This window comes from Dipteris shenzhenensis, chromosome 26 (assembly GCF_047967505.1).
Source record: "Dipteris shenzhenensis isolate YYH24624 ecotype China chromosome 26, Dip_SZ_1.0, whole genome shotgun sequence".
Taxonomy (NCBI): domain Eukaryota; kingdom Viridiplantae; phylum Streptophyta; class Polypodiopsida; order Gleicheniales; family Dipteridaceae; genus Dipteris; species Dipteris shenzhenensis.
This window is the reverse complement of record NC_141621.1, coordinates 36,221,950-36,294,038: the sequence shown is the minus strand read 5'-3', so window position 1 is coordinate 36,294,038 and position 72,089 is coordinate 36,221,950. Positions and strand designations below refer to the sequence as shown.

Genomic DNA, 72,089 nt, shown 5'->3' with positions numbered 1-72,089 from the left:
GCACACAATTTCTTCCACAAATCTTCCATAGTCTGCTCATTTAGTATTGTGAAATAAACTGACTCTTTAAGATGAAGTCTAATAGTAGACTTTGCTAATGCATCCAATGCATTGCAATCATCCTCATACATATCTATAGGCTTAGCTTCAATCCTTGCCAAGGGTTTAATCTGCTTCTTTTGAATAAGCACATCCCTTATCTGTTCTTTCCACAAAGAAAAGTTTGTTCCATCAAACTTTTTAATGCTGAAAACCTCCTTTTCAGACATGGAAGAGGATGCCAAGATGCAAATGAAACAAAATCCCAAATGCCATTCAAGAGCTTGCCCCCAGGTACAATGAAACAACTCAAATTATTACGTTGGATGATGAAGCAGAATTTATCTATTGACAAGAAAAGCCATTTTATCAATGAGTCATAGCGCAATAACAATGACATGAAAAACTAATTATTTATTTCAATGGAAAGGTGAGAGAGAGAGAGAGAGAGAGAGAGAGAGAGAGAGAGTCATAGCGTAATAACACTCACAAGAAAAACTAATTTATTTCAAGGGGAATGTGAGAAACACAGAGAGAGAGAGAGAGAGAGAGAGAGAGAGAGAGAGAGAGAGAGAATAAGCTCGCCATTTTTGCACATGCTTGCCAAAAGTTTCTCGCCAAAAAAATGCACCCCACATTAATGAATATTTGAAAATATTGGAGAAAGAAGGTATTGCTCCTATTGGAAAACGTGTGTCTTGTGCCAACCATTCTTCATATCTTGCGAAAGGACTATTATTTTTAAAGATGATAAGTGCATTGTTAGTTATTGAGTAAAGGATTATCATATTGTCACTACATGCACTTTAAATTAGGGCTTGCATCATCTTGAAAATAGGATAATAATATGTCTAATGCATGTGTGGTACTAGTGACTATAGAGATGAAAATTAGAAAATTATGGGGTGCAAGGTATGGTTGTGTGAACTATGGGAGTTTCCAATTGTTGCAGAGACATGGGATGGTAAATGATATTCCTTCCTTGGAGACTCCCCCTAGACATGTCTATGAAGAGTGAATATTGTGGAAAATGCACAAGAATGCCTTTCCCCAGCAATGGGTCTATTAGAGTTGCCAAGTTATTACGTTACACAATGATGGTGTGTGGTCCTATAAGGACACCATCTTTGAGAAATTATCTGTATTTTGTTCCCTTCAAAGATTACTTTTCCACGTTTTTATGGGTATATCCCATAAAATAAAAATCAAAATTATCTTAACGCTTTCAAGAAATTGTGGTTATGGCTAATAATGAGTCTGAGTGCAAAGTGTAGACTGTGAGAACAGACACAAGGGGGGACTTTTGTTTATTTTTGCTATTCATGTCTTCCTTACAAGTGCAAAAAATTTGGGTACTACTTGTCTAACTATGGATGCAGTTCTTACTTTCCTCTTATGCAGTTCTTGGAGTAGAAGTTTGATGGCCAAAAAATTCTTACTTTAACAATTCCATTAAATTTCTAAGATGTGCACCAAACAAGGTTTCGATGGCGATCCAATTCTCAAATGCACTAGCTCCAAAGTCAAGGTGGTGACAATATCAAGCACCTAGTGCCCCGCCTATGATTCCTAGAGCATGAAGATTACAGCTTTCCAATTGCAATGAGCTTGTGCCTTCTGAATCCTCCTTCTCAGCACCTGATACAATTGGCCAGAGGCCCTTTTCCTTAAGGTACAGTCGCACGGTCAGTTGCCATGCCAAGAAATTGGCATCTATAAAAGCAATTTCATAGCTTCCCCCTTCGTCTCCATGTCAAAATACCTATGTGGAAGTCAAGCTTATCAATTAGCTCGCATGCATGCACAAATAACTCACTTGCTAGGTCGCCATAGGTCGCAGCTTTGATACTAATCAACTATTAAAATCTCCACAACTAATTTCTATAGCATGGAATGGTGAAGATGCATAGTAATACTAAAATAGGAAACATTGCATTCATACAAGAGGTTGAAAACACAAGAAACTACATTGTGAGGTAAGAGAGTGTCTCTGAACACCGAGCCATCACTAGAAGAGACTTATGGAACATTTCTGCTGAGCTAGACTGCCTCTATCATATGCATGATCTACTCAAGAAGCTACCTCTGATTTTGACTATTCCATCTACCTAAAACTACGCCATACTAAAACCGTTACATGCTCATGCAATAGACACACATAATAGCCACGTGCTTGGTTCCCAACACATTTGTATGGTGCTATTATTCTCTTATTACACTAAGGCCCATGACACACAACACACTTATTATAACTTATATCATGGGGCTATAGCCCTTATGCACACACACATTGATGACACATGAAGGCGATGATAATATATCAAAATTTAGCAATGTACCGTGTCTAGCCAATGAACCCCCTTTAGAGATTTGCTACCACCCACCTTATTCACAATGCCTTTGGAGCCAAACTCACAATCTAAACATCATGCGCCAAGGTTATGGAGTCCCTGTGATTAGGGTAGGACCAAGCGTAGGGAGGCCAATGCTTTTCCCTTACTTCTAATAGCAGGATAGTACAAACATGAAGCCTTTTATAAATGAAGGCTCATAGAAGAATCAAATCTTTGGGAGACTACTAGGGCACAAAATCCTTATTGAGACACACATAAAAATGAAAAATAGAGATAAGTTTTGAAAGTTTAATAAATTCTAGATGTTTGTTTGTGCTGCAGAGTATCTTTTGTTGACACTTCCATGTTGCTAGGCTAAGGGGACTGGTACTATGGACGGCTAACATTTTAGTACTTATCCTACTACTGTGAATTAAATTGACTTTGTAAGATGAAGTCTAACAATAGACTTTGCTAATGCATCCAACTCATTCCAATCATCCTCAAACATATCTACAGCCTTAGCTTCAATCCCAAGGGTTTAATTTGCTTCCATTGAATAAGCACATCCCTTATCTGTTCTTTCCACAAAGAAAAGTTTGTCCCATCAAACTTTTTAATCTTGGAAAACTCCTTTTCAGACATGGCAGAGGATGCCATGATACAAATAAAGCAAAATCCCAAATGCTAGTGCCTGCAAGAAAGAATCACACCAACTGCCAAGTGCACCCGAACATGTTTGCCACAATGGAGGGTAATATCACCAAAAACTGAAAGCTCAAAGCATCAAAATGCATCTAACTCATGTGCATATACTATGCATCCATATCAGCAAATCTGGCCCAAAAGAAATTGTCAACCTGCAATGACAAAACAATGGCGAGCCGAATGCCAATAAGAGCCAAATGCCTCAAGAATAAACATCGTCCATGGGCATAAGCATCAATAATGTCTCATCCAAGAGAGCATAGCACTATCAATGCATCAACTGCAATGTGTCAAAGCTATCCCTCAGCATAAAATAGCATTTGTGTGCTAAACATCCATGAATAAAGCATCCCACAAGGCAATCTGGGCCTATCAGTGCATCCAACAAGGATCACAATGCATCCGAATGTCCTATAAGGTATCCACTGCAACCTAATGCAAACCACGAATGAGCGCACATGGCTTAGACCGCAACCAAAATGATCTGCTTAAGGTATATCCCAAAAATCACGGCCCCACTGCAATGATAGCTAGTGAAAATAGAACCTAGGATGCCTTCAAACATGGGCATCACTGCATAATTAGACTCAAGCAAGAAAATTTGCAAATATCTCTCTTCTCCTGAAACTCCAAAATCCCAACCGATGAATGGGAAAACGACGAGTCAACCCTTACCATTGACCTGAAATCAAAAATTCAAAGGTTTGAACCTTTGAATGGATTTTTGATAGAGAAACACATGATTCAACGTCTCAGAGAGACGAAACTTCTCGAAGTCTCCACAAAATCACGCAAGAGCTTTCGTCTATGAAACAGACAGTTTTGGAAACTGTGGTCCCAATCACTGGGTCCAACACGCGGACCAAATACCATTTTTGCAAGTGGATCTGTTTCTAAACACCATCGGAGTGCAAATGATGAGCAACACATAAGTTTTAGGACCTTCTGAGTCCACCATAACTGACAGATCTGCGAATGGTTGCTTCAAACTTGAGTTCCAACACACTAGCAGAAAAACATCTATCCAGAGATAATGAATCTAAAATCCAAAAAAATGATCCCAAATTCAAGAATCAAGGATATTTTGAACTCGCAAAGTGCAATGGACACCAAAAGCAAGCAATTGTTGTCTCTGCAAGTCATTCTGGACTCTTAGTCACGTCGAAAGGAACATGGGAATGATTAAAAAATGTCTTTTTCATCCAAAGCCACCTGCAAGCTTGCAAAAAAAAAATCAAATTTGTGAATTGATTATGCATAGAGGTCTTGGACCCTCAAAGTCTTCAAGTTCGTTTCAAAGGCCTTTTTGAAGAGGATTGGTGGCATGTATTCAAGTGTCCACAACTGCCACCTTGTAAGAAGGCCAAGTGCATTGATGTGAGCACTGCTCTCTCATATGTCAAGCAAGAGGTGGATCTCTTTAGCTTGCAAACTTTGAACCAAATCTTCCTTGTTGTAGAGATAGTTAATAGTCCAATAGAGGGTCTAGCAATCCATCTCCATCCAAGCCTCCTAACAAATCTAAGCCTCAATAGAAGGAAAATTAGCAGCAAAAGGGAGCTATGAAATGGCTTCCACGAAAGGAGTATACTAGAGATCGAAGTCAAGGGGTAGATTGAGGTAAATCCAAGCTTGAACATCATGGTAACATCATGTGTGGCAATCCATGCTAGGGGCCAAACTTGTGACCAAGGTGGAGTGGCTACAGGTTCTCTCATGGTGTTCGGACTCATAGTTTTAAAATTAAAATTAGCCTCCTGTTACTACTTGATGATCCCAATAGCTTTGAATTTCAATTCCAAATTCATGAAGGCCATTTCAAGCAGATTTGTGGAATAAATTATGTGCCACTTATGAGAACGAAACTACCTCTAACAAAGTTTACCTCATGAAGAGGTTCTTTGAGCTGCAAATGAAGGGATCTACATTGCTTCTCACTTGAATGAATTCAATATTATTTTCAGCCAAGTTCATGCTCAAAAGATAAATTTTGATGCGGAGACTAAGGCAATATTCCTCTTATGTTCATTGCCATCCTCATGGGATACCTTCCATACAACTGTCAGTAACTCTGCACTTGGTGGAGTATTGAAGTTTGATGATGTTATGGGTAGCTTGTTGGCCAAGAATATTCCTGACTAATTTAACCACACGCAAGTCGATACATACGTAAAGAAAATAAATAATGGGATGAAAAATCATTTATAACAAAATCAAGACAGTTTGGAGACTGATCCCGAGGCTTTAACAACTTCCAGAATCCCCTGTGCTCTCAACACCACCTAATTATCAATCAACACTTGAAAATTTAGAGCAAAGAGTAGCAGAGCCGGAGGACATTCTTGTCTGATCAATCAAACTCACCCACCACCCCTGCATTAACCATTACCATATCCCCATCATTCCCAAAAAGTGTATGAACCATTTGACAAAACAAAGGCCCAAATCCCACCTCCATTTATGATTTTGACAAAAATATGTGTTTATGGGCTGTTGTTTAGCCCCAACCAGATCGCATCAACTCCTTAACGCTTATAGCAATCGCCTTAGCAACTGGGCACTGATATTAGCCTGCAATCCCGGATTCTGTTCGCCCTTTTCGGGACTAAGGTAACCAAGCCTGTGTTCACAGTTTTAGAAAGGGAACTTTCCGAAAAATCACCATGTTTGTGTAATCATCGTTTATGGAATACTAAAAGTACAGATAAAACTCAGTGGTAAGTCTATACTAATAGCAGAAAGTTGCGTGAAGAATTGATCGGCTACTCTATAATGATGGGTGAGCAACAAACAATTCTCATAGGATGGGTGAGCAGAATTCTCATCCTGTACAGAACTTGGGAGGACACTCCCCCACTTTCAACCATTTAATGCGAGAATGAAGCTAGCAGCCTCAACTTTCTGCATTTTGTTAAGCTTCAACACATCAGCAATATTCTACAAAAGAAGACACAAGATATCGTCCTCTAGATCCTCTTGAAGAGCAAACAAAACTGCTTCTTACAATAAGCAAAATTATTCCAATTCTTTCCTAAAGCTTGACAGCTTCCATCCATGCTGTCGAGATAAAAAGGATAACCTGCTTGACACAAGCTTCCAATCTAAGAACCAGATCCTTTACCCTCTCTGATTCTTGTTTCCATAAATCTTTTGTGAACATTAAATCTAGGGGAAGCGAACATGACATAAATTGGATTGTTTAAATCTAGAGGCGCGAATATGACCCTTCTATCAAAGCATGATCTGGTAAAGCCCATCCACAATCCATGTTTCCCTTTAAAGGGTTAGCAAGCCACCAACCAGGGTGAGATACGTAAAATGATTCAACTTGGAAGCTCTAAAGCCAGGAGCTTCCCTTCAGTTGTTCCATGTGAACCTTGATAAGGCATCATCTGAAATCAGATCCTGGACATAGTTAGTTAAAGAACCTGTAGTTAAGGCCCTTTCAGGTAGTTTCGTTTTGAAACCTATCCACCTGTAGATCAGATCTATCCTGGACCCTTAAAGTCACGTTCACGTTCCACTCGCCTCAGGTGATGGCATTTCGACCCTCCACTTGAGAAAGAACAAAGGACGAAAGCTTAGAAGGTCTTTAGAAAGTCTTGAACCGTGAACAGTGCCAACTAAGAAAGAGCAAGAACTATCAACGAAAAGAGTTCTTGTATCCGACCCCCCGAACTTTAGAACAAAGTCACAAGAGTCAAGTGCAGAAAGATGAAATCTGGGGGGCGGCACATATTGACGTTTAATAGGATTTACAACAACCGCGAGGGACGAAATCTATGTAAGGTAAAGGGATCATATATATAATAAAAGAAGAGCAGACTGCTCAACATCATCATTGTCCAGCAGAACAAAGCAATTCGCGTCAATTAAATCCTTGCAATGTCCTGTGTGTGTTTCAAATTACAGATATAACAACTCCCCTGTCAAGAGAGCTGATCATCCAGAAAGAAACCCAACTGGACAATCAGTTAGATGCATTCATTCGATGAGAACGTTGGCGTCCAGGGGATCGGGAGAAGCATAATGGACGGTGATAACGGACGATGGCATAACAAATTTTGGACAAATCGCGACGTAAATCATGAGCGATCCACCTCTCAATGTCTTCGAAAGGGGGAGGCGGCCGGAGAAAGAACAAATACGGATCAATCTCCACAACCACCTCATGCTTTCTTAGTGGAAGGAAACTATCCCTTCTCCATGCGTAACCGGAGCATCCTCTTGTCTCCTGGAAGAAAACTATCCCCCTCATCTACCGGTAGACCGACTGAGAGACCAATGCGGCGACATCCGTTCTGACACGGCACCTCCCTCGCATACGACAGACGACAGACAAGGTTTTGGGCGGGAACTTTTCACGAGCGGTGCAAGAAATTGCCCTGTCAAAAATGCCTCTTGCCCCTTGCTTATCGGTCACCTTGCCTCGCCTCTTCTGCCTCACCCTTATCTCATCACCACGTACTCTCCCCATCCTACCTCAACTTCACACTAGCTTCAGCATCTTCTCTATCTCCAGCCGCTGCCCCTCATCATCATCCTCACTGCCTTTCCTGCACCGCAGAAAGAGGATCGCTAGAAAAGGTGCTTCTGACAACTTTATCATGGGGTGTTCCAGTTTGGAGGTCGAGGAGCCTGTCCAAGTCAAGAATTTGGATGAGATGAACAGCGAGAGCAAGAGGCCGGTTCTGCTGTTCGATGTGATGGGCACCATTGTTCGGGACCCTTTCTACGACGACGTGCCTGCTTTCTTTGGGTCCGTTTCTTTGTACCATTTGGCGTAGTTGAGATTGTTTAAATATTTATTGTTTACATTTTTAGACTCACACGCTGCAAGGAAGAAACAAAGGAGAAAGGAATCACCCATATCATCACCCTAGTGTCTCAAGAACAGTAGACTGTCAATGCTTAGGCAATTGACCACGATCCATCTCTCATGTCCCATGAGCTGAGGTGGTGGATCCGGGAACTCTGTTCCGTTCTGTCTGTGTGTGTGTGTGTGTGCATGCGCGCGCTTGCAGACCCGCTGCATAGATCATGAGGTCTTTTTGGCATATACTGAAATTTTCAGTTGATGTAATTGTAGCACCTTATTTTGAGGTTGCTACTCATATAATATAATCAATCAAAGATTTCACCTAAAAAAAAAAGTGTGTGTGTGTGTGAGAGAGAGAGAGAGAGAGAGAGAGAGAGAGAGAGAGATGTCCCACTGATTAGTAGCGGTCTCACTTTGGGACAGCTATGAATGTACATCTTCTTAATGAAAGGTTCTTTTACCCCCAAAAAAAAGTGTGTGAGAGAGAGAGAGAGAACGAACTAAATCATCCGTGTATCGGTTGTTTGTTCTTTCTAGTGCAGAGTTTCTATGAAAGAATTGCTGGCCATTAAGCATCCAACTGCATGGATTGAGTTCGAAAAGGGATTAATTAATGAGGTGGGAGCATGGGACGATCATTTCCAATTGAATCTATTACAAAGTACTGTGTCCATGGAAATCTGTTGGGAGGTGTTCTTTTAAGACGATCCTTCAACACGAAGCTGGTAGATGGAGCAATTAAACTATGGGGATCTATTGATTTTTGCAGGAGGAACTTTATACAAAATTTTTCAGCGATCACCGTGATTTTGATTTAAGTGGTAAGAAGTGACTTTCTATTTCTGATATCTGGTTCTTGCATAAAACAATCCATGCAAGCAGGTTTGAATATTAGCCATTGCTCCTTTGCATGTCAAGCATTGTGGTTTTAAGAGTTTGTGTTACAGTTCGATTGCAGCATGATGGTGGGATCGGTCCTGTTGCAGGATTAAAGAACTGCATGACAAGTGGCTATGCTTATCTAGAAGGGGTGGAAGCCCTTCTGGACCGGTTGAAATCAAGGGGCTATCAAATGCATGCTTTTACAAATTATCCATTATGGTGTGTCATTGGATATTTTGCTCCTATTGTTGATGCTCTCTCTTGTGTTTATATTATCTGCGGTCTGTCTGTTGTATCAGGCAATTTCAATAGAATGTTCTAATAACATGTTATGGGCTTCATAGATAACATGGTCTCATCGATTTCCTTGTGTATGTAGACATTCTACCAGCTTGGCTATAGTTTTATGTAAAATGGTGATTCAGCTACATTTTTTCCAATCTTCTCTCATTAGCAATTGGATGCTTGGTTGTGTACTTAGGTTGATGCTAAGTTTGGGCCATTACTGATATTTAGACAAGGCATTTGAATAGATGGATAGATTAAGCGATGGCTGTCAAATTGTAATCCAGAGACTTGCCATTCTGTGCTAAGAACAGTAGGTGTTGCCTATTCAATATGCTAACACTTTTCATATTGACTGTTTCAATATGAACTAGCCCCAAAACCCCATTATAAGGCTTCCCACTCGTAAGGTAATGAATGTATATTGGGCTTATGAGACTTTTCCATGTTAAACAGTCTCGGCTCTATGCGGCACCCCCACCCACCCACCCTTGAAAAGAATCCCAAAATCTATTAAATAGATGAGTCACTAGGGTGGAATGGGACAATTCGTGGTTCGGCAAAACAGTGATTTGATTTCGTTCTGCTGATTGCTAACCAGCCATTTATCTCCCGTGTTCTTAAATGTCATCACCTTTGGCTGTCGATGCCCCCCTCCTCTCTCCTTCCTTCTACCTGTTGAGTGCCTCTTCCCATTCCCTTCTTATGCTTGAATCTCTTAGTGTCATTGGGCCTAGTAGAGCTATACTTGTTGCACTGTAGGAGCAAATTTGTTGCTTACTCAGTGCACTGGCACTGTATGGAGGCTTGGTTGTGCATTTTGCATCAACGATGGCAATTGTGAATTTACTGAATCTATGAAAAGACACCCACCAGCTCCACATCAAAGATTCTGGCAATGGCGATCTCCTGTATGTTGCTTATAAAGACACGTGAGCCTCAGCTGCACTTCAGCTTAGTTAGCTGGCTGTTCCTTAGAGAATGGAGCCAGATGTAACCTCACCAGGGGCCTGTTATCGTCAATGCACCTGGCCGTTGCCACCTGAACTTGGCGTTAAGGGAGTGCGGATTATGCTGACATAATTGGTCCAATCAGTCAGAGATTGCTGCTTAGACATTTGCAAGTTTGTGTGGCTGTACCCTCCATTTGAGTCATTTTTAAGAGGTTTTTCAACTGGTCAAAGGTGCTAGGTTAAGTGGTAGAGGCATGACTCCATGACCAGCCTGCAGGGTTGAATCCTATGGGTGTCAGGTGGATGTGCAAGTTGATTTTTTAACGAAAAATAAAGTAACAAGTTGAATGACTTTTGTCATTCACAAGGCCTGCCCAAAAGGTTGGTGGAGGAATTTCCAAGAACCAGAGGCAGAAGCAGCAGCAAACGAGTTGGAGACAATGGAAGAGCAAGGTGCAGCTTCTTGGATGTATCACGGGCAGAGTTACAGGAAACGGGAAACGGAAACGGAAACGTTTCGGGATTTTTGAGAGGGGGTGAAACGGGAAAACGCCACATCATCAAGGGGGTTTAGAGTAATGCATACACACATTTAGAGTGCTCTACCTTCAAAAAAAGTGCACAATAAGCTATAGCTCTACCTGGTACCATTAATATTGATTGTAACTTTGAACTTTGAAGATTCAAGTTTCATTGTTCAACCAATCACACAATGCAAATTTCAATTACGCAAGGTGGGGTAATTTATAAATCCTATAACAAGTTACAAAATGGAAAAATGATTCATGATTCATGATATTTAAGAAACCAATCATGATTCATAAATGGTAATTCAGCTTTCAAAGCCCAAATGTCATAGTAACAAAAAGAAAGCTGAAACCCAAAAAAGGCTACATCAAGGATTGTATCATATATGATCAAATAATAAGCTCATTCTCATCCTGAGACTCAACCTCTGCCTCCTCCTCCTCCTCCTCATCATTCTCCTCTACTAACAAATCATCATCATCAGGTGAGTGGGCATCATCTGGGCTATGAAATCCAATATATTTGTCATGCGTATACTCGTGTCTCATCTTGTTAAGCAAACGCAAGTTTGCATTAACAAAGACAAGATCATTGGCCCGTTGCGTTCGCAGACGATTTCTATTCTTTGTGTGGATATGGGCAAAGCTACTCCACAAACGCTCACAAGAAGAGGAGGTGCAAGCTTGGCTTAGAATGCGGATGGCAAGCTTTTACAACTCGGGGGAATCAGCTCCATAATCCTCCCACCATGTAACAGCCCCAACTCGAAATCTGAAATTCCAAAACTCATAAATTTCAGATTTCTAATTTTGTATTAAATAACAAATTACAAGTTCCTAAATTCTGAAAATTAAAATGAGTTAATATTACCTATCATGGTGTGCATCTGGCCATCCATACATGCCTTCCTTATTGCGATAATTGGCAAGCTGGTCTTTTATCCTCGGCCGTCCATCAAGAGTTGGCACCATCTTCTGAAGAGTGAGGTTCCAACCACGAACAACCTTTGCATCACTCTGTTGTGAACTCGCCTTGTGTTGAAACTCCGGGTCCAACACAAAGGCAGCTGCATGCATGGGAGAGTAATATTGATCCATCTGCTCACAGCCAACTCTTCCAATTCTCTCAACCTTTGGGGTTTCTTTTCTATTTCTATGATATTCTCAATCATCCGATCCATCCCCTCATACACCTTACCAAGAAAAGGCATATCTCCATCAACTCGGTTAAGCAGCTTTACAATAGGCACACATAGATCAACAATGTGAGATGCATCAGCCCAAAATTCATCACTGCCTATGTACAAGTCATAACAATAAATTCCAAGAGCTTGCCTAGAAGTGGGCCATGCATCCCACTCTGGGCTTGCCACAACTTGTTTCAGTGTAGGTCTCATTTCAAGGAGTCTACGAAGCATCAAAAAGTTGTATGCAAATCTTGTCTCTGCATACTTCAAAAGCTCCTTGTTGGCAAATTTACGGTACAAAGCAAGAGAAAAATTATGTCGTGTGATGAAGTTAACCACCTCATTTCCATTGTCAATAACATTCTTGACCCAATCCAATTTGCCAATGTCTTTCAATAAATTATTCAAGCAATGTGCTACACAAGCACTCCACTGGATATGAGGATACTTTAGCTTCAATAATGCACTTGCTACCTTATTGGTATTTTTCCCATCTGAAACAAGTTGCAAAACATTAGATGGCCCCACATATTCCACTGCATCTGCCCACATTTGCATCAATATTATAGGTGCTGTTTTTTGTTGCACTCCACACTCTATGGAGTGTATGTAGAGTGCAGATCCCCTACAATATGCAAGGATACCCTCTAGTGAGTGACTTCGCACATCACTCCATCCATCTGCAACCAAACTTACCCCATACTTTATCCATTTCTCTTTCACAAGTTCAATAGCTTGCTTAACTGCCACCACCTCATCCTCTAGAAGCTTGCCCCTCAAAGCATCAAATGTGGGAGGGGTATATGTGGATCCAAATGTTTTGATTTCTGACACCATCTCTTTGAAGTAGGATGATCTAGCAACATTGAAGCTAATCCCATTGGAGTAAAAAGATCGGGCCACAGCTGCATCTACTTGTGCCTTCCTTTGCGGATGCCATGATGTGTAAAGACTACCCTGCCTATGTGAAGTAGACCGAGATGTAGCAGGAATATCAGCAGGAGCTCCATGTGCACTCGCAGAAGAAGAAGCTGTAGTAGCAGAGGGAAGAGGACTCCGAATTGCAGTGGCCTGCTGAACACGTGATGCATGAGCACTTGAAGAAGCTCCTACACCAGTGGAAGCCATTGTCTTTGCCCTTTTTGTAGTGGGCAATACTTCAACCTCTCTTTGCAACCTTTCTTTCTCTTGTGGTGAGATTACGGAGCATAGCCCAATCCCCCCATCCTTAATGCCAAGAAGATGACATTTGACCCTATCAGGGTTCCCTCGTCGCTCCAATCCACACCATCTGCATCTAAACTTGCGAGCTCCTCCTTTCTTGGAGTCATACTTGCCTACCAAATCAACTTGGCTCCACCAATAATCCGATTGGGTGAACTCCTTCTCTTGCTGAGGGACAACGCTTTGTGAAGCCATATCCATGAGCAAAAAGAGCACTTGTACAAGCTGCAATAGATCAAATTTCAAAGGGAAAAGCCAAGAATCAATGGTTGCAGCCAAAAAACAGCAAGATGTTTATGGCAAGAGAAGCATAGAGAAAGGAAATGTGCTCACCAAAGCCGGGTGTCCAAAAGAGCAGCCACTCGTAGGGCTGGGACTCGGGACTCGGGAGAGAACCAAGCGGGCCAAGGAATCGTGGGGGGAGAGCAGCAGGCAGGCGAGTAGAAAAACGCAACGAGGCGCGCGGCGTTCTTTTTATGTTTTGCCTTGTTTTTAGGTCACGCTCGAAACGGCACCAGAAACGGTGCGTTTTGGGTCTGAAACGGCGTTTTAGATGCCATTTCGGTGTTTCGGATCGCCGTTTCGGTCTGCATTTCGCATTTCAGGGGATCTGGCACAAGAGAAACGCCGTTTCAGGCCTTAGTTGTGCCGTTTTGGCGTAACTATGATCACGGGAGATGATGCAGACGTGGAGGTCGAGTGGGGGGAAACTTGAGAGGGTAAGAAAGAAAGTCTATTAACGTCCACTAGAGACCAAAAGGTCTATGGGACAGCAGGAAACCCTCTAGTACATCTGCTTTAGGAAGGGCGCATGCCAGCTCCCAAGGAGTGCTAAAGCAACCCCCATTTATTTAGAGTACCTACATAATAGTCTGAAAGAGTAATCAGCCATACATCAGTTTAAGACTGAGTCTTTTGGTTTTGATTTAAATTCTCTGATTAGGGCTACACCTTCACGGTAAACTGCCCAGTTTCCATCCTTTAAGGCAGCCCTAACTTTATCTAATTCAGTTGCCTTATTCTTGAGCTGAGCTTGTGTAAGCTCCTCAACTATCCATACTTTGGTACCCTTCAGCCTGTAAGATTGTCGAAGAAGCTTGATTCGCATATCTTTTGACTTGAATGTAAGGATTGCATGGCCTTTGTAGTGCGTAATAGAAGCTGGACTGGAGTTGTCATCATCGTGATCATCATCATCCATCCATTCAATGCTGGGCAAACCTACTTTGATCTTTGTCACTATAAGTGTCCTCCTCTTTGTACCAATCTTTTGGGAGTCCCCCTATTCGCGCATTATCACATCTATCTTCGTGTTCTTTAACCTCCGCTTGAATATCAGACTTACTTGCTGGTGTCCACTTCCACAATCACTTTCTTCTTAGCAGTTTGTACTTCAATGTGAACAAGATCTTTGACTGTAGAGACTAGCTGTGGGGTGGGGGGGAATCCTTACAAGATTTTACAGCCTCATCAATTACTGCCTGCTTACCAGGCCCTTCCAGAATGTGAAGTCGAGCCTTTACTTCTGCCAGTTCCAATCGTAGCTCTCTCACTGCTTGCTGTATGTAAAAAATATGATCCTGTTGCCCAAGGATGGGTCGTTTTGAGCCTTCTTGTTGATAATTGCATGCATACGGAGAAGGTGTCATGGCTGCAACTGTAGAGTACTGAGTCCTGATGGAGGTTGAAGGAGTTGTGGGGGACTTGGAGGAGAGGGTAGGCCAGTCCATAATTGGCTGTCTGTAGAACCCCCTAGCTGAACCTAACCCCCAGGTTGGGTTGGGGGTTTAGCCCAACTCAAGGTTAGGGTTAGTTTGTTGTTTGAAGAAAATTAGGGGGTTTTTTGTTGTTGACGATGGGAGAGAGAGAGAGAGAGAGAGAGAGAGAGAGAGAAGGGAGTAAAATAGTAAGTTCAACGTGGACCAATAGTTGAGAGAGAGAAGCGACTGAAATAGTAAAGTCGAATGTGCACCAAAGGAAACGAAAAGAATTTCAGGAAAAAAAAAAGAATTTTGTTTCTTAGAGGCTGATTTCATTACTAAGACCTTCCCTTCCACAGGGCAGGCCAAAAAGGAATTTGGCATTTGAAGATATCAGTGCTGTCGGTCTCTAATTGTCATGCTTTCAGAATTGAGAGCATGGATTCTTATTGTTTCTCTTCTGTCTTAGTCTGGTTGATCATGTCTTAAACATGGCTGTAGGTAGAAACACGAGAGTCAGAATGCAAGGATTTGTAATTAGTTATGTTTTGTGGAGATTGAAAGGGCATTGGCACTGTACCTTGAATTCGCAATAACTGTGATTTCTTTGTGGGTTGTATCGAAATGCTGCGGGGTTTTTGAATTGGAAAATGTTCCTCCATGGGGATGGATTGTATTGTATGCAAAGTATGTGAGTACTAGATGTATCTATAATTCAACACATGTAAAGAGCCTCATTTCTGCGTCATGAAATGCCAACTGGTGGAAAGCTTCACTCATTGGGACAGTATCACAATTTTTTCTCTTGTGAGCTATCAACCATGTTGCAGATAGGGATGTCTATCAGTGTTGATTGTCATGAGGGGAATGGACAGTACATTTGATTCTGCCATGGATGCCTCATAAGGTTGAATCCTTTCATGATTGCAAATTATTTTACTCAATGCAGGTATACAATGATTGAGGATAAATTGAAGCTTTCGAAGTATCTTACGTGGACATTTGTCTCCTGCTATACTGGTAATACTGAGTGTCATTACTTTTAGGACTTCATCCAAGGCCGTAGTAACTGGTATAAGGTTTGAACTTTCATCCTGCTCAACTGTGTTTTTGCTGATGATCTCTTGGCCACGCTTTTAGGGAAAAGGAAACCTGACCCTGAAGCTTATGTTGAGGCTGCTAAGCAGCTGGAATTGAGCCCTTCAGATTTCCTTTTCATTGATGATCAGTAAGGCTATTTTTGCAAATGTGACTTGTTTCCAGAATGCTTCTACTGTCTAGGTGGACTGAAAGTTATTGTTGTCCTGCACAATATCCTATGATTATAATGTAATGTTCTCAAGAAACTATCCTTTCGTTTGTTGTAGGTCAAGAAACGTAGAAGCTGCAACTTTGATAGGAATGAGAGGACTTGCCTTCCATGGTGCTGAAAAGCTTGAAAAAGACCTCCTCATACTGGGTATAGATATTTGAGTTCTAGTCTTTTCAAGCTGTGCTAACATAGAAATGATTTGTCTTGCCTTCAAGGTTTTGAAATGCTTAAGAAAGCTGCAATTGCACTGTAGTGTTTTTAAGCTATGCTCACAGTTCTTCAAAGCCTGTTTGCAAGAGGATGCGAACTGAAGACGTGCATTCTGTATTATTTGGCTTTTCACATCTCCATATTTCAGATGTGACAGATCAGATCAAGCTTCACAAACATTTTTGTTCGTCCTACATGGCAACTGCTATATTGTTAACCTGGAACATATCTTTTCTTGTCTTATATCTCCATACGATGCCATTGCATTGAAACCTTTGGAAATTGTTAATAAACTAACATCAAGACATGCCATCATAATGAAGGGTAAAATGCAAGAAGTGTACAAGTGCGAATCCTTGAGAAGGAATTGAGAACTTGAAACGATTAGCAGAGAAGGTTTGTGCTCTTTTTCCTTGCATGCCGACATTGCAGACTTTGTAAATCCACTCAGATGCTTGCAGGCCTTTGAATATAAACCTTCACCCATTGTGGGGAAAAAACAGTTCCTGTATTCTTGCAAGTCTTTGTTTCACGGACTGTTGGGAGTTTCAGAGGGGGGTTGGGTGAAGATTCAAGAGATGACAATAGAGAGGTAGCGGCATCTTGGTACTGTTGCATCGCTCTCTAGAGCTCCATATCTCTTTGTTTAGACTATTAAAAAGAACAAAAATCTTGTAAGCAGCCCTTGTACCCATGGTTTGTCATCGCATGCGTGCAGCTGTGCGCGCATGCGCACACAATTGATGATATGCATGGGTTGTAGCGTTATTGGGATACTTTAAGGTGGTAACATTGTATTTTTGAATTCTTGTTAATTGTTGAGCCACATGTAACTTAACTAAGGAGAGGCAATTAATAGGTTTTATTTTTCAATTGATTTCTCAGGTGAAAAGGTGGAATATCCAATAAAGCTAAGGTCAAAGGGATAGCTTCTAAATTTCATGCAAAGAGTTAAAAACATCCTCTGTCAATCGAGGGGTCTTACCAGCAAGCTACATAGAGATCTTGTGAAAAAAGTAGAATAAAGGGTTTTTATTTCTTATCCTAATAAATAAGAGGGGGGCCCTCATAAATAGAGGGACTTCCTCATTAAGCAGTCTCTCTTAACTCCTCCCCTTGTCTTCATGTCTTAATGAATAAAATTTTGTATTCTTTTCAATTAAGGAGCGTGTTCTTGTTACTTACAGATGTACCCAGTAAATTAGAGTTGTAGAGAGAGATTAGAATCATAGGAGAATCGGCTAGATCCATGATGGATGAGAAGAAATTCCCCATCCATATTTGGAAAATAGTTTATGCTTTAAGGGAATTGTATTAGTCATACGTGAAATGAGGTTACAACCAAGACTTGATATCCCCTTCCTTGATTGATAGGCTGTCGGGAATTGCCTATGTAATGAAAATTGACCTTCGTTCTGGTTAGTTGAGGAAGGTGTCTGTAAGACGAGATTCCAAACTAGGTATGGCCATCTTGAATTCCTACGATTTATTTTTGGACTCATGAATGCTCTTGCGACATTTCAGCAAATAATAGCAATATCTTTCAAGATTGTTTGAAAAAAATTTGTGGTTTCTCTTGGGCGATGTTATGTGTACAGTTCTCTCGACAAGCATGTCAGATACTTAGTCTTAAGAGGTGGTATGTGAAGGGGTGGTATGTGAAGGAGTCTAAAAGTGAGTCTATGAGAGGGCAATATATTTAGTATCCAATATAAATTTACTAACATTTTGATGAGCGTGCCCTTTGACACAAATTTTGATAGAGAAAAAAATCAAGTAGAGCATGAGACGGGGGGAGGGGGAGGGGAAGGATAAATTGGGGGTAGGGATATGTTGACACGTGTTGGCCTTCTAGATTTCTCTACACCGACTTCCTCTAGCATATAAAGCGAGATCTCCGTTTGTTCCTGGCCATTCCGTTCTCATCTGTCGTCTCATTTTGGAGCTTTCTTCGTTTCTAGTCTTGGCGTTTTCCCACGCCCTCACACTCTACGTACCCGACCTCTAAGAAATTGTATGTAGCTTGATTGCTTTGTGTTCAGGATTGCAGTGTTTGCGATCATCGCCTGCGTGGGGCGATGGACTCGAGGATTTTCCCTTTCTGTGTCCGGCACTGTCGAGGGTGAGGGAGTAGAGGCTACATGAAGGTGAGTGCATGCAGAAGAGGGGGGTGGAGCTGTGCGGTGCAAGCATGGGAGAAATTGAGGGTAGTAGAGGGGAAAAGGAAGAATGTGGAGATGAAGAGGAGGGATGCATGAGGAAGGCACCACCATAGCTGAGCTGCGAAGAAGGTGCGATGGAGAAGGGCATGAAACGAGCTGCATAGCAGCCATAGCCATGGCTTTGCTCTTCTTCTTCAAGGATTGGAGGATTTCCTGGTCGAGGGAAGGAGAGTTGTATTAACTAGGGCGGAGGGAAAGTTAGATTAGATTAGGGGGTTTAATTAGATTAGAATAGGGGGCTACTAAATATTTTTTTCAATGAATCTTTCAAATCTTTAAAGTTTTGTTAATCTAATGCAAATTTTGAATGCAGACACTAATGAAACACAAAATTACAAACCTATTGGAACAAATCTCATGAAAATCGGATGCTCAAATCTGGAGATCAAGAATTTTTTAGATCACGAGATCCAAATAGTAATAGTATACTATCAGTATTAGTATTAGACTCACTAGCTTCTTGTTATGTTACTTTTTTCCCTTGCTCAAAAATATTGATAATGGTGGTTGCGTGGTGGGGACTTGTTTAGCTTGGTGCCATGCTCAAAATGAATATCTGCAAGAATTTCTTAGATTTATTAACTCGAGTTGTAAGTGGGCTATAGGCATTCAATCATCTCATCTTCAAACTTGCTTTGTTGCTTGAGGCGTCAATGATTTATTTGAGGGATGTCAATTTCACAAGATTTGTGCATAATGCATTCACAATGTCAAGAGCTAAGTCTTAAGAATTAGATCAACTGTGGTAGTTTCTATTGGATCTCATCTTAAGACTAACTTTCTAAAATGGTTAGGAGGTATAGGATGAGTCAATGCACCCTAGACTTAGAGCAGGTAGTTTTACATGTGTTGCTTGTATGCTACGAGGTCTTAGTGAATGTGGTCATAGCATGTTAGCTAGTGCTTGTATTCTAATAAAATTGATGGGAGTCGTATCACCTTGCAACATCTAGTGTTGGGTGAATTGACATCATTGCAATCCTTGCAATTTTTGATGGAATGAATGTGCTTATATGGATTGACAGTGTTACTAATAAGGCTTGTATAGCTACTAGAGTCTTAGATTGTTTATCGCACTAGGCCCTCAAGCGGTTTATGTTGTTTTGCATGATATTGTGCTATTGAATCTAAATGACTAGCTATGTATCCATGTTATTCAGTAATGTTTGACTCATCCACGAACTCTCTACTACTTTTGCAATGATGTCGATAATCTTTTGCTATTTCTACAAATATGAAATCTTTGCACATCCATTGCACTAAGAACATTTTAAAGTGAAGTGTTATACCAATGCTCATATAGTTTCAACCATCTTAATAATATTTGCACTTGGTTACAAGGTTTGCCACATTGGTCTGATCAATCATTTTTTGAGTTACCACTTGTTTTTGATACCTACATGTATTGGTTTCATACTTACCTTTCTTGAAGCTTTTATTTCTCTACCATAATACCTTTCTTACAGTATTTAGTAACCTTATTAAACACAATTAAACATAAAAAACTTAAGAAGCCAATAGACAAATAAGACATTCTGCATATAATATACATACATACATACATGCATGCATGCAAGATCATATGGTCAAGGATATTCTTCTTACACTATACCTTCACACGTCATCAACTATTAGCCAAAACCATATATAGTGGCCATGTAAATTCAAGCCTATAGAGGGGACAGAGCCTACTGGTTTGCAAGCATCCTACTAAACAAATAAGGTCATACCCATGCAAACAAGTTTTGTTATAAATCAATGCATATGACACATATAACATCTTTGTAAAATATAATGGCACATCCCAATGTTGTAGCTCATTGCCATTCACATTGAAATAGATGTCCTAGTCTCTCCTTTTGATCTTAAAATGATGACAAGCATTGTGGCATCTTTACCCCCATATGGATGTAAAGTCTTGAACCTTCCTCCTTTAACCCTCTATCTTTAGCATCCATATCATCAAAATGTCCTCCTTTGAGGCCAAATCCTTCATAGCTCTCCATTACATGTGGGATTCTCCCATTCTATGTGCAATGTACATGCTTTAATGATTGTTGAGAAGAAGAATTTCCACATCATGTAACCACCATGCATACATATTATTAATAATGCGCAAGGGTAGAGTGTACAAAAATAAGGTCCACATTAGCGCAAATCTATGGCAAATGGGGAGCACCGCTATCCCTAATCCCTAATTCGATATAAGTCTGTATTCCCTCATTTTTCAATAGAGTTGTACATTGTAAGTTTGAAGGTGTTGAGTTTATGTATAGGTTTCCTTGCATATGATGCTTGTTTGCATGCCATCCTCATATGTCTTTGACTCTACAAGGCATCTCATGTGTAGCACTCCCTATCTGCATCTCCATTGAGGCAGATGATCTCTAACATTATGTTTTGTTGAGTATGCAAGGTATATGCTTTCATTGTTCACTCCCAAGTGATAGAGGGACTTGTAATGGCCATTCAATTAAAGAAGCTCCTCAATTAGAGCTATGCAAGAGATGTAATGTGCTTTCAAATGTTGATGCTCTTTTGAGATCTGTAAATAGTTTTTATTCTATGAGAGAATCCATGGCTTTAATAGAGCAAGCTAGCTATAGGAGGGCATAGAGGGGGTCTCTCACACACTAATTTTTATAATATAATAGATTAAAACTTGGACACAATTGAAGAATTTAGAAACTATAGCTCAAAGCCATCTCTTTGGATGCAAGATTGCCCCTATATTTGACTCAACCTCGACTCAAGTTGTGATCAACTTTTTCTCCCACTTGCAGATGTGACCTTCTCCCTCAACTTGTCTCTTGCATATAGTCAACAAGTCTCAACTCTGCCATCTTTATGGGTGGATGATTTGGCATTTAAAATGTTTCTTCTATTATCGTTGCATGAGCTACATGTTTCTAATCATATGCATCAATGCTACACACCCACCCCTACAATGATGTATTACAAGCTTCTAGCTATACCATGTCTTCCTCCAAGTTTGCACTAAGAGAACCTTGGGTGCAATTTTCAAAGTGTCCTTTGAGGGCTATAGATTCTCAATGGATGTGGAAAATGAATTGGAATGTTGAGTGGCTACAATGCTAACTTGAGGCCTTTCAACGAAACCATTATTCGGACACTGTGGAGGCAGATTGGTGGCTATTTTTTCTTCACAATAGATTTGATGAGAGAACCTTCATAGAGAGCTATGTAGAGGCCATGAAGGATTCTGAAGTAATGATACCACACATAAAATTAAACATAGCAACTAAAGCACATACAATGCATCCAGCCGTGACATAACTATAGCATTAAAGCAATACATAGCTACTAGCACATCACACAAAGCCATGAAAAAGTAAATACACAATGCCAAGAACTTACAATGTACTTACTAAAGAACATAACAAATGGACTGCAACATTCCATAGAGAAAGCAAGGAAGACACAAATGACAAATCAACATTACATACAATAATTGGTGGTGATGATAGACAACAATGACAACAAAAATCAAAACAAAAGGGGATAAGACCACCTTATCATGTTTAAAATGTGGAAGGTCCAAACCTATCCTCATCTAACCCTTGTTAATATAATCAAAGTTAAGGTTAGTCATCCAATCAGTCTAGGTTACTAGATCACATGAAACCTACCCAAGTTAAGAGAATTAAACCCATTCTAAGCAAATTGATCAACTACTCACTTACCACTTAGCTTGCTTAAGTTCCTTAAGAACTAAAGATCTACTTACATGAATACTTAGAACTTAAAGTCCATTCGCACAAGCGAAAAGACTCCAAAAAGTGTTATTTTTACCTTAATTTTCAAATCCCATATTCTATCCAAAACAGGTTAAACCCACTCAAAACTTAGTTACACAATGAAACCTAGCTTATGCACACATTTTTCATGACATTTGGAGAACTTTTGGACATCATTACAAAGGTTAAATCATACACTAGTCCTAGGAACTTGTTATAGGAAAAGTAATTATAACTTAGTCATTTAAAGTCAAAGTTGAGTGTAGTCCTCATCAACCTCTTTGGCACATTAGATCCAATATTTTTAAAGACGTCTTGATGATTTTAGAATATTTCAAAAACATTATTGTAGTGTGCACATTTTGCAAACTTTGATATAGATTGAAGCACATTGACATGTAGCAACATGACAGCATCACACAATATTAGCGTGATGTCTCCAACAAAGTCTACCAAAAACAACTATGGTACATGGAAATATAGAATAGAAACCATACTTGCTCTTCAAGATAGATGGGAATATGATGATTGTAGTCCACAAAACCGATATACGTGGAGTTTGTGCAAAAATGCGAGACAAATATAGCAAAGAAAATTGATATTGGTGGAGTTTGTGCAAAAATACAAGACAAATAGAGAGAAGAGGCTATAACCAAGAGATTTCAAGACTTGGGGAGAGATGGCATCTTCTAGTGATGGAGAGGATAAGGTAAAAGGCACCTCAACTATTAGTTTACATGAGGTGGTGGGTTGTGACAAAACAAATACGAGACACATCATGAAGGGCTCTGATAGATCTATGGCACAAGCAATGGTCGGGTCGAAAGACTATGGAAATGATTGCCAAGATGTGATATGAAGGATTGAGACAAGATGTGGACATTCCTAGCCAAATTGTCTTCTTCCCTAGCTTTACTATGCATCTAAAAGAAAAGGACATGTTACCTAGCTCCAAAGAGGCTGATGTAGTTAAATGCTTTCTTGCTAAGCTTGGTGGATCTGTAGAATCAACTTGAAGACCTGCATAGTCGAGTTGGAACCCTAAAAGTGGCATAAATGCTTGGGCCTAAAAGCCCATAGGTAGAACTGTTGGAACACTGAAAGGAAAGAGTAGAGTGGACACAAACTCAGAATACTTGCTTTACTTGCTTGTAGAATGAAGAAGAGTGAGGTCCTTAAGTAGGCACCTCATACATGCTCACTGACATCACTGATGACTTCAGAGCTCCACAATCATCTCCTCAATCTGCTCCTAGATTCTCTCAATCATCCTATGTGGCTCTCCACCACCTAACTGTGCTTGTGGGCACCTAACTGTGCCTCTAGCACTCACACATAGAAACATAAGGTGTGCCTGAGGCATACACCTTGAGATATCCCAACAAACCCCCCCTCAAGGGAATGCCTCAGGCTATGTCAAGGATACATCTAGTCTCATAGTTTCTCATGCCATCTCATGGTGGTCAAGGATAAATCTATGGCTAGGTTCTCATGCTAGCAAGGGTTCCCATGGGTGTAAGGTAAACAAAAAGGGATACAAAAAGACCTTCCAATGGTTATCTCCCCTGCATGTACATGCACACAATGTCTGCAGGAGGTACCATGGAACAAAACATACACATGGCCTACATCATAAGGTGACCAGAGGTGTTTACAAAACACAATAGTTTATTTCATTCATTTTGGAGGACTATCCAGGCTGAGTACCTTGACATAAAAAGAGAGATCTGGAGCATACATAGAGATGTTTTAGCTCTACTTTGATAAGTCATCATAAGCATCACTTTTATTAAAGATGGGAGTCTGCATACCTGCCACCATCCAACAAGAAAAATGATAAGAACCATATTTTAACTTAGTTGGGAAGACAGGTTTAATAAACACCCCTCCCTTGTTATCAGGATCAGAATAAAAAATAGTTGCTCACACTATAAACTTATAAAGCTAATTTTTGTTTGGCCCCCAACAAGGGCTGCCATACATCTTCGTTGGGCAGACCAAGGAGTCAAAATGCAGTCCCTTCATTCATAGATCCTAAAAGTGAGAGCGGAAGCACTGTCTCTCTAGTTTGGCCAATGAAGCATATCCTTTGCCTAAGCTTGCCTGCATCACGGGTCTCATGGTGAAGATGGGTTCGTAGAAGACAACCCCAAGATACGTGTAAGATGAAACTATCTCAACAGGTGACCCATCAAATCTGAATTGCTCCTGGCCCATGATGGCTCGAGATGTATTGAAGATCATAACCTTGGTTTTACCCAGATTGACCTTCATGTCATGAGACTCACAAAAAGACTATAGTGCATCAAGGTGTCTCTGGAGCCACTGAAGAGGACAAAAGAGCCACATCATCTGCATAAAGAAATATATGGATCAACATGCTCGCAAGCCCCCCCTTTTGTCTGCATCACTGTATCAAGCTCGCCAATGTCGAGGCCAAACAAGGTAGGTGATAATGGACATCCTTTTTTGATAGTGCTCATGATCTTATATGTCCACCTAGATCCTACCTAGACTCTGCTTGAAACCCTCTCATAAAGTGCCATGACAGCCCAGATGATCTCCTGGTCATAACCCAAATTCTATAGGCACTGTATGAGGTGGGCTCTCAGGGAATCATGTCAAATGCCTTTCAAAAATCCACAAAGCAACAGTAAACCCTCTGCTTCCGCCGTGCCCTCGCCTCCTCGATGATGGACCTGAGTGTGAGAATGTGGTCCATGGTTCCATGATCACACCAGAATCTAGCCTGTCCTGCTACTCTAAGTCCCCGGCACTCCACAACTTTGCTGACCTCGGAATCAAGCATTGATGCATAGATCTTGGACATGACATATCCGATCATAATGGTCCTATAATTCTCCGGGCTCATGGGATCCCCTGCCTTGTGAATCGGTGAGATAATAATAATGGTCCAGGGGTGTGGAAGCCCCAAACAAACAGCTTCATTAAAGAGCTTTGCTAAGATCGGGGCTAGGAGGTTAATCCTTTACGCAATGAATTCGGTGCATAGTCCCTCATGATCCTTCGCTCGGCCATTATGAAGCTTCATTGTGGCATCCTTTCCCCCCCCTTAGTGAAGAGGGTGCATGATGTGGGGCATGGCATACGTGAGAGGTTAGGGACAGGCTGATTTGGGATGTCATAAAGTTTGCGTGCATAATTATACCAGACCTGAGTGTCAATGAGTGGTGGTACTATGATAGAACAAGTGGATCTGAAAGTCATATCCTTCAAGAGAACAATTATCTTGTCATCTCCATAGTTGTGTAGAGAAGCATATCTTAGGTATCTGACCTTCATCTTTTTCTTGTACTTGGAGTCAAATAAAAGTGCCATGAGAGGGTAGATCTCTGTAGTTGCTTCCTTTTTGGCAACCATTGTTTTGGCAATCTTCAACAAGGAAGTCAAGTTGGCATTTTCATCCTTTGTAGCATAACAAGACATTGCTTTATGTTTTGGCTTTTCACATATTTTGCATAAGCAAGCCATGAGAGGCTCTAACCCAGGTATTGGGTAGTGTCTTCTCTCTTACAGGGCTTAGAATAACAACTGAAATGCTTCAAAATATAAGCATTTAATGTAGCAAAGTCTTGTGAACAAATTTCAAACAATGATGCTTTCACTTACATGCTTCATAGAAGTGGCTAAAATGAATACTTTCCAATCAAAACCAGGTCTAGCAATTCAAATCAAAACTGAAGCCACACTTGTACTAAAGTTATTGAAAACCAGAAATGCTAGAGTAGCATTTTATGTAGCATCATCTTCAAAAACTTGTCCAAAACTGTCAAAACCAAAAGGCTAAACTTGGAGGGCTTGTAGTTCACTCTTCAAAGCAAGGAAAAGAGGGCTTTCTGAAGCAAAAGAAAGCTCATATATCAGAGAGGGTCCAGCACAGAGGTTGGACGAAATGGTGCGCACTTTTGCCCGGGAGAGTTGCTACAGGCTGAACCTGAGTTTTGACGATTTCTCCCTCGTTACTGAACCAAATGACCTGAAAAATGGTTAAAAATCTTCGTCTTGAGGTCGCCCATCTACTCCTAAGAGGGCTCAGGCAATGGCAGAGCAAGCAGGGAGTATTGAGCAACAGAAGAAATTCGCTCTTTGGAGAATGGCAGCCACCACAGACGTTTTTTCTTCAATTGCTTGCAGGTGGAAGTTCACCCATACTAGAGGAGTTTCCAACTCAGAGGGTTTGGGCAATGGTCATTTGTAGGTGGAGAACCAAGCTCTCAAAGATTTTGGGAAGAAAGAGGAAAATGGAGAAGAAGAAGATGAAGAAGAAGATGATGATGTGGCAGAAATGGGCTCAAGGGGGATCAAAGGGCTCTAATACCATGTTGGAACACTGAAAGGAAAGAGTAGAGTGGACACAAACTCAGAATACTTGCTTTACTTGCTTGTAGAATGAAGAAGAGTGAGGTCCTTAAGTAGGCACCTCATACATGCTCACTGACATCACTGATGACTTCAGAGCTCCACAATCATCTCCTCAATCTGCTCCTAGATTCTCTCAATCATCCTATGTGGCTCTCCACCACCTAACTGTGCTTGTGGGCACCTAACTGTGCCTCTAGCACTCACACATAGAAACATAAGGTGTGTCTAAGGCATACACCTTGAGATATCCCAACAAGAACTCCCTACCAAAAGGGAGCACAAAAGCTGAAAGAAAATGATGTGTAGTCAGTCTTGACAACCCAAATGGGGGCCAAGCTGATGCACAAATTGTATAGTAAATCCTCATACATCATAGAAATCCAAGGTGGCTCAAGGAGTTTCTTTAAATTCCTTCCTATCCAAAACTATCCTCATGGGAGCTACTCAAACCCAGAGCTAGAAAGATCTCAATAAAACTACATCCCATGCACATGCAAATGTTCAAGAAGAATGTAGATCTGACAGAACATGCCAATAGGATTTTCAGCCAAGTGGGGGATATCTTTTAGGTGAGATTTTTAGTGTGAAAGTGCATCTGGGTTTACTCAATGAGATGACCAACTCACTAAGTGCAAATGCATTTATCGATTATGTGCAATACCCTTGACCCCTAGCATTTTTTTGGAAGGTGGGGCTAGAAACATGTGGACAAAGAAAGGGTTGGTGGTGGTGACAAAAATTTTCTTCTTCATAATGGATTCTTGATCTTTATGCTTGAGAAGGTGAATATGGCAAGTGTAGTAGTTAAAAATGGTACATGGACCATTCATAATCAGCCTCTTTAGGTTCAGTTGTGGGATCCATCCTTTAACCCAAACATGGCTCCTCCCTTAAAGGCCATGATATGGGTAGAATTCTCTCACTTAACTCTTTCAACTCTTTCCTTGTTTCCCTAAATTGAGTCCTTGTGCTTCACCTGTAGGCCAGTTCTTAGGACTAGAAGCCAAAAAGTTTGTTAACTTGTAAGGAAATTCACTCTTGTGTGTGGATGGATCGCACAGTTGGACCACCTAGTGCAATCAAATTGGTGGATGGGGAAGGTTCAAGGGAGTGAACTTATTTAAAAAATCTTTTATAAGAACATTCCAAATTCATGCTTTCTTTGTGGCTTGGGAGGGAATTCTATCATGGATTGTCTGTCTCTAGCTACTTTGGCTACATGGAAGGGCCACCCTAGAGTAGCATAGGGCCCTAGAAGAGGGCTAAGGTTCAAGCAGTCGTAGATCCTAAAAGAAAAACACATAGGGTATCCAGCAAGGGCTGTCAGAGCCAATCTTCCACATGGCAATAGAAGGGACTGCCTATCAATAGTCTGTACTTGCAAGTTAAACTTGCAAATAGGGTCAATTAGGTGTAGCAAGTAGGGTTGATAGGCACAAATGTGGACACCAATGCAATCAATCCAATCTTGTAGGTTGACCAGGTAGTCCTTGTAGAGATAGAACATACTAGTTTAGCCCAGAGTCTCTAGGCTTGTTGGCTAGCTCCATGTATTTACTAGTGCTTTCATGGAGAGGAAGGACATAAGATAGACCACAAGGATAGACTTTGGCTTATATAAACATGTGAGTTCTCATCCATACATTTAGAGTCTCTTAGGATCTTTCAATTGAGCCAAGAGCTACACCCATTTGGGTTTCCAACCACACACTTGGTTACATCCATATCGACACATGTATTTTACATCCTTGATCATATAGTACAATGGGAATGACCCATGTGAGCCCATCCATTAGGACCCATGTGCTTTCATGAACCATGTGCCACTTCACATGATAACCATGTGCTTACACTCATGCTTAACCTCTATGAAGTGTTCCAATGACCATGATTCTTAACACATGGCACTTGGAGAGGGTTACATTGGCTACACTTAGAATCATGCTAACGTAGTTTACAAAGGGTAATGCCTTTGTATCTTAAGCATGTTCAAGGTAATAGTTTACAAGTATGATTGTATGATTTGTATATCTTGGTGAGGTTTTATTTTAGGGTATCTTCAATACCCATTGGCCTCAATGGTAACAAAATCGATAAAGAATGAAGGCTCTTTGAACTTGCTTCTCCTTTTGTGAATGACATGCTTTATATAGTCATGCCACTTCTTCCATTTGTGTTCCACCTTCACCATACTCACACAATGACCAACACAAGACTTCACCCTTGCTCATGTGATTTTCACATAGATTTAGTTGAGCTTCCACAAACACACTTCTTGTCTTTCTTCATATTGTACTTCGTCCAGCTTGTGAGGATAGAAACACCTCCTCCTTTGGCAATGAGGTGCAATACCTTCCTCCATGGGCAATGAGGACATTCTTATAAATGATGGAAATGAGCTATGGGTTTATGAAAAAAATATGGTCTTCCACTTATTTTATACAAAGGACAAGGGATAACAAGCTTGATGAGAGTCACCTTGTGGCTTAATTTTCCTCTCTTGTCTTCCACACAATGCAATACAATTTTATTTATCGTTATATTAGAAAAATCAAGTAGGGAAGGTGGTGCACTTTTAATTGATTTGCCTTGAGGAGTGGTTTTGAATATAAATGTGTTTGAAATTTAAATCTTTCTACTAATAGGTTGCCATAAACAACCATCATGTTAACAACTTGCAATCATCAATGCAAATTCACTTTTCCATGCATGTCTTTCCCTCCACACTTTGTGTCGTCACACTTTCATGCTTGCCTTGCCTTGCGCTTTTGCCAGGAGATCCAAACCTTACTCCCTTGCCCCACCCACACAAGTCGAATGCACATTCCTAAGCTCTTTGCCAGGTATGTTGTGTGGGGAGTGATTGGTTCGAGTAATGCCTCCTATTCAGCCCATCGTCGATAATGGTAAGAACAAGGCGGATGAAGGTGCATCCTCTCCAAAGGTGAGTTTTGGGTATTGAATCTCATTTTTAGTTTCATCTCCATTAGTTGCTTGGTCTTCAGTATTCAGTCGAACCTTCACAAGGCTCCGTTTTTGCTCCTGGTTGTGGGATGGACTACATAGTCAATAAGTTGCTGGCGTGCTCCCAAGGTAGAACTAGGAACTCTAAAGGCCTTTGGAAAAACAAAAGATGACTTCAGTCGCGAGAGTACAAGTTGTGTATTGAGGGAGAGAACCTGAGGCGACTTACCAAAAGGGAGGTAAATATGAAGGATTGGGCCACAAGGTTCAACTCAGAATTTTCAAGCAAGAACACTACTTATGCAAATTGTATGCTTTGGGTAGGTGCTTACCTATTTCCTCACAAAAGGAGGCATCACCCGAATGACGCATGAGAAGCCCAATCAACATGAATACAGATACTTGGGAGGGGGTTCATTGGCACCTACTTGATGAAAGCCCTGACTCTTTGAAAGAAGGAAAACCAACAGCCAGGCATAAGTAGGCTACACCCGCGAAGAGCTAGACTCCAACCCCAAAGAAAGAGATGGGCTAGTTGATATTGGGCTCCACATTTCTAACTCAAATTTAACATCTTCTTTCACAATTGTGTTTGACATCTATTAACCGATTGGTTAACAATACGCCACCGCTAATTAGTGATGTCATTTGATGGATATAAGCAAGTCCATAGAGCTAGGATTGTGCATTGGAGCCAAATAGGCCCAAGATGGTTGTAAAAGAATGAGAAAAGAGAGTGGTACAAAGGGAATAGGGTTGGCCCTCCCTTCAAAAGAGGACATGTATAAAAGGCCAAGTGGTTGACTTTGGTCTTCATTATTGGATGCACAAGTTTGGAATACAAGCTCCCTCTTCTCTTCTAAGAGTGTCTTTGGGTGTTCTCTTGTTTCCTTTGTAGTGCCTTTGTTTTTGCCACTCCATCCCCCATTCATTCTCCTCTTCTCCTCCCCTTCCCCCTTTCTTCTCCCATCTCCCCTTTCCCTCTCATGGAAACACATTTTTCAACAATCTAGGAGCCGCTTGAGTGACACTTGCAGACGGCTCATGCTTTGCATTGCTCTCACAAGGAGTAGCTTGGATTGGAGGCTCCTTCGGCACATGGATGATTTTTCCCTCTTAGTTTCATTGAGAAGCGAAACTTTTATATTGGAATCGAAAGTTTGTATGCCCTAATAAAAATAAAGGATTGAAACATTCGCCAAGATTTGAAACTTTTATGGGAAATTTTTTAAAGTTTCGCCAGGATTTACAACTTTTTCTTCAATTTTTAAAAGAATATATATATAATTGTAATATGTGCTATTGATATTATGAAACTAAAGAAACTAGCTTGATAAACTTTCACCAAGATTTTATATTAATATATAAATATAGCTCCGATAAAAACATCCCTGCTTCGGCATTCCTTTAAGATCTTCATGACATGTGAGTCACTATTGAGACCACAAATCTTTGGCGCCGTTGTCAGGAGTTCAAGGTATGCTTTTGCATTGCACTTTCTTTCTCTCATCATCTACCCATTGCTCATTACTTCAAGCTTAACTTGGAGCTTCGTTAGTGGAATTGTAGAAGAGGAATGAGTGAAGACATATGAGTTTAGGAAGAGAAAAGAAGAAGCTATCATTTTCTTTTTGGAAAGCATTTTGGATCATTTGAAGCTTACTTTTTATGTTTTTTAGTGTTTTGAGTTGGTAGGAAGATAGTTTGGAAGATTGCTAAGGAGTGTATGGTGTCAAAACTCACAAAAAACAAACAAGAATGAGGAATCATGCTGAAAATCGAAGTGGTTTTGAGTATTAACAATCAGCTCTTCAAGAAATCTTCTATTTTGCATTCAAATGCTGTCTTTTTTGTTGTTTTTTACATTGAGTAGATAGACTAGGTAGTTTAGCATCCCCCTATCACAAAAAAAAGCTAAACAGAAACTTCAAAATCATAAAAAATAATCAAAAACCAGTTGGCAAAATTGTGAGCTCCTATCCCCACGACCCATCGCCTTAGGCCTTTATCCCGTCGGCAGTCAAACAAGTGTTGACTCGGTACCATAACGCTATCCCATCGGACTGACACATGTCGATACCTAACCCATTACCCTAATTAATTACTCTCAATTAGCTATCCCACCAGTCACATAGGCATTGACCCGGTGCCATAAGGCTATCCTACCAGTCGTTGCTTTAACTCCATCTCGCCGGTCAAATAGGCTTGACCCATTGCCTTAGCTCTATCCTGTCGATTGTTGTCTTAGCTCTATCCCACCAACTCGTTGCTTTAGCTCTATCCCACCGGTCATTGCTTTAGCTCTATCCCGCTAGCTTGTTGCTTTAACTCTATCTTGTCGGGTGTTGCTTTAGTTATATCTTGCCTACTCATTGCTTTAGCTCTATCCCACCAACTTGTTGCTTTAGCTCTATCTTGCCTGTCGTTGCTTTAGCTCTATCCCACCAGTCGTTGCTTTAACTCTATCCCATCGGTCAAATAGGCATTGACCTGTTGCCTTAGCTCCATCCCACCGATCGTTGCTTTAGCTCTATCCTACTGACTCGTTGCTTTAGCTCTATCCCGTCGATCATTGCTTTAGCTCTATCACGCCCGGTCATTGCCTTAGCTCTATCCCATTGAGATCATTGATTTAGCTCTATCCCATCGATCATTGCCTTAGCTCTATCCCCCCATCCGGAGGGATAGATCTGGGAATACAAAAATCAAGAAAAAGCAAGGATATAAGTGTAATCTACTACCGGAAAGTTGGGACCCCGAGCATCAAGAAATGATAAAATTTGCAAGTAGATTGCATTGAAATAAACCCCATTTTGCAAAAAATTTTCATTTTGAAATAAACCCCATTTTGTCGCCCCTTGACCCCGCATTGAGGCGGATTCAACCTAAAATTGGGGCCTCAATTGTGCCAATGAACACATGACCTTGAGATCAAGAAGAGTCTTACAAGCTCACAGTGAGCCTGCAGGCAGTGCATCAAATACCATCTTGTTCCTCAATCCATGTATCAATAAAGGCCGCAGATAATGTTGCCTACACTGCCCAATATGTCCAATCAAGCATAATTGCAATCCAAGGAGCCACATCAGCTAATCAAGGGCAATTTAGGGCTCAAAATATTCAATTACCCCCACCAGTGATGGGACCTCAACCACCACCACCATGAATCACTCCCCTGAATCAAGTATTGGTGGAAGAGCTACCTAGTGATTGGGGTGACCTAAACCTACCTTTATTGGAAATGAGTAGCCCCAATATGGTGACAATGCAAATTGGTTTAGCATTATAAGTCATTATGTCAGGCAAGATGACCAGTTTATACCAATCTACCAAGCGCCACCAATTCCTCTCAAAACAAGATACATGAACAACTTGACCAAGACACAACCCATTCAACACCAGTGTCAAGGGCCACACTTAGGCAATGAGTGTCCATATAAGGGGCAATCTAATCATCTATTCACATGTGCATCAGTGTCTAATACACCATTGCCACTGTGCACTAGGTGTGGTGTGGACCATCTTTTTAAGGATTGCTTGATGAGAAGGCCATCTAAGTCCACAAGCCTTAACTTGTTAAGCGTCAAAAGAGGCCAAGGTGTCGGTAGTATCCTTGAATGTAATCACGAGGTTGCAAGCTAAATCCCTTAATAAAGAGCTTTGCAAACAAGACAAAAGGGATAAAGCTAGCATGACATAGTCGAGGGAGGCAACTGGATCAGCACTAGCAAGCACCAAGGGTGCAACACAGATTGGAAAGGGACATAATAAGGTTATCATCCAAGAAGGGTCGGATAAAGACATGGCCTTCCTAGCCACATCATCTTCTTCTTGTGGTACTTTCTCAAATGGAGGCTTGAACAGTCCTCCTCTCAAAGCAGTCAAGGAACCAATAATGACCCCTATCCAAGGTAGTGCCATAGTGTCCAAAAGTATGATGTATATACAAAACCCTTGCTAGAGAAACAATGCCTTATCAAGGTGCAAAACTTGGTACACGAGTACCAATAAAAGTTTGAGCAAAGACTCAAGGAAAGCAAGGGAGCCAATACAATCTATCCAAGGCACTAGGCAATCAATAGAGCCTCTAAATCCTTGCAAGTGCATGAAAGAGTAGAAGATGAAATTACCTCACTCTCTTCAATGAAAGGGTCTACACTAATGCAACGGATGTTTGAATTAGATCCCGCCTTGCAACAACTAAAGGAGGATGACAATATGTCCTTATGCGGCTTAGAAGAGTCGGATTGAATAGGCAAGGAACCTATCACTAATCCTAAATCATCACAAGATTACCCTCATTCCTACCCACTGAGGTCAAGATGCCCATCATGACACTATTATGGGGTAATCCTACTCTATGGAGAGACCTCTTGAATTGGATGAATGGGCAAATAGTGACACCCTAGTCCACTAATCCTGAGAATGTTGAATCTCCCAATCAAGCTCAAGACCTTCCAAGGGTGCTAGCCAACAAATTGGGCCAATACTTTTGTCTTGATGACTCTTGCTGGGCTTCTATTCCTGAGTTAGAAGACTCACTAAATTGGATGCATACAGTGGCCACAATAGATCTACCAAGTACAAAGGGAACTCAAATTATGCACCTTGACAATGATAAACCTACTACCATTACACCTCTTTACACCATAAGAGTGGTACTAACTAATCAAGTTGAACCTACAATTGATAATGTTATTGATCCTGACGAGATAGATATGACTCCATCTCAACTTTGGGTAGAGCTGACATCAATAGAGCAGCAGGTGCAACATGTGGAATAAAGGCCATGGTAGACTGGCGAGCAAGCAATAACCTCATCTCCTGGGAAACATTAAATCAAGGTTCTCCTTCAAGTTTATGATTTTGAAATTCAATCTGTAGGAGGTACCTCAATTAAGGTTATTGGCTCTTTAAAGCTGAATGTTTGCATGGACACTTACATTGTGCCTTGCAAGTTTTTTGTAGTTCTTGTAGGCACCTTCATGGCAGCCACAATTCTTGGTAAAAGTTGGATGCTAGACACTCACAAAGGGTTATTTGGTGATGATTCAACCCAAAAAGATGTGCTAAGAACTACCAATCGGCCCAACATTCAAGCATCAACATCCACTTCCACTTCTTAACCTTGACAAGCACCCCTTCAACAAAGAAGACAAAGACAAAAGGCAACCAAGCAAATATGGGTCCGAAAAGATCTACTGAAGGCTCAAGGATACTTTAAGGGTGAATCAAACTTTTGGAATCCAAAGAAACCTCAACATATAAAGCCACCCCCTCCTCTAAACATCAAGCATCACCACCATCACCATAATCACCCCCTTGTGTAACTAACAAACCTCAACATCAAAGAAGAAGATGCCGCCATCCAACAAGGAAGGTACATTCCCAATGGGCTCCCACAAGACCACTCGAGGCCCAAGGATATTACCTTGGTAACTCTTATATATGGGTACCAAAGCCTTGCCAGAGCAATCAACAGCCCATCCATGCTTTCCCTAAGCCTAAATGTACACCATCTCCATCAGAGTGGAACCGAGCCCCAAATCTATCAATACAAAAGCATCAATGAGTGCAGATGCACCAATAATAGTCACACAAGAACCTACTCTACAAAGATGCCAAGAACAGCAAGAACCTACTCGCAAGGACAAGGTAAAAGCACCAATGTAGGAGGATCATACACAAATTACTTCATCTACCTCCTCTCGATTAGCTACACAAGAACCTATCTCAAAAAGGGAGACAATAACACAAGAACATGCTCGACCACAAGTCTATCAAAAGGCATGTCAATTTATGGCATCATCTTCAAGGCAACTCGTAGTAACACAAGAACCTGCCAAGACACAAATAGAATCCACTTTAGGAGCCACACAAGAACCTTACTTATTGAGAAATTTGACATCTATCATTAGGGCAGCTCTATGCAAGAATTGGCCATACCAGTAATGCCCACCACAATGAAAGTCCCACAAGAACCTTCCAATGTGAACAACAAATTATCTTCATCATCGACAACTTTCTCAGTTGAAACTTAGGCTCAACAAAAGCAAATGATCTCTGAGACATTGCGATCCTACTCACATTTGATACATAGAACATGTATCACTTTATCAATATCATAGAAGTGGTACATGTGGAAGATCACAATGTTCAATGGTGCAACACTGACAACAAGGAACATGCCAATAGTAGATCCACACAAACCTACTACTAAAAGTGGAGTAGCTCCAGAAGAACCTGCTATTGCAATCAAAGATCTCTAAGAACTTCAAGCAACATTGCTGCCAACAAGATGACAACTACTTGCCAACAAAGATCTCCACTGATGTTGAGAGATCTAGACAACGGAAGCAGAATGGAAGAAGGTGAGAGAGAGGGAGAGTAAGAAGAGAGAGCCACACAAGTTTTGGTGGGTGCAAAACACCCTAATCTTCTATGTCATCCATATATATATATGTGTGTGTGTGTTTAAGTATTGTACATAGCCAGGGTTAAGGTATAGTGGCCTTTGACCCCCACAACCTCCCACTTAAAGGCCAATGTGTCTTTAAGGGAGAACAACCAATGGACTATCCAATTCCCATCAATACACAACAATACTCAAACTGCTGACTAGGTAGACTCTTCGTCATCATATCTGGTGGGTTATCGTTGGTATGAACCTTGACAAGCTCTATGCACTTGTCCTCAAGTACCTCCTTGATAAAATGGTACCTGACCTCAATGTGTTTGGTCTTTGCATGAAAGACCAGATTTCGTGCTAGTTGAATAGCACTCATGGAATCACTATGCAATGTTAGTACACCTGTATGAATCCCCAAATCTGCTATCGAAGTCAAAGAAGGACTAGAATAGATGTTTAACCTACAAGGATGCCATCTTCATGGAGCAAATCATGTTCTGGGTTTTCTTTGAGGAGTACGCGCTTGAATTCATGCCTCTATGTTTTGACAGTTTGATTGCTGCCTATCTCAAAATTTTTTTCCCTATTGATAATGCACAGTTGTATATAATTTTTCTGATAATATAATATAACCCGCATTTTTGGAAAAAAAAGAAAATAGAGTTGAATGTCATTTTGGAGGAGCAAAAAACCTCAAGCAGATATGCAATTTAAAATATCTCAAACCTGTAGAAAGTGAATCTCAATTTGAAGTAATTGTAGTCTGGAATTGATAACGAATTAAAATAGCTTGTGCGTGGGGGGGGAAATGTGCTATAGAGTTGCTTGACTAGAGTGAGTGTGGGAGGATTTTAATAGGGTGTCACGAGCTAAAAGTTACAGTAGAAGGGAGGCAGATGGAGGGAGAGGTTGAGGGGAGCAAGGAGCGATGGGGAGCAAGCTACAGCTATAGACAATCCAAAAGATAGACATTTTAATGTGGCATTGTTGGCAATACCAAATTTATTGTACAATCCTTGTTTGAAGTTGTACATATTATTGCTAGATCTAGCCTTGTGGCTTGCACATAGTTCCCCAACACTCAAGAAACAAACCCTGTGTTGATACTTTCAAGCCACAAGTGTTGCTCTCATAGTGATGTGCAGTAGATCAATTTTAGAGCTATAGATATGGTTTGGGATTGATAAATGTTTTCTAATGGTTTATTGTTAAGGATTAGTTGCTTAAATGGCTATAGGTTTTATGGTTACTTCATTGGGTTTAGCATTTTGAGATGCTTTAATGAGTTGCAACTTGCTTAAGTGCACAATTATATATTATTGTGAATACATAATCAAACAATTGAATATAAGAACTTAAGATGCACCTTGTAAGATGCAAATATACATAAGATACAATTATATTTTTACATTAAACATACCGTGTGATTTGTGATTGTGATAATACAAACAATTATGCACATAATATAATGCTATGTATAATTGTGTGCCATTAATTATCCTTGCAAATATTCAAATAATTATACACGCATTAGTTATCTTCCTCAAGTGTGCCTTCACACTTCACATGTGAGCTATCTTGGACTTATACTCCACATACATACATGGGGGATTTCTTTTTTGTAAATATATAGAGGGAAGCTTTAAATTCAACATCCAAACATGTATACATATGGAAGGGGGTAAAAGGTTATATAAAGAAATGGAAATCTTTAAAAAAAGTATTAAGAATACATAATTGCTAGATTGTGGACTCACATGTGCTATATGGGCTTATAAATAGTGACTTCCCCAAGTCCACTCTAGAACACCATTGGGATGATGACCTTATAAGCTACCATAACCACTCTATTTTTTTAAGATTGTCATAAAATTTGATTTGTCACAACAACCATTGGGATCATGACATTTAAGCTAGCATCACAACTGCTCCGATAAGGTTATGTTCTAAGTTTGAGTGTGGCATGTGTAATATCTTATGGGAAGGACTTAAAAGCCATAAAATGCCATCTAGGCCCACATAATTGGGAGGCTTATGATTTTTACTAATGGGTTAATAACCTCCTAGGTGCTTGCCCTTGTTGTGCTTGATCCCAATGTTGGTAAATAATAAATAGGTCGTGGTTGGGTGTATGAGTGGAAAATGCAAAAGAACAAAAACCATTTCTCATTGTTTAAATCACACACACTATTTTTTATAATAGAGCATGGTTGGATAACAAATTTGTGCATTTTGGATATCCACTAAGAGCATTGAACCATGAATTTTGCTCAAGTTTACAATCTTAGATATATGATCTCCCAAAATACTCAATTCAACTCCTTTCTTGAGATGATATCGAGAATGGCACGCATCAGATAAGTGGGTCCTCAAAAAATTAAACACATCTGCACACATTTCAAAGTGGCACTATTTTCCTTTAGTTATTCATCTGTGAGTGCCCTCTTTAACAACTCCTACCCCATCATGCTCATCCTTGCCATGGACAGAGCTAAAGAAATTTCATGTCATCTATGCCATGCATTTAGAAAAACACTAGAAAGACCGTTTGCCTTTAAATTGAGACATTGGTCCATCATCCCATACCCTATGTGCCTTAAAAGTGTATCCTTGATCTTTTATCCATTTGTCATGTAGAAAGAAACAATGCTGAACAAACAAAGTGTCATGTTGCTTATCATCTAAAATATACAAAAAGAAGGTCATCTTCACATTGTTTGACCCCATGCATCAATACGTTATGTGAGCAAAAATGGTCACTTGGTTGGAATGCTAGTGCATAGATTGAATTTCATTTTTCTCTTTAAACAAGTACCACCAGACTATTAGGAAATGCAAGAAGACATTCCTTGAATTATTTTACTTTCCTTCTATATTTAAAGTTGTGCTTGATAAATTTTGCAAGGTGTGTCTTTTGTAAACAAATAATATCCCTACAAAGCATCTTCTTGCATGAAATTTCCTTTCTTTTCTTCTTTTTCCCATTTAAATCTGTGCCAACTTCAATGTCTTGAAATGCCTTTACAGATACTTGCACTTTCTCCACTACAATCTCATGTGGTGGGCAATGGTGGTTTTCTTATGTAGCAGTCATTGCATTTTTTTGTGAACATTTGTGTGCATGGAAGGTAGATCAAACTAGTTTTGCACAAAAAATAGACTCCCAAAAACCCATTACACACTTGTATACACATTCTGTGCATGTGTGTGTGTGTGTGTGTGTGTGTGTGTGTGTGTGCAAGTATGCATACTTGCACGTGTATGTATGTCTCTGTCTGTGTGTGTGCGCGCACACGCACGTGCACGTGCACTGAAAGAAAATATTATTTTGAGTCCTCCAAATCTACCACGCATGCACTAACACACACACGCATGCACAAACACATGTGCGCACGCACGTGCGCGCACGCGCACACACACACAAAGGGGGGGGCCTCTCAATTGAACGGAGCAATCCACATGACTGTGAGGAAGGGGATTAAGTGTGTAGCCTTAGGGCTATTTCCAAGCTCCCCCTCTCTCACAATTTCATCATGCGGATGGTTGCAAGAACACGGCCATGTAGCTATGAGTGAGGGGGTTAAAGGGAAAATTTCAAGGCATTGTAAATTGGTACATATCCTTTGGCAACAAAAGGTTGAAGTAGGTTCTCTTTCCAATCATGGATCTCCTCCGTTAGTCATGACTAGAATATCATCACTGTCATGTGAATGTAAATAGCTCCATGCAAGAGACTATCTTGTTCTCTTATCAAGAGGCTTACCCAAGTTTCATTGGGAGTGTCTATGCATGAGAACACTGTAATGCTTCACGGTGAAAGGCTCCTAATTATGGAAAAAAGGAATGTTGATGTGTGAGCATCCATAAACCTCATCATATGCTAAAAGTGGGAGTTGCCACTGGTGCTTTTTCTCTAAGCTATTGCTATGGGGCTTATGATAAAAGTACTTAATCTATAATACTCCCTCTCAAAACAAACCATTTTGTGAATCATAATCCAACTTGCATGGATGTGAGAGAACTACGCAATACATCTGTGATCCAAGCTATGATGGAACAACGTGCGAAAGATGCCAAAGATCAAGCTTGAAATAAGATGATAACAATGTGTTGGGAATAGCCAAGAAGCATTACATGGTACTGATATGCAATTACATGCATGAATGTAAATACAATGATAGATCAAAGTGGAATGAGTTTGTTAGGAGCTAATCAGGTTGTTTCAGAAAGGATTGAATTGCCTTTATGAACTTTAATCTCCTCTAAGTCTATGCTAGTCTATAACTAGACTATACATCAATACGTGAAATGTAGCAAAAGATTTGCCTTCATTCATTTTATGTGCTAGTTGGAAGAGGATACAGTGAATGAAGAGGTAGTTTTGCTGCTGATGCTTGATGAAATATGAATTGTGGGTATAGATTTGAGATAACCACTGCAAAGAATCCATAGATGAAACCATCAAGAGGATGTACAACATATATATTTATAATCCACATTTTTGTCTATCCAATAATATCTTATTTACAAAATGTTATGTCTTTAGCAACAAGCACTGGGTCATGGTGTTAGGGGTGACACTTTTTGAATTGCAATAAGCCCCCTAGAATAGTCATCAACACAAAAGGTAGAAGCTAACGCCTTCATTTTGATGACCCTAAAAGGTGTTAAATTTCATCAATGGCCTATTGAACATGAGGAATTAAAAACATCTGACAAAAAGCAACCCAAAAGAAACACCATGTGTGTGTGTGCACGTGCACGCGTATGTGTACACGCACATGCATATATATATATATATATATATACATATACATACAACCTATTTCTTGACTAGTTGGTTGGAGTGCAACACAACCTCTTTCTTGAATCAAGTGATTTTTCGAACTTAAACTATAACCTAATGGTTAACCGAATGTAAGTCCTTGATTTGAGCAATAGGTTAGGGGATTAGGCCAGCTCATGTACATAAGGTCAAGTATTCGGGATACCATTTGATCGCATAAAAATTTTGAGCTTGCATGGGCATGGATTTCTTCGTCACTCAATCCTATCAAGTGTTCGATCGTTGTCTTGCGGGCAAGCATCTGAATTTAGAGAGAGAGAGAGAGATGAATTCAAAAACATGCCAAAACTCATCCTCTAAAAATACAACACGTAGTGCAGTTTCAATCTCATGAGTCACTCATAGGGTTGAAAACCATAAACTCCATCACAGAGACTAGCTACTATCACATCCCCACGGATGTCATCAATGCCCAACATAATTATGATTCAGACACACACACACACACACATATCATATGTGTATCAATTTGTGCTGGATACACCAACATGATACTTTTACAAATAATACAGCTAGAAAGCATCTGTGTATTTCATACAAAAATCATGTTTGCAATTTCGAAGCATGTCAACCGCTATGGTTGAAGATTCTTTATGGAAGATTTCTTCAAAAGAAAGCATGACATAAAAGAGAGAGAGCAAGGAGGACTCACATTCAATGACTTCTAGCAAAACATCCACATTCCATCGAGATAGCTAGATCATGTTAGTCGTAAATACTACAATTAGAGAGTCAACTCTCACACACACGAATCCAAGAACATGCCCAGACTCATCCTCTAAAAATACGACACAGTGTGCACTTTCTGTCACTAAAAACCATAAACTCCATCACGCATAGCAGACACTAGCTACTATGACATCCCCATTAGCATCATCATTGCCCAACATAATTATATATATATATATATATATATAATTCAGATTGGTTGGTAGTATTGGAATTCGTTCCCGGTGTCTAGTATGATTTCATTAGTAGCCATGATCGGGGCTATAGTATCAACCATGCATAAAACTACTAAGGTCAACAGACAAGATGTGTTCCAACAAGTCACGAAAAGAGCACGCTGTATCGATGTTGTGGATCTAGAGCTGCTCTTCAAACCACAGTTGTCTCTGGGGCACCTCTCACAGTAGATTCTCAAGCTAAAGATGACACGCCATAGCCCCTATGCCGTGTCATCTTTAGCTTGAGAATCTACTGTGAGAGGTGCCCCGGAGACAACTGTGACGTGCCATTTCTATGACTTGTTGGAACACATCCTGTCTTTTGACCTTAGTAGTTTTATGCATAGTTGATACTATAGCCCCGATCATTGCTACTAATGAAATCAAACTAGACATCGGGAACGAATTCCAATACTACCAACCAATCTGAATTTTATATATATATATATATATATATATATATATACCTTTTAACTTTTTACCGATAATACAACTAGGATCGCATTTGTGTATTACGTACAAAAATCATGTTTGCAATTTCAACCGCTATGCTTGAAGCTTCTTTATGGAAGATTTCTTCAAAAGAAAGCATGAGACGAAAGAGAGAGAGCAAGGTGGACTCGCATCTTCTAGGAAAACATCCACACTCCATCAAGATAGATGAATCATGTTAAAGGTAAATACTACAATTAAAGAGTCAGAAATCAAAGCTCACATTTCATTAAGCTAGTTCTAGTGGATTTGTAAGGGCAATTATTGAGAATTTCTCGGAGTAACGACTCCACATCATTCTCATGTCTAGGGTGTCTTAATGATGAGAATGAAAGATCCAATCACATTGAAGAGGATTATGACCTTGGAACTTCGGTTATATACAGAGTTACATTCAATTGAACCTGTGGTGATTCCACTCATTCTTTTAATGTTCACAGGCCCCAAACAAACAATTGCCTAGAGAAAAATGAGGTCTTTCTCCTCTCTTAATTACAACTTTTTGAACCACATTGCTTCAAATCTTTACATAGGGCCTTCTTTATGGTCTTTAGGGCAAGACTTAATCTATGCTTTATGATTAAACCTTGCTAACAAAAGGATCACAGATTTCCACCGCACTACCGATGACAAAAGCTCTTTCTCTAGCCTATGTCTGATACCATTCGCAGCCCAAGATTTGTATAGGCTAGACTATTATAAACTACAATTCACTTTTTGGGAGGCTCCACATTGCGCAGAGATGTTGTGGCATTCTTTTCACAACTTCGAGATGGCTTATGATGGGACCAATTAGTCTTATTTAGAGAGTTCCCGCATGCTGGCTAAGCTTCATGAACGATGGAGTCCCTAGGTCTTTAGCCTTTACTCCATACCTAGCGGCAGAGTGCTGGTCTGGAAGCATAAGCCCGCCTCCCCACATTTTAAGATTTGCCAGGCAAGGTTGTTCTTTGGCACGTCCTTTTACTAAAGCAGGGAGTACAAGCATTTCCCATCGCACCAGATGAGAAAACATTTTACTCATCTTATAAACATTAGATGGGACTCTTTGCAAAGGGAGTGTTGCCACGCTATGCATTTGGAATATCTGATGAAGCAGAATATCCTTTGTAGTTTTTTCAACCTCGTAGAGCATAACAATCCGCTTGACCAATTGATCCCTTGTCCAATATCTTTTATGGTTTCTATTTTACTATTAGAAGACGAATCGTAGATCTGTTTTGTCCATAAAATGGATAACACTATGGGATATGATAACCACCTGTTACATCAAGGTACCTTTTTCAGTTTTCATCTTACAGGGTTACTCCAAACTCTCAGAGCTTGCATGTGTAATTCAACTATCTTGAAGCCTAAGCAACAGCATCGTGCTAGTATGTGATACTGATGACAGATACTTGCACAGCACAATCACAATGCCTCTGTGATTTACGTCAACTAGGCTCATTTGCAGATTTTGCAAGGAAACTAAATATGAAACCATCCAGATCGCCATCAAGCACAGCCTCAGGATCTGAAACCTCATGATTTGTTCGAAGATCTTTCACCATTTGATAAGGCTGCATACACCATGAGAAGGCTCAATATGTAAGTCTACACAAGAAGCCAATCAACTAAGACCACCGTTGATCTTTGACTTACATGGAGGACATATGAACGGATTTGATTGCCCCACGAGATTTCCCCAAGTGAAGCAGTATGTTGTGCATTGGCCTGAGCTTGTTGAGCGATCTCCCTTTGCTGGAGGCGTGCTTGCAAGACAGACATGGCAAGTTGTTTATTTCTGTGCTGGGACCTGCACCAAAAACAAGGCATCAACACACTGATAGTAATTAATAATAAGCTTTTATTCATCTCTAATACTGTGGTGGTGCATCTTGAAAGTGGTCCAGCAAAAGCATAAGAATGAACTATGACATGGCGGTTCTTGTATACATACTATTAGCACTCAGTGAGAACTGGACGATGCTAAGATAGTCTTAAAGCAATATCCTGTCTATAACTCAACTTTGGTTGAGTGCATTTTCCTATCATGGATTCAACATTTGGTTTTGCTAAGATTCCAACTGACTTGTTTTACGAAGATTCCAACTGCCTTGTAAACAAAACTGTGTATCAGCCTATAATCTCTAACTACCAACATTCATGTACTTCTCAGGTGAGCATCTCTCACCCCTTCAGAGCTGCATTGTGTAAGAATTCGCTCTTTTACAAGAGCGCACGCAAGCAATACAGCTTATTTATGCCTCTGCTAGCCTATCTCCTGTTCTCAAAAAGCTAATCCGTTGCATTCAACAGTCTTTGAATTACAGAAACAATTCAACAACACTGTGGCTCTCTGTTATTTTCGGTCTACCAGTAGCTTTCCCCTGTATTTCACCCAAATGGCTTGACCATGTTCTACCTACGCCTCCAGCAGTTGTTTGCAGTCTTTAATTATAAACTAGAAATCCAGAGGCTACTCTCTCAAAAGCGATGGATGACTCAGTAAGCTGTGCAGGCCACATTGACACTAAAGGTGATGATGTAGGAATATACAAGGAAGAACTAGAAACTAGAAAACTAGAAGTAAAATAAGAACAAGATTGAAAGACAGACAAAGAGTTACCTTGTAGATGAGTGTAGACAAGACACAAGCTAGATAGATAGATTGCAATGATGTGACCCATGAATATATGGGCCAAAGTACAAGACATAAAGCAAGAGTGCTTATGGGATAATTGTAGAGGTGCCACATGGCACACACTCAAGACACAAAGACTAGACTAGACTTAGACAAATGTAGACTAGGGAAATAGTACACTTGCTGTGCACTTATCTCCAACACCCTCCTTAAGTGGACACTAGGAGTAAGACAGAAAGACTAGAAGCCAGACATAAAGACTGATAGACTAAGAGACAAGATAGAAGACATGACTGACAAAGATCCTGAGACACCCCTCCTCAAGTGATATCCTCATATGGGTCCACAGGGGTAGGGACAAGATGGATCTAAAACAAAACACAGTCAGATTGATAGACAAATAGATAGACAGACAAGACTAGATAGACAGAAGACTGACTGTAGACAAACAGAAAGACCAAGACACTAGAACCCCTTGACCTACATCATCGGTGGTCAAAGTGGTAGACAAGAAATAGAAGTAATCAGAAAGCAGGAAGGAACAGCAGGATCTGCTGATGGAGATGTTGCAGCAACATGGGCTGAGGTAGATGCAAGGGCTGATGTAGAGGGTTTGGAGTAGCAGTCCCTCTCCCGGTGATTATCACGGCCACAAATGGTGCATGGATGAGCCTTGAAACAGTCCTTCTCCATATGATTAGTTTTGCCACAATGGGTGCAAGGCTTTCTTACCTTAGAACTTCCTTTCTTTGCTAAAAATGCAGTGTCACTAGGGTGCGGCCACATCGCACATCTCCATTGCATGACCTACCACATGGTGGCACGATAAGTGTGCCCTGTATGCTTTGTTGACATTGATGTGGCCACATACAGAGGACTAGGCATGGATGATCTGTATCCTGGTCATCGTCAGGCCATTGATCCATTTGCCCATGTGGTCTTAACAAAGCACTACAGGGAGGAGGCACAGAGAGCTTTGCTGCATTAGGAGGCTGCTGATACATTAGTGGTTGCAGCGTGTGTTCTGCGATGCTTCTCATATGGTGATTTCATGCCAGGTGACGAGGATTGCTGCTGATACATTAGTGGTTGCAGCATGTGTTCTGCGATGCTTCTCATATGGTGATTTCATGCCAGGTGAGTTCTTTCTTCCTCTTGGAGAGCATTGATGATACCTTCAAGAGAAGGATTATTGTGATACTTGAAGGTAGTGAGCATAGGTGTCAGGTAAGCTTTTGAGAAGCACAGCAATAGCAATATCTTCGGAGATGGGAGACTTTACTAATGCAAGCTGAACCATAAGACTGTGAAGATAATTGACATGAGAGGCTATAGTAGCTCCTTCCTGCATATGTAGATCAAAGAATGAGATCATAAGTGCAATCTTAGAGTTTTTCGATCGGGGTCCAAAAAGGGTATCCAAAGTGATCCATGCTTGAGGAGCAGACTGTATGTCGGAGATGTAATGAATGTAATCATCTCCAAGGCCGAGCAAGATGATAGCATAGGCTTTGTCATTCTTGGCAGTGACAACTTGCTCAGTGTCAGGATCTTCGGGAGCAGCACGGTGAACAATGTCCCAAAGTCCTTCTTTCATAAGATGGCACTTAATTTTGATTTACCAAGTATGAAAGTTGGACCCATTAAATTTGTCAATAGACATGAGAGAATGAGTAGAAGAGGCCATGTGGGAAGGTCTTACCTCTTGCTAAGATGCAAGGGCAGTGTCTATTCCCTTACAATATTGCAGAAATAAATGAAAGGAGAGATCCAAGAAGCCGATTCTCTCACCACTTTGTCAAGGCCATAGCATGTGACAGCCCATCGAAGCGGGAGGAACCAGCCAAAAAAAAAAAACTGCTCAGCAAACTGAAAGAGGCAATGCACAGTACCTTAATCCCAGGCAGAGGCAGAGTCGCAAAAAGAGGCGCGGTCCAGGAGGTGCAGGCAGCGCGAGCTCCAAAGCAATGCCGTAGGGAAGATGTGGGCAGCTCTCATGCGATCTCCGTGCAGTCACGAACAGATGGCGCAGATCACGAACAGCAACTGGAGAGGTGCGGCCTGTGCAGGTACAAATTTCGTACAATCGTACGGACTGTACGGATAGTCTTGGCTGTACGTACGTTGATGCAGGTGCAGGAGCGACAGCAGGAGCGGGAGCTACAGCTGGGCCAAGAGCTGATGGGCGCAGATCTGGAGCGGAACTGCGCGGCAATGGCGCGCAGATCTAACGGAGATGATGCGCAGCAGATCTGGCAGAGAGATGGCGGGGCAGAAAGAGGCGGGCAGATCTGCAGCGGCAACCTGAACAGGAATGGCAGCAGCGTGGAGAAGACGGGCAGAACATGGAGATGGCGACCAACTGAGCGGAGCAAAAAATCTGAGAAGAGGCGGCTATGACTACAGCAGACTGAGGGGAGAGAAGAGGGATCTACATGGCTCTGATACCATGTAGGAATATACAAGGAAGAACTAGAAACTAGAAAACTAGAAGTAAAATAAGAACAAGATTGAAAGACAGACAAAGAGTTACCTTGTAGATGAGTGTAGACAAGACACAAGCTAGATAGATAGATTGCAATGATGTGACCCATGAATATATGGGCCAAAGTACAAGACATAAAGCAAGAGTGCTTATGGGATAATTGTAGAGGTGCCACATGGCACACACTCAAGACACAAAGACTAGACTAGACTTACACAAATGTAGACTAGGGAAATAGTACACTTAGTGTGCACTTATCTCCAACAGATGATAGCTCAGATGATGTTTAAGTTTAGCTGGGTCAATAGCCTTCCTACCTCCAACAATGAGCATGCCAAATCATGGGAGAAGCACTTCATACAGTGTGCAGCCTGCCGAATTTCTTATTCCTCTATTCTTCGTGAATGAATGAAAACCATTATAATAACAGCAAGAAAAATAGTGCAATGAAATTCATGTGGCAGAAGACATTTATCAATAGATTTACTATTATGAGCACATTCAAAGAGTTAGCCTAGTGGTAATGGAGCACTTGCCTATGCAAATAGGTCATGGCTTCCATTCCCCTAATCTATTCTTGAGGGTGCACCATGAAAGGTCTACTAGATGCAAGGTGGGGAGATTGGATAACTCCAATCTATTGTTCGACTAGGTAGGTGCACGTACATTGAACTAGCTTGCTAATGCTAGACTTGTGGAAGGGCCATCCCCATGAGGTGCAAGTGGGGCACTATCACTAACAGGAGGAGAAAGCCATGATATCTCGCAGGATGCAGCCTCATAGCCAAGGTTGCCAGAGCTATTTTCAGATGAAGGCGGCCTAAAAGGAGTATAATATTATGGTCCTCTCAGGTGAAATCGCCATGAACAGGGTTTACAAAATATTTAACATAGTTGGTCCAAATGAGTACATGTCGGCTTCTACCTTCTCAAGTACTTTAGCTAGGCATCTACCACAGCCCCCAGGATGACACAGGTACTTGCTAAAAGAGGTTTCGGCACATCAGCTATGGCAAGTATAGTGGATTGAGTTCCAAAGATTGCATGTACAATACCCTAGCAAAGATGCAAGAGGCAGATATGGTGGATGGACTTTCACGAATTGCAGAAACTCTCAAGGGATCCGTTTCTGCAAGACATATTTAGGGCGAAGCGTACACTAGCATTGGTCCACTCAAACACACGAGCGCAGCCAACTACCAGGTCAATGTTGTTGGAAGTGCTGTGGTCACATCCCCATCTGTGAGCCCCCATATAGAGCATGGGCGGGGGGGTATGAACCAAAGGGTTTTGTGGCTGCCACATGGGCAGCACCTTGGCTGCCATGTGGGCAGCATACACACAGCAAAAGGATGCACATGGGACTGCCACAGGGGCAGCACATGGGCTGCCATGTGGGTAGCAAAGAGAGAAGATTACCTGGCAGATGGAAGCCCTCCTGGAGGGTAGTCTGGCATGTAATTGCCACGTGTCTGCCAATGATTGGCTGGAGCAGATCTGTGCACATCAGCAACTGTATGGAATCCGTACAGACCAGTAGGAGGTCTTCAGCAGGTGGTACGGAGCTGTTAGAGAGCACCCAGAGGCTGGAAAAGAGCCTAGAACAGTGCAGAGCAGTAGCAGCAAGAAGGCGCCTAGTTTGGACTCAATTGTATTGATGCCCATACTGGAAAAAGGCCACTTCTTCTTGGAAAGGCCACTTCAACTACGACGTATCAATGAAGTGCATGTTTCTAACCTCAAGCTCAAAATGAAATCAAAACCTACAACCATGGTGCTACCACTACTTGTTTTGGTGGACAGGGATCAATGTCCTACAAAGGACTGATGGATAAAGTATAAGGCAGATTCTTACAAGTATTATGTTCTAGGTGGAACCCACGGATTGTTGCAAAAAAAGAACTTTGTCCAGAATACAACCACAATAAGACAGCTATTTGTTGGATTTATGCGGGTTTGACTGATGAGGATTGTGGCCATCGTCGCAAGTTGTCTCAGATATTATGGAGATGTATCATGAACCAGATCAAAAAGAGAACCTGGTATTTCATTCTCGTATGGAGCATATTAAGGTTCAGTACCACTTCATAAGAGAGTTGATTATGGACAAGATTGTGGAGCTGCTTTATTGTCTGACAGAAGATAGCATCTTCGACATCTTCACAGAGGCTCTTTCGAGAGATCAATTGGAGCATCTCATTCGATGCATGGGTTGAGATTTACGAGAATATTGGGTACATTAAAGATATAATTTGATATGAGTTGGAATATACCAAGGATGGTGAAACGTTACTACACAGATATTTTGATGCAGATTGGTCCGATAATGTAGATGATTGAAGATCAAAAAGAGGTGAATGTTTCTCTTTGGGCACTTCAGTGATGACTTTGTGCAATTGTTTATAAGTAGTTCAGAGGAATAGTTTTGTAGAATCTAGAGGTGGTTGCAGTTGTATATCATCAGTGATGTTAGTCAATTATAAAAGCATTCAGAATTGACCCGGACGTCGACCTTGTGGTCATCTGCGCTCGTATGTTTGCATCATATCTGTGTTTATAATGTAATTCAGAGGAATATTTGTGTAGCCATCTTGAGGTGGTTGCGGTTGATATAGACATCTGTTAGAAATGAACCAAACAGAGGGTATCCCGTAGCAGAAGACTGATAGAGCGTCCCAGGAATTCAAATGGAAGTGTTTAACTACAGAATCTAAAACTTCTTTACTTGTGTGTACTCAACAAAACATGTGTATGTGCAAGCCAGTAAGTAGACAATGCTCCACAAGAGATATAGAACCAACCAAAACATATTTCCATTTGACAGGACACGATACAATACAACTCCAGAGTCCCACCAAATTGTGGTGCTTTGTCCTAACCCCTACCTCCATGGCACATCTAGATCCCTGAGCCTGCTTGCTCCTTGCCGAGCTTTAGTCTCTGTGTCTGATCTCTACACCTTGCTGCCTTAACTGGTAGCCTAGGTGTGCATCCCCCTCCAAGCTTTGTCTGCAGCTTTTTAGCACTTGTTTATCCTCCTGGATGTATGCTCAAAGAAGGCTGTCCTGTTTCTCCAATCTGCTGAATATGTGATGCTGCAGATGATGTGTTATGAAGCACCAACCGCCCCCTTTTATAGGGGCTGGTAGGCCCCTATATGGACCGACCCAACAAGATCTATTTGGCTGACCCAGCAGCCTGATTAGCCGACCCACCCAGGTCTGTAAAACTGACCTGGTGGGCTCTCCATTTGAGGGCCTTGCAGGCCTCTGCCTGGCCACATGGCACGCTGCCACTGGCCCAGGCTATCCTGCCATAAACCTGACTGTTTCAGGGCCTAGATCTCTCAGCCTTTGAATCTAAGTCATTATAGCCATCTTGCATAGGAGAATGTTGGGAAATACCCTCATTGTCTGTAACTAGTTGTGTCAAAACATTAGGTTACTAGGATGGAGACTAGAATAATTTATTTTAGGGGTCTAGTAGCTCTCTACATTGGCGCATCTGTTCAAGAACCTATGGTCTCTAGGGGGGATGCACACCACAGGACATGGCACACGACTCTTAAGATTAAGACTAGGGTTTAGGGTTTTATTACAAGATCCTCAGCTTCCTTGCAGTTTCAAGCACACATCTATTTCTTCTCTCCTCCAATTTCTCCAATAATGTGCAATGTTTATATATTCATTTCCACCATGGGTATCCTTACATATTGCTCAAGATAGGGACCCACCTTGTGAGGACCTTAGTTATGTATTTCGGATTAGTGGTTTAGGAGAAGAATCCATTGGTTAAGTCCATATACATTCGCCTAGGATTTTCTCACTGGCTACAGCTACTGATGTAAGCCTAAAGATGAATTTATCACCCTATAGTAGAATAACACCAGGAATGATGACCTCGTAGTCACAGCAAAGTTAATCTGCCTGCATTTTCCCAACGATATGGTTCCACCTGCTTATTGTGTTGACAATGAATAACATAAAGGAGCATTGGAATTTGAGCTTAACCTGCTCCTCAATAAGGGCATTCCTTGGTGAGAAAGGAAAGAAAATATAACACCATTTGTCATAAATTTGTCTTCTCCCAAGAAATAAAGAGATCTTTTATTGACCCTGATCAAAGAAAGTTAACTTCTGTTAACTAGAACAAGTTTCATTTTCCTTTGCATTGCATTGAATTGGTTAAAAGAACACTGTGGGGACACCTGCAAGGGACTCGGACTAAGTCAAAAGAGCTAGACTGCATGCATTTGGCTAACCTCCAATGGGTTAAAGTGTTGGATATTGTTTGTGCAAGGTGCAAGACTTTGGAGAGTGCTAAATTCCCACTTTTTAAGAGAAAAAGCACAAGACAATTGGCGGCCATTTAATGAAGGGCCCACTTGGGTTAAAGGCATTAAAGGCGCCCCACTTCTAGAAGAAAGCACCCTTTTGGAAGAAAAACCCTAAAGCCTGCTTTTGGGAAAGCCAAGGAACCTCCAGCTTTTGGAAAGCACGGAGGACAACTTTTAGAAAGCAAGTGCTTTCTAGCTACCCACCCTAGTCTATAAATTAAGGGCCTCTAAGCTCTCAGTGGTATTGAGAATTGTAACTAGACTCTGCTCCCTAGTGAGCCACCCTGTACAAGAGATTTTTATTGCAATAAGGACCTACGCGGAGGCCCAGCCCTTATTGCTTTCATAGGTACAATCGACAAAGCTCTCCTCCTGGTCAAGCACCATGGGGACCAATTCCTCCCAGGTCAACTTATTCATCCTACCACTGGTGACCAAGGACGAATAGAAGGCCCCATATTGAGAGGATGATTGGGACAGGAGAGTTATGGCCATGTCCTCAAATGATATCTGCTTCCTTGCTTGGAGGATCTCTTGCTGAAGTTCCTAAAACTTGTTGATGTGGTCCCGCATCGATGTAGACTTCTTGGGATCCAACAACCACATCTTGACTTCGAGGGAAACCCTCTTCATGGGAGAGGCTTGATTATACATAGACGCCAAATGCTCCCATATGCTTTTGGCCACTGTCATGCTTCACATGAATAACCACCTGAGGAGTACAATTAAGGAAAATGAATGATCTAACCCTTGCATTGACACGGTCCAAGAGCCGAGACAATGTCTCGGCCTCCTGCTCCTCCAGGATGCCAAGGTCCTTTGCAAGGGGATCTAGTCTGGCAACACCTATGAAGACGAAATCTGCCAGGTCGTATGACTGTAACACAGACTTCATCATCACCCACCAGACGCCATAACTGAGCCCATCCAACTGCCGATCAACCAAGAATGTGGGCAACATTGGAATTCTAGTCTTGTTCTTTGCCATCTCGGACAATGTTGCCATGTTGGAGTGAAGAGGAAGCTGAACTGAAAGAGACGGTGGATGGGATAGAAGGGGGCAGAAGGTTGGAGAAAGGAGAGGGCTGAAGAAGAGGATGAAGGGGCTGACAGCTCAATATACCTTCACACCTCGCTATCCGTCCCTCGGGAACACCTCCTCTCTGATCTAAAAACACCCTTCCAAGTCACCCTTTGCTGGTCACCCGAACAGTCCACTCCTCGCACACGCTTCTCAAAAACACCTCCGAACCTCACCCTAATCCTCCCCTTTGTGTGCTGGCTCAATACTCCCTCTACTCCTCAGGTCTCAAGCCAACCGTGGCTCTCATACCATGTGAGAAGTGCAATGGAAACGAACAGAAGAGAGAGAGAGAGAGAAAGAGAGAGAGAGAGAGAGAGAGAGAGAGCATGCCTCACTAGGGGAAGGGAGTCATTTATCGAGGCAAGATTTCAAGAAGGACCTCGAGCCTATGTTACCCGTTTATATTTCGCTTGGACGTTATGACCTGGCAAATTCAAAGGGGTCTCCTAGTGTTCTACTACACGTATTGTCTGATGCTGCTTGAGATCTAGATGGGTCAGCAGATTGCCAGTGCGGGAACCCAAACACAGTGGATCGATCCTTGTGAGCTGTTATATGCCCATTTTCGTTGGAGCACTGCAGTTCATCGATCTGGTGAACGTGTACCAGTTTGGACTAGAGAGGGGGCTATCTAGCTCTATGATACAGGTGCCCATGCAAGGAAGCGGACCTTGCACTGGTGGCAGTATCAGTTGGATTATTGTTCCAATATCTTCTATTGGAGTCATGTACTAGTACCAGCAGTTGGATTGGTGTACCAGCTAACCCAGTGTAGCAATACCAGACTAGAGGAGTGTACCTAGCACCTATGGCTTGGGAGTAATAGTTCTAGGTGCCAGTGATCGTGCTGAGGCGGTGCATGCCCAGAGGGGGCTTCTTTGACAGTACCAATGGCAGTCTTCAGCGATGGAGTATCACACGATGGATTCCTCTAGTTATTCCAACGGCACACCCAACTCCTTGGCGGCTCTATTCCATCCAAGAGCTGAGAGGGGGTGTTAGAGGTCTACATCTCCTAATGTCACCTAGAGAGAGAGGGCCTTGCTTGTGGGTGTGCCCGCCCAGGGAGTGAGGCTAGGGTAGATGAGTGACGGCTTGTGTTGTAAGTGTGCCCGTCCCTGTGAGAGTAGGCTAGTGTGGCTTTCCAGTGCCCCATACATTGGCACGTAGGAAACAGAGGTTCCCAGGAGGGGTGCATGGCTGTGTGGGCAGTGTGCCCCATTGTGCTGCTCTTAGGTGCCTCTTATGGGCCTCTTTTGTGGGCTGTAGAGAAGTGGGTGGGCCCACCTGCTGGTCGGCCACCTTGACTAGATACAGCCCCTATTTTGTGGGGGTTGAGCCCTCTTTATAGGGCCATGGGCAGCCCTAGTGGTGGGTCAGCCCACCTAGGCTGGTCGGCCCTACTACTAGGGGTCAGCCCTCTTCTAGCATAGCCGACTAGGCAGGGGCCCCCCATTCCTTCTTTTGTGCATCATCTCATGGAGCAGCACATCACTGCAGACCAGCGCCTTGTGGAGCAGCATAGCCTGCCTTGTTGAGCAATTCTAGGGTAAGGGTGTGGAGTAGTCGTTCCGCTCTTTGTGCCTCCCTCTGTTGTGGTTGTTGAGCTGTCCGGTTGAGCTCTTGAGCAGCTTGTTTGTGCAGAGGTTTTCCCCCAATTGTAGCGGGGTTTTGAGATCACTTGCAGTTCTCTTGTGCCTTTCTCTCCTTTCCCTCTGTCTCAGTGTGGTGGGAGTGAGGCGTGCTCTCTCTCTCTCTCTCTCTCTCTCTCTCTCTTCTCCGTCCATTTCCACTGCACTTCTCACAAGTGTTGCGATTATTTTCCCTTTCTGAGATTTGAATTGCTGCCAATTCTAGGACGCATTTCCCAAGTGTGAATTAAGCTCGAAGCTGCGATTTTACTACAAGAGTTGAGTATGAGGTTTGGTTAAGGTTTAAGTGATATCAGAGCCCAGTCTTGCTACTGCCCTTGGTGGCAGCAATCCAAAGAATTGTCAGCTTTACCAAGGACATCAGCGCTTTGCAATAATCAGAGGATATTCAGCCTGGAAAGAGAATTTTCCGGCACCGAGATCTTAACAAGGAACTCCCAATTCAATTACAATTCAGTTCAGCAGCCGTTCAGCCATGCCAGTAGCTCCAACTTCATGCGATTTGGCTTGTAATCAACACCTAAATTGCAGCGAATTTTGACTGGAGTAGTTGGTTTGCTATATTCTCTATTTGTTGCAGCCGAATCTCGGACTACGAATGTTGAGTCGTACAACCAAAAGCCACTCACACCCTTATTTCATCGCGCATTGGGCCGGCTCCCATCTTCACCCGTCATGCATTTACCTCCTTCGCAGGAGTGGGGCTTTTAGGCTTAGCCAAGCTTTGGATCAGTTTGGGTTTGATTTTTCAGCTCGCACATCATGGTTTCATAACATGGCACTTCAGCTTCCTGATGGCCCAATCGAAAGGGGCTTGTAGAACTTGAAGATGATCTTGACGAAGATTTTGTAAAGACCAAAATCCAAGAATTGGAAGTTTTTTGAAGATCCCACGATTTCAGCATCTTTAGGAGGGCCCACACTTGACTAAGCAAGTGATTGTTCCTAAGGAGCTAAGCCAATGCCGTTCCCCTAGTCCAATACCTTCCCGATACCAGCACAATTCAAAGAAAAGGGAGGGGAGCCTAAAGCATGTATCTCGAGCACATATCTATGACTCTTCATCTTCTTCAAAGAGATCCTCTCGACAGTCGACTCCACCATAGGGGGTAAAGTATGAAGCGAAGAAGAAAATCTCCAAGCCCTAGCTCATCATCTTCTAGCAGCTCTTCTTCCTCAGCATCTAGGGAGCGATCTACAAGCAGAGATTTTAAAGAAGGTGGCAAGTCCATTCGTTTCACCCACCAGTACGTATGGTAAGAGTGAAAAAAGCTTTACATTCATCCCCCGCTTTGACATAGCTTTTAAGATAGGACATTATCAAGAGAAGTCAAATCTGAAGATAGCAAGTCTACATCTTACAAGCAGCGCAAGTGCATGATGGGGAGCTCTCCTTGTTGCAAATGAATCACCAGACCAGTGGAAAGACTTCAAGAAAAAGTTATATAAGCAATTTTGCCCAAAGACTTATATGATGATGTTCATGCAACATGCAAGAGCTTAAGCATGACAGCCTCAAATACTACTAGGATCTCTAATAAGAAGTGTTGGTCAACTTATCTTCAGATTACCCCCTTCAAAGATATCTCAAAAAAGATAGCTTTGGAAGCATAGGGCTGGTTTACAACCTAGTATTCATGCCCAACTGAGTATTGATTCAAACACAAAACTTTAAGATTTGATGCATTCAGCTCAGTGGTCGAGTTAATGAAAGAAGATTTACAATGGGCAGTAGCGGCATCAAAAAGCAAGAACAAAAACACCATAAAAAAGAATGTGGTATCAGCACAAAGCCAAAAGAAAGAGTTATTAAGCAACTAGCAATCCCCAATTTCTGGGGCAAACATAACAGTCTGCAGGCCAGCCAAAAGGTCAGCCAGCAGGGTCAAACAAGTGGCCAGAAAGGGCCAGAAATGGCCGACCAAATTTAGGCCAGCCAGCTGGTCTGGCCGACCAGAACTGGCCGACCAGCTGGCCGACCAGCTAGCAGGCCCACCAACCAGCTAGGTATGGCCTATAAAGGCACAAGCCCCCCACACTCTCATAGATAGGACCGGACCTGCAGCTGCTCCTCATCTCCACCATTCTTTGCTGCAGCCCCGCCTGCTCCATCTACCTCTCCTCTTCAGATCTACCTTCTCTCTGCCTCTCCTGGCTGCCTCCTCTCTGCCTTCTCTCTGCCTCTCCTTCCTGCCTCCTAGCTGCTCCATCTACCTCTCCTCTTCAGATCTGCCCCATCCTGCTTCAGATCTGCTCCTCTGCTCCTCCTGCTCCAGATCTGCCCCATCCTACTCCAGATCTGCTCCTTTTCTTCATCATGTTGCTATTCCATATGGCCTGAAGGTTCCTTCCTCAGAGCATGCTGGTTTTCAGCCATTTCCTAGGGCAGCTCTAGCCCTTCATCTTCTTCGTCATCATCGAGCTACACAGAGGACTGCGTTTCGCTCCCTCTGCTGCTATCTTTTCTACTGTTTCTCTACATGGAATCATCTTTCTGATTCACCTCAGCCACGGTCCTTGAGACACACCGGCTTGAGGTTCTTGTATTCAGTTTTTCATATTACCAACAGGCACTATGTTTTCTGAGTTCCGTTCTTCAGTTGTGTCTCAGTATTGTCTATTTTTTTGATCGCTCCACTGCAAACCCTATCGTTTCTCTATATGGTATCAGAGCCATGTTGATCTAAAGACCCCAGATCTCTGGTGATCTAAAGATCCTGCTTCTTCATGGAGGCCATAGGTATGGGGAGCATCACTTCTATGAACATATCAGTTTCCTCTTCATTCCACTGCGCACTACGGGAGAGAACTCCATCTTCTACTCCCATTCCTCCCTCCCTTTTCGGTTTCAGGCTCGACACTCCCCCATCCTTCGAACAAGGAGGTCATGATCCTTCACCTCTACCAGATCTCCGTCGGCATCAACTTCCACGATCTACAAGTTCTCCCTAGGTGGGACCCTTTTTCTATTCAGATGTGTCTTGATGACTGTTGTTTCGATTCTTCTACAGTCATGGAGGCGCGGATAGACTCCTCTCTCCAGAGGTCCAAGATCGGGCACACATTGGTTCACTGTTCAGCTACGATCTCTTCCTTTGGCAAGAATCCTACCATCTCTGGATTATCAGTGCTGCTACGACATATTTGCTTTTCCCTCCACCTTTCGGCGTTGAGAGGGGGTGGCTTATTCTCTCAAGCTTCACAGTGTTCTTAGTTCTATATGGTATCATACGTGTAACTCAGGCACTTGAGGAAGTGAACAATTCCCTTGCAAGGGCACTCCTCTTGTGACTTCTCTGCATTTTTTGCATTTCATCTCTAGGGCATTTCGCAGGGATAGCCACCACCACCGTCGACATCCCTACACGAAGCTCCAAGCACACAATGTCTACCCCTCCAAATTGGCAATTGAGAGGGGGTATTAAGCAACTAGCAATCCCCAATTTCTGGGGCAAACATAATAGTCTGCAGGCCAGCCAAAAGGTCAGCCAGCAGGGCCAAACAAGTGGCCAGAAAGGGCCAAAAATGGCCGACCAAATTTAGGCCAGCCAGCTGGTCTGGCCGACCAGAACTGGCCGACCAGCTAGCAGGCCCACCAACCAACTAGGTATGGCCTATAAAGGCACAAGCCCCCCACACTCTCATAGATAGGACCGGACCTGCAGCTGCTCCTCATCTCCACCATTCTTTGCTGCAGCCCCGCCTGCTCCATCTACCTCTCCTCTTCAGATCTGGCTTCTCTCTGCCTCTCCTGGCTGCCTCCTCTCTGCCTTCTCTCTGCCTCTCCTTCCTGCCTCCTGGCTGCTCCATCTTCTCCTCCAGATCTGCCCCATCCTGCTTCAGATCTGCTCCTTCTGCTCCAAATCTGCCCCATCCTACTCCAGATCTGCTCCTTTTCTTCATCATGTTGCTATTCCAGATAGCCTGAAGGTTCCTTCCTCAGAGCATGCTGGTTTTCAGCCATTTCCTAGGGCAGCTCTAGCCCTTCATCTTCTTCGTCATCATCGAGCTACACGGAGGACTGTGTTTCGCTCCCTCTGCTGCTGTCTTTTCTACTGTTTCTCTACATGGAATCATCTTTCTGATTCACCTCAGCCACGGTCCTTGAGACACACCGGCTTGAGGTTCTTGTATTCAGTTTTTCATATTACCAACAGGCACTATGTTTTCTGAGTTCCGTTCTTCAGTTGTGTCTGAGTATTGTCTATTTTTTTATCGCTCCACTGCAAACCCTATCGTTTCTCTATAAGAGTTTTAGCCACAAACGCGGAGGGGTGAACCAAAGCCCTATACAGGAAAGCTGCACTCACTCTAGAACAAATCAAGACCTTCCGAAAGGAGGGGAAGCATTGTGGAAGCAAGACAGCAAGAATTAAAAGATCCAAGAATTAAAAGAATCAGAAAAAGCCAAGAGCACCTCCAAATCCTTTGGCGGGAGGAAGAGATTAGAATTTCATATCAAACCAACACATAAATCTAGACATGCGGCTAGGGATTAAGACTGAAGCGTTAGGACAGTCCCTTATTGCCCATCAAATTTTCGAAGGAGAGTTATTACCCATGACACCTCTCATTGGAAAGATCAAGATTCATATTCAAGACTACGTGGATCATGAGAACTTCATGGTTTCACCTTTGGACCAATACGATGTAATTTAGGGATGCCTTGGTTCTATCGAAAACAAGTTCATCTCAAGACACTTGTTTTCAATCAGAGAGGAAAAAAACATTGCATTGTTGCTAAAGGGAAAGGAGAGACTATCCCTATTGTATCTAGTATTTGCGTTCGAAAATTAATAAGATCTTCAATTTCATCTTACATAATTCATGTAAAGGAAAAAGAACATCCTTAAGATCAAGACGAATTTCAGTTCTTAGATGCTTTAAAAGATTGTTTTTCAGCTTCGTTGCCAAAACCTATCTACAGAGTGGCCAGAGGATCATGTTCTGGAACTCACTCCAGGAACTAAGCCCCCGAATCAGCGACCTTATCAGGTGAGTGCAGCCTAGACCGAGGAAATCATGACCCAGGTACAAGATTTTACTTTCCAAAGGACTTATTCAAACTAGTTCTTCTCCCTTTTGCTCACCTGTGTTATTGGTTCAAAAGACATATGGGTCTTATCAAATGTGTGTGGACTATAGAGCCCTCAAACAAGATGATCATCAAGACTAGATTCCCCATCCCACATATTGATGATGTGTTGGACCGATTGAAAAGAGCCACTATTTTCAATAGGATTAACTTGAAGAGTGGTTACCATCAGGTCAGGCTTCATCCTCAGGACATCCATAAGGCAGCTTTTTCGACAACTTTTGGGTTATATGAGTTCCTGGTCATGCTCAACAAGATAATGGACCGGATTTTTCGACCTCATAGACACTCCTTTGATGACATCCAGCACAAAAGACAAATAACCACAGTTTTTCAAGAATTAGAGACAATAAGCTTTTTATTAATGGAAAGAAACGTGTTTCCATTACCTTGGCTACATCAGTTCCAAGGATGGCATGCAAATGGCGCGAAGATCAAAGCCATCCAGGAATGTGTTGGAAAGGTCGCCTCCGCATCTGTAAGGCCTCATATGAGGAGAGCATGGGGGGGTGAATCTAGGGTTTGAGAGACTGACACATGAGCAGCAGCATGGCTGCCATGTGGGCAAGAATCAAAGAGATGGAAGGTACCCGGAGCTAGGATGGATCTGCAGCAGCAAAAGGTGAAGCAGTAGCCAGCACAAGGGACCCAGAATAAGAGGCGATCACATGGCGCTGACATCTGCAGGGTGTACGGCTCTGTACAGTGCTGGAGAAGGGCCTGGCAGAGGCACAATTATGGCGGGATGTGCAGGCGCAGGTGTGGAGCAGGTTTTAGGGCCTGTTTGGAGGCCCTGGTTTAGGGCTGGAGAGTGGGTACCCAGGTGGGCAGGAGCAGCAGCAAGGAGGGCTGCAAGGGACTAATCCTGGGAGGGCATATTTATATGCCCATATGGGACCGCCAGGCAGGCCTGCCTAGGGGCTGTACCCCTGCCTTGAAAGGAGGGCCAAAGTCCTAGGGTTGTGGGCCAAGGGCCCTTGTAATGAGAGCATTTAAGGGCGGTTTTCCAGCAGACTTGTCTGCCTGTTCAGGTCGGCCAGAATGATGCTGCTGGTCGGTTTTTTGGAGCAGGCCTTGGGCCTATATACAGAGGCCATTGGGCCTCATTCATTCAACATCTGGAGCAGCCCTCTGACAGCAGACAGGAGCAGCAAGAAGGCTAGCCTTGGGCCTATCCACAGGAGGTGAAGGTGACCCTGAAGGAGCTGCAGACTGAGCTTGAGTGGCAGCCCACCTAGGCTGGTTTCTAGACAGCAAGGTGGAGAAGATCTTTGGACTGAACGTCTACTTACGCTCGAGGTGGAGCACGCGGGCTCGAGTCTAGAGATAGCCAGCAGATAGGAGGAGTACCTTGTGGTATAATCAAAGGACCACACCATTGGTGGGACTCTGGATCTCTCTCTTTTGTATTGTGTCCATAGCTTTGGACGGAAATATATTATTTTGGTGGTTTCTCTATCTGGCTGATTCATTGTCTATTGATGAGTCTACACATCTATTCTATGCACATAAGTTTGAGAAGTTTGTGATTCCACACAGTGTGAGCTCCTAGGCAATTCTATCAGTCTTCTGTTGTGCGTAACCTCTGTTGGTCGATTTCTAACAGAATGGCCCGAATTGCGAACGGTGCATGGCGCAGTTTTTTAGGGCTATGTTCATACTACAAGAGGTTCATCCGTTACATGACTTGACCAAGAAAATTGCAGTATTTTGATGGGGGGAGTGACAAAGAACAGTTTTTAACACTCTCAAGGAGAAGTTAACCGCAGAAAGGGCCCACTTGGGCTAAAGGCATTACAAGCGCCCCACTTCTGGTAGAAAGTGCCCTTTCTTTACTTTTTAAAGAAAAGCTCTAAAGCCCGCTTTTGGGAAAGCCAAGAAAGCTCCAGCTTTTACAAGCAAGGAGGGCAGCTTTTAGAAAGCAGGTGCTTTCTAGATACCCACCCTAGTCTATAAATTAAGGACCTCTAGGCTCTCAGTTGTATTAAGAATTGGACCCATACTGACACGACCCCAACACTCCTGAAACCTCTGATCTGCAAGCAAACACAAGAACACACCAAATGTGAGGAAACTGAGCAAGCTGCTCACCACCCAACCATGACACCCAAATCAGGAGATGTCCCCTCCGAGCCAGGAGCTGAGCTACTGGCACGAACTCCCAACCAGATCCTAACCAACCTGGTGTCCCATACCACCATGTGGCGTTGTGAAACCTAGGATCTGCTGCTGGGCCTTGGGCTACGCTATGATGCAGGCGCGTGTCCGCGACTCAATCCAGGATCAGACCTAGCACCTGGGAACGAGACTTGCTCCCATCGGCTCCCTAAGAACTGGTGCCAAAAATAGCAAAAACCTCTAACTGATTCGTACCCTTGCCACTCAACCCGAGAATCAAGCCTGCCTAGCTCTAAGCCTCCCCACGCTACCTGAGCTAGTCTTGTGTACCCAGTACACGTCGGATACCAATCCGTGCACATGACATACTTCCCCTCCTCTAAGAACTCACTCCTGAGTTCGCTAAAAAACCCGGGAATGTCCTCTGGAGGTTCTGTAATGTCTCCCATGTTGCATCCTCCTCAACACAATCCTTCCACTTGATCTTGTATTCCATGATAGTTCTATTACGAATCTGCCTTTCACGAAATTCAAGAATACTCTCAAGTTCGTGTGGTATAAAAGTCAAATCTATAACTTCTATTATCTCTTGAGGAGAAACAAGTTGATCGTCCGCACCTAGTAACTCTTCCAGTCTATTGACATGAAATGCTGGATGTACTTTAACATCAGGAGGCAATTCTAGTCTATATGCAATTCTTTTAATAACCTTGAACGGACCACAGTATCTGGGGGATAATTTCGGAACCAAACCAATACTTAAACTCTTGGATTCCTTCGAAATACGCAATTATACCATCGTTCCTTCGGAGAACTCTCTAGGTGAACGATGTCTATTAGCATAAAATCTGTCCCGATCTTGGGTACTTCTAATAGAGTCCTTGGCAAACTACAGCATTTCTTGCATGTCTTGCAAGAATGTCTTTGCAGCATCATTTTGGATTCCCTTTAACCCAACCATAACTGGTGACTTAGGTTGAAACCCATACGTAAGCATAAAAGGACTAAAACAAGTACTCGAATGCTTTGCACTGTTATAAGCAAATTCTATCATAGGTAGATAATCTTCCCATGAAGACTGTCTCTTAGAAACATATGCCCAAAGCATATCTTCAACCAACTAGTTGATCTTCTCTGTACTGCCATCAGATTGTGCATGATCTGAGGAACTCATACTTAGAGTAGTTTCCAACTTCTCAAAAACAAGTGTCCAGAAGTTACTTGTAAACTTTGAGTCCCTGTCGCTGACTATGTCAGAGGGCAAACCATACAACTTGTTTAAACAAGTGGTCCACAAACTCGTGAGCCAGCTGAACAGCTGAGATGGTTGTTCTAGTAGGTAAAAATCTAGCCATTTTTGTCAGACGGTCCACTATGACCCAAATGGAGTCATGACCCTTGCGCATTCTAGGCAAACCGGTAATAAAATCCATGGAAATACTTTCCCATTTATTACCCGGGATTTGCAATGGCTGTAACAAACTTGCGCTTCTAAGGCGTTCTGCCTTAGTAACCTGACAAACCCGGCAACCTACCACATAGTTTTCAATAAATGCACGCATCTTAGGCCAATAAAAGGTATGCTTCACAAGAGACAGAGTCCGATGTATACCTGGATGTCCAGCACTAGGAGCATCATGACACTCCCAGAGAATCTTGGATGGAAGATCCGAAACATCTAGCACACATATCTTTCCATTCTGGAACAGCAAGCCATTCCTAATCATCCACTGACCTCCCGCCGTGTACCATCAGTGGCACAATCCCTGAGTCCTGGTCAACCATGGAGCTCCCATCCTAGACTTTCTGCCAATAAGAACTGAAATGACTATCAGTTGCACAAAGCCCCCTCAAGGATTGAAATAGGTCTGAGGATATTTCCGTAAATGACATAGCATTTACAAACTTGACTCCACTTAAGGCATCCGCCACAATATTCAGTAAACTCTATCGATAACGTATTTCAAAATCAAAATCTTGCATTTAACTCTGCCCATACAGTCTTCCGTCCCCTCAATTCAGACCCATCACATACATACTTGATTGATTGATGATCGGTCAATACAAGAAACTTCAAACCATACAAGTAGTGTCTCCAAACCTTCAAAGCATACACAACCGCATAGAGTTCTTTTTCTAGTGTGGGCCAACGATATTGGGTGTCGTCTAGCTTTTTACTCTCAAAAGCTACAGGTCTACCCTCTTGGAATAAAGCTGCCCTAATCGCAAAATCACTCGCATCAGCCTCTAAAACATAAAGCCGGGTAGGATCAGGTAATGCAAGAACGGGTGCTTCCTTGATAGTTAACTTCAAGGTTTCAAAAGCCTTGTTCAATGCATCATTCCAAGAGATTGCCTGGATAGACCTGCATCCATGACATTTCAATATGTTTGTCAGAGGTGCCATGATGTGTGAATAATCACGCAAAGACTTTCGTAGAAAAACCGTGAATCCTAGGAAAGAACGAAGTTGTTTCACAGTCTGAGGGATAGGCCATTCTCAAACCTTCTGGATACGATCCAGATCAGTGCTAATACCTTCAGAAGAAATCTTGTGTCCTAAGTAAATGATCTCCTTCATAAAGAAGTCACATTTATTCATCTTGGCATAGAACTTATGTTATCTTAGAATAACTAAGACAATCCGGAGGTATCCAATGTGATCCTCTAGGGTTCGACTATATACCAAGATGTCATCTAAAACCACGACAATGAATTTGCCCAGAAAATCTCGGAACAAATTGTTCATCATTTGTTGGAAGGTAGCAGGAGCATTGGTCAAACCAAAAGTTAATACGAGAAACTCGTAGTGGCCATACCTAGTTCAGAATGCGGTTCTATCTATGTGTTTAGCATAGATACGGATTTAGTGATAACCCGTACGCAAATCAATCTTGGTGAAATACTTCGCTCCGGCCAAACGGTCTATCAAATCATCGGAACGAGGAAGAGAGTATCGATTCTTAATTGTCACTTTATTCAATCATTCATAATCTATACACATTCTCCACGAATTATCTTTCTTCTTTCTTAAGAGGACAAGTCCTCCCCAAGGTGATTTACTTGGGCGGATATAACCCATATTCAAATAATCTTGTAGCTATGAAGCTAACTCATCCTCCTCAAGCTGGCTCATCTTATAAGGTGGAACACTAATAGGTCGAGCCCCAGGTACTAAATCTATGCGATGGTCTACAGTCCGTTATGGAAGTAAACCTTCCGGCAGTTGAGCAGGGAAGACATCCATGAAATCATCCAACAACGTTCTCAATTCGCGGTATTCAAACACACTTAAATCATTTTTGCAAAACACACTTATACACATCATAATGAGAATTGTTTATTATATTCCGAAGCTGCATCGCAGATACAATAGGTCCCTGAGAAGAGGGAATATTATCACACTGAATACAAAATTGGGTGTCCTTATCCAAAAAAGAAAGGGTATGCTCTTTCCATCCAATATGAATATCGTGGGTTTTAAACCACTCTATTCCGATTAACAAGTCCATATGTTCCAAGTGCATGACATAGCACGTAAGAGCAGCTATGTAGTCTTGAATCCGGATAGAAAGTGCTTCAATCTTGCGATCCCAAAATTGCTTCCCAGCTGGAAGCTACACCTCGTAGGTGTGATCGCTATGTATCGTGAACAGCCCCATCTTCTGCACAAGTTTGTAATTAACAAAGTTGTGAGAGCTGTCCGGGTCAAAGAGAATATGAACTCTTTGGTCCCTAACTTCTCCATAAACTCAAAAAAGATCATGGGAACCAAATAACAAATTATTAAAAGTGCAATTACAAGAAAGTGGGCAGGTAATGACATTTACAGAAATACCTGTCATCGAAATTTGATTAGCTCCCTTAGCTTTGGTACCTGGACCCGCATGGAGCTTCGGTCCCTGAAGCTTTGGTCCCGGCGCTTGCATCTGGTTCTTGCACTTAGGACAATCGTTCCTTGTGTGGTCCTGCTCCTCGCATATGAAGCAACGTCCCTCTTTCTTTAACTTCAATGAACGAAGGAAAAGAGCACGACCATTCTTTGCCTGAGTCGAATGTTTCTTGGAGGCGTTGTCTATAGACTTCGACTCCCCGGTACCAGTGGTAGACTGGAAGAACTTCCTCTTATTCTTCCCACCCGTGTCGACAACTGTGGTTCCCTTTGCGTTGGCCATGGTATCATCATAGATGTGCGCGTAATTCATGGCCTCTTGCAAAGTGGTGCACTTGTTGTTCTTGATCTGTAACTTGTATAAGTCACGCAAACCATCCACAAAGAAACCTAACAAGGTCACTGGATAGCTCTAGTCTGCAAATCCCGAAACCTCTGAAGATAAACCTCAAAAGTCAGATTCACCTTGGACATATCGAGGGCTTTGAGCTTGCCTACGATATCGTAATCTTCCTCCTCCTTCAAAAACTTTCTTGAAGAGCCCTTCGAATTCTATCCATGTTGCAGGCTTTGGTCGAAGTTCCTTCCACCACAATAAAGCCTTTCCTGACATGAACCTTGCTGCAAGCTGTATTTTCTTGTCATCCGGGTAAGGGTGAAACTGGAAGTGTACTTGCCACTTGTGCAACCAAGTGTCAACAACCTCCTTGATACGAGACTTTTGATCTCCGGGAAAAGGATCTGGAGTAATGTTCGGACCTAACACTGAGGCCATGGCATCCACATGCGTGAGCGCCTGAACAGTGCTAGTCAAAAGTGTGAGTATAGTCTGAATCCCTTGGAGTTGCTGTGTCAACCCGTTTGATTTGTGTTGACCTACTCAAACTTTTCATCAAGAGCAATGGTGAATTCACTGAAGGCTGTCTTCGTAATCAAATCATCGTAGAGACTCTGGTCATCCTCCGCATGATGGTAGTTCATATCCTAGTCTCCCATCGCAAGCTCGAGGTCTACAGAAATCAGCCATAGTTGTAATAAACATGAATTTCGAAATCAGGGCATACCTGGAGAAAAAATCGTCCAAAATTCTCGCAACAGAAGTTCCTACCTCAGGAGTTGACTCTGATACCAGCTGACACGACCCCAGCACTCATGAAACCTCTGATCTGCAAGCAAACACAAGAACACACCAAATGTGAGGAAACTGAGCAGGCTGCTCACCACCCAACCATGACATCTACGGGATGTGATCCCGAATGAGGAGATGTCTCCTCCAAGCCATGAGCTGAGCTACTGGCACGAACTCCCAACCAGATCCTAACCAGCCAGGTGTCCCATACCACCAGGTGGATCTGTGAAGCCTAGGATCTGCTGTTGGGCCTTGGGCTACGCTATGATGTAGGCGCGCATCCGCGACTCAATCCAAGATCAAACCTAGCACCTAGGAACGAGACTTGCTCCCATAGGCTCCCTGAGAACTGAACCTCTGGGCCCCTTATATAGACTCGGGCCCCATGCACCAAAAATAGCGAAGACCTCTAATTGGTTCGTACCCTTGCCACTCATCCCTAGAATCAAGCCTGCCTAGCTCTAAGCCTCCCCAGGCTACCTGAGCTAGTCTTGTGTACCCAGTACACGTCGGATACCAATCCGTGCACATGACACATACAATGCTTCCTCATGAGCCACCTAGTACAAGAGATTTCTATTGCAATAAAGACCTACAAGGGGGCCAACCCTTATTTCTAGCCCCTAGTGCTCTCTCTCTCTCTCTCTCCTCTTGTCCCGCATTCTCTCTCTACAGAGAATTCATTTCCCAACCCCATCATTAATGTCATGTGCATGGTGTACCTAGGGTTGGATAGCAGGTGAACGTGGGTTACGCGATAGCATAGGGCTGGATGGCTATATTTAGCCGAGATTGCTATATATAGAGATTGATTCATATATAGTGCTCGCTTTGTATGGAGGGAGCTATTCATAGCATTGTGCTATCTATATAGAGGGAGGGCTAGTGCTATTGTGTAGATCAGTTGAGTGCTCCTCAACTGATGGATAGGACTTGGACCCAGGCCAGGACTCTGGCCATCTATATGGCGGATCATAGGTGGTGTATCGAAGGTCCTCTAGATGGGCTCAGGTGGTATGGGACGCCTGGGTTAGATACAGGCCTATGGATGAGTCAAACTGTAGCCCACGTGCTCAGGGGTGGTCGGGAGGATCGAGGTGCCTACGCTATGATTCTGGTTGGATTGAGGACGAGATTCTAGGTCAGTGATAGAGTCAGATCCTACGGGGTCGTGTCAATTAAGCTTCTTACTAGCTGTTCTGAGTTTCCAGCTTCCAAACGGACTCTTTATGTAAGTGCGATTCGATCCACGGTGTCGCAGATTATCTTCCCTTGCTGCGATTTGAATTCCAGCCAGTTCTAGGACGCATTTTCCCGCTGCGATTTGAATTCCAGCCAGTTCTAGGACGCATTTTCCCAAATTAACCTCGAAGCTGCGATTTGACTACGGGAGTTGAGTATGAGGTTTGGTTAAGGTTTTACTATCACAAGCCTTTCTGGCCCCTCTCGTTCTCCAGTAAAAGGAGATAGATTGATTGGTGGTGGAAACATGTATCCCCTGAACTGTGTAAAAGCATAGACAAACTATATCACCATTCTAGATTTCGCAACATGTATCACCCGCATTGCTCTAACTTGTTGTATAGCCAAGGCATTAATCTTGTTTTATAGCCAAGGCATCAATCTTATTAAACTTATACCTAGATGAGTTTAGGAACATGCCCAAATTCATCCTCTATAAACTGCACTATGTCATGATAAGGTTGAAAACCATAAACACCATCACGTATAGGAGGGACTAGCTACTATAGCATCCCCACTGACATCATCTGCACCCAACAGTGGGTGTAGACCATAGTCTAAACATATGCTCTCACACATACAAATCCACACACCCACACATACTAGAGCATCCATTTGTACAAAGTCTTCGTACTGAGTTTCTGTCGGCACTCTGGAGGTGAAGGGCAGCCATGACGAAGGCTAGGACTAAAGGAGAAGGCTAATCAAAAGGTGGTCCAAAATCTCTTCATTCAAGCTACAACTGCTTGTGAAGATTTCATTTAGTCTCTCCCAGACGAGCATCTAAATCTAGCTGATAGGGCAAGCACCACTTAAGATAGAAAAGAACCCAAGCCCATAAAAAACTCATATAAGAAACTTGTGGGACACCATATCATGATGAATAAGAAAAGTTCAAAGCAACACATGCTTAGGCCTACCTCTCAGATTGGCATTGAGCAGTAATGCCTGTCGGAAGGTGCACAATCCGGACAGCACTTTCCGTCTTATTCGCATGCTGGCCTCCAGGTCCACCTGAGCAAAAGGTGTCAATCCTGAGCTCTGCCTCGTTCACATTCACTTGCAACCCAGAATCAAGGATGGGAATCACTGCAACTGCAGCAAATGAAGTGTGGCGGCGCTTATTACTATCGAAAGGAGAAATGCGCACAAGCCTGTGCACCCCAGCCTCACTCTTTGCATACCCAAATGCATATTCACCATCTAATCGCATTGTTGCTCTCTGTTAACAAAGACGAAAACCAGGGGAAGATACTGTGAAAAGATCCATGGTCTCTCACATCCGAAATCATTGCTACAGTATCCAAGAGGACTGCAACAGAAAGCAAATTAAGGACATACCTTGATCCCTGCTTCTTCTCCATGCATTTCATCAACAACTGTAGTTTGAAAACCGCGATTTACAGCCCACAATTTGTACATGCGCATTACCATGGCTGCCCAATCCATGCTTTCTGTTCCCCCTGCACCTGCTTGAATCTGCTCGAGTAGAAGACAATAGCTACTTCAGTACAAAAGCTAAAATAGTCAAAGAGACCCTTAGTCACACACTATCACTTCAATCATCTCCAACTATGAGGAACACAAATCCTGATCATTAATAATTTAAAGTTAATGCCCTAGAGTGGGGACAAACACAAAAAGCACTGTGGGTCTTGGATTGAGATTGTGTACACTCAAGACAAGACAGCCTGGAAGGGATGGGAGAGGTTTAATATGTCTTTTTTGTGGTTTGGCTGCGGAGTGTTGCATGATGGGCCGAACTGCTCGCATGCGGGTAATTATCTGCGAGGAGTGTGGTAGGTGTGGACACAAAGAAACTAGATGTTTTGATTATTCACTTTGAGTGATTCGTCTTCACAGCCCACAACCATTCATGCAGCCAGCGATGTAACATTTTTGACAGCCTCAATTTTCAGGACTTAGACAAGACTCTCATCAGGAAAGGGGTCACTCATCATTGCATACTCAAGTCTTTGGAAAAGAATTGTAAAGGCGTCACTCATCATTGCATACTCAAGCCTTTGGAAAAGAATTGTGTAGTTTATACAATCTCCAAGTCTCTCACTTCCAAGCGAATGAGGAAATTTCGTGATAATGACTGATTGAACCAAGTTCCGCTTTTTAAGTATTGCAAAAATTGCCTAAATATGTAAAGAACGGGAGACTCAAAAGGCAGGTTAATTAGACCTAACCTCTAAGAAACATGAGCTTGAATCATGTTCTCCACAGAGTAATGCAGCTACCTCTTTTTCCTTTGCCACTTCCCTCAATTCTCCAAGAGCTTTTGCTGCGTCCTGAAGTAAAAGGTATGCCCTTAATCGTTGCCAGCAAACTCACTATCTCTGTTAGTCCTATCTTCTAGTAAAAGTCTAGATTGAGATAAAAGCCTTGACTTCAGAATGATTCTTGAAGCAACTCTGAAAATAGGTCCCTAAATCAAACTTTGAATCTCAATAACAGGAGAGAGGAACCTACAGCTTCAACTTGAGAATCTCTTTCTTCACGTGCCAATTCTGCCAATCCCACATGCTCTCCAAGCTCTGCTTCTAACTGCCTCACTGACTTCAGCCTTGATGCTATTGCACCCCGTTCACGACTGTGCTTTGCAGCCAAGTCAGGATCTTGCCAGAGGTCTGGATTCTCCAGGATAGCGTCCAGTTGCTTGATCCTTGACAGCATCTCCTTCCACTGAAAGCCACATGAGAATAAGTAAATGCTTGAGAAGCCCAAAGATTTAACAAAACGTTTCTAAGGATTTTCAACACACCCGCATTCTGCCCTTGATAAGCTGCACCGAGCGGGCGACGGAGGCCGCATGGCTGCGCCAATCACTCTCGCTGTCCTCGGTAATTTGCCATCCCCGTGCGACAATGTCTTCTGCCTTGAGCCCTCCGCCAGCGTCCTCGAAGACCGCATCTTCTGAAGCGTGAGAAGTCGAAAACTCTTGGAAGCCGTTGTAAGCCCAACTATTTTTACGCACGCTACCAGCGAAAATGTTCGTGGGCACGTAATGGCGAGAGAATCTGATAGGCGGTTTTATTGGAAGAGCAGGAGACACATGGTAAAGCGACCTTATTAATTCTCTGACCGGATGAAAAAAGCGTCTTTTTCTGGAGGAACGTATCATCATGGCTACCTGTTACTGAAGCCCCACAGGGAAAATTTTCCCAAGCTTTGAAGCTGCTGCCAGATTTGTTGTTGTCCCGAAGGAATGATCTGCTCGTTTTTTCTCCATAGACGGCAGCTCAGTTATGCATTCAACAATTTGGGTTGATATGGCCGATCAATCTCAGCCTCTGTCGATTGCCTGTTTTGCGCAGGTGATTCCCATTCTATTCATTCTAACTTTGTCGCTCTAATGCTACACAGTATCCTTGAAATCATGACTCGGCCTGGGCGTCGGGGGAACGTACTTGCAGGAACTCTGCGCCTGTAAAGAATCCCAAATGCAAGTTGGCAGGAACCCTTCGTATGTTCTCCCTTCATCAACATCAAAATTCTTCATGCACATAGCTTGGGCTCATGTTTGCCTGAGATTGAAATCCGTCAAAAGTGTTGCCTATCTGAATCACCGGCACTAAGTTCGCCGGACCTTTATCGGAATTACGGGCACACATGATCCGATAGACATACATACATCAAAAGATCTACATACTTGGCCGCTTCCTATTCGCACTCCGTTTGCATGGGTCATGCACTGAACAACCCTCCGTTTCTTTTCCGTTAGTATATCTAGTAGGACGTCAACAAAAGGTTGCCAAATCTTCATCCGAATCGAGCTCACATTTCTAGTGGGACGTCAACAAAAGGTTGCCAAATCTTCATCTGAATCTAACTCATGTGCCCAGGGTGAGAGCTTCACAACAAACTTTAACATCATGAGCTTCTGGAGGGGAAGCAGCATGCACCTAAGTAGTGTTGTCATGGACAGCTGGTTTTGGGAATTTGTATTTTCTTTTTCTTTAATAAAAATTTTATCAACTTGCTGCTGTAACTTATAGTACTTAGAGTTGCAAAGTAAGGTGAGTTTCACACTCATTTGTTGACACAACCTTAGAGTCTTTACAGAATGCCAGAAGCCGCCCATAGACGCTAGGGCAAGTTGTCATGGGCAAAGCCTTTACACATACACTACCTACGCGAACATGCATAAAAATTTTGAAGAGCCCATTTATTGGCTTCTTCTAGCAAGAAAGCGACCCATCGGCTCAAATAATGGGTGCCCATCAT

The 72,089-nt window shown here is 42.4% G+C and overlaps 2 protein-coding genes across 2 annotated transcripts; one reads left to right on the top strand and one right to left on the bottom strand.

Moving 5' to 3' along the window:
• The first annotated feature begins 7,335 nt into the window (after positions 1-7,335).
• Positions 7,336-16,686, top strand: LOC147885014 (flavin mononucleotide hydrolase 1, chloroplatic-like). The gene is made up of 7 exons (XM_087397712.1): positions 7,336-7,839; positions 8,442-8,517; positions 8,669-8,720; positions 8,886-9,000; positions 15,607-15,677; positions 15,798-15,885; positions 16,025-16,686. Exons 1-7 carry the CDS (start codon positions 7,475-7,477, stop codon positions 16,128-16,130), a joined length of 873 nt encoding a protein of 290 aa, XP_087253838.1. The 5' UTR covers positions 7,336-7,474; the 3' UTR covers positions 16,131-16,686.
• A 26,512-nt stretch (positions 16,687-43,198) lies between these two features.
• Positions 43,199-71,542, bottom strand: LOC147885013 (Peptide chain release factor 2). The gene is made up of 7 exons (XM_087397450.1): positions 70,627-71,542; positions 70,335-70,547; positions 70,052-70,153; positions 69,198-69,335; positions 68,777-69,078; positions 43,842-43,995; positions 43,199-43,759 (listed from the first exon to the last, which is right to left on the bottom strand). Exons 1-7 carry the CDS (start codon positions 70,987-70,989, stop codon positions 43,634-43,636), a joined length of 1,398 nt encoding a protein of 465 aa, XP_087253576.1. The 5' UTR covers positions 70,990-71,542; the 3' UTR covers positions 43,199-43,633.
• Between the last annotated feature and the right edge of the window lie 547 nt (positions 71,543-72,089).

What these genes read in the sequence shown, in the direction of transcription:
- LOC147885014 (XM_087397712.1), top strand. Translation starts at nt 7,475, where the DNA reads ATGCCTCTTGCCCCTTGCTTATCGGTCACCTTGCCTCGCCTCTTCTGC. An exon ending in GACGTGCCTGCTTTCTTTGG is followed by an intron (nt 7,840 to 8,441) that starts GTCCGTTTCTTT and finishes TTTCTAGTGCAG; the next exon opens with AGTTTCTATGAAAGAATTGC. An exon ending in TTCCTTTTCATTGATGATCA is followed by an intron (nt 15,886 to 16,024) that starts GTAAGGCTATTT and finishes CGTTTGTTGTAG; the next exon opens with GTCAAGAAACGTAGAAGCTG.
- LOC147885013 (XM_087397450.1), bottom strand. Translation starts at nt 70,989, where the DNA reads ATGATGATACGTTCCTCCAGAAAAAGACGCTTTTTTCATCCGGTCAGA. An exon ending in GAGATTCTCAAGTTGAAGCT is followed by an intron (nt 70,154 to 70,334) that starts GTAGGTTCCTCT and finishes CTTTTACTTCAG; the next exon opens with GACGCAGCAAAAGCTCTTGG. An exon ending in CAAGCTCATGTTTCTTAGAG is followed by an intron (nt 69,336 to 70,051) that starts GTTAGGTCTAAT and finishes CTACTCGAGCAG; the next exon opens with ATTCAAGCAGGTGCAGGGGG.